Source organism: Globicephala melas, chromosome X (genome assembly GCF_963455315.2).
Source record: "Globicephala melas chromosome X, mGloMel1.2, whole genome shotgun sequence".
NCBI lineage: Eukaryota > Metazoa > Chordata > Mammalia > Artiodactyla > Delphinidae > Globicephala > Globicephala melas.
In genome coordinates this window covers 12537838-12609926 of record NC_083335.1, presented here as the reverse complement: position 1 = coordinate 12609926, position 72089 = coordinate 12537838, and the positions used below count along the sequence as shown (strand labels likewise).

At 37.4% G+C, this 72089-nt stretch overlaps 2 protein-coding genes across 2 annotated transcripts; both read right to left on the bottom strand.

The window, feature by feature from the left end:
• Window positions 1-8481: 8481 nt before the first annotated feature.
• Window positions 8482-9400, bottom strand: LOC115847080 (olfactory receptor 13H1-like). The gene is given in 2 exon segments (XM_030846552.1): window positions 8482-9319; window positions 9321-9400. Coding segments are annotated over 2 exon segments (918 nt in total).
• Window positions 9401-19387: 9987 nt separating this feature from the next.
• On the bottom strand, window positions 19388-20313 carry LOC115847081 (olfactory receptor 13H1-like). Its single transcript, XM_030846553.1, is given in 3 exon segments — window positions 19388-19700; window positions 19702-20024; window positions 20026-20313. Coding segments are annotated over 3 exon segments (924 nt in total).
• Between the last annotated feature and the right edge of the window lie 51776 nt (window positions 20314-72089).

Sequence of the window (72089 nt, the reverse complement as noted above, 5' to 3'; positions counted from 1 at the left end):
TTCATTTCAAAGAGTATACTTTTCAGTCCTAGAATTTCCATTTGATTCTTTTTCATCGTTTTAGTTTTTGCCTTGGGATGCCAATTTGCCCAGTTATCTTGACCACCTTTTCTTTTAAGTCTTTGAACAAATTTTGACAGCTTTTAATAATCCTTCTTTGCTTATTCAACATCTGAGTATCTATTCCTATTTACTTATTTCTTACAACTTTGTGTTACATTTTTCTCTTTATTCACACTTTTAGTAATATTTGATTGTATAATGGATAACACTGATGATATTTTAAGAGATTTTTGATTCTCTTATCTTCTTCCTAAAGATATTTTGATTTATTTTCTAGCTGACAGTTAAATTATAGCCAGATCATCTTGAACTTTTAGAGCCTTCACTTAATACTTTGTTAGTGAGTCTGATTCAGTTTTACCCTTAGTCTTAGGTTAAATCCTTGGACATAGTCTTTATTCCTGAGGCATACTCTTTTGGAAGTTTCTATAGAAAGCCTAAGATATTTATGAAGATCCTGTAACTTTATTGAATTCCGCCTCCAAACTCTGTTGCCCTTATGGTGAGCAATGGCTAAAATCTCTGTTCCAATTTTCTGCCATATTTCTGTTGCTTTTTGTTTTCTTATTTTTTTTCTGTACATGTGCAATTCAAAGGTCATCTATGTATTTAATGGGAGTTAGTACGTAAAAATTGGGGCTCACCTTTGTGTGATGCTCCTCTTTTTGGGACTTCTTAATTCAAATTTTAGCCGCTCTGGAAAGCCCCAAATCCATCCTCTGGTACCCCAAGCCAATATGATTTGAGATTTCTGCTTGTGCTTTAGCTACCTCACACCAAATTTCCTGGGTGATGTCTTCAGAGTAAAAGCCATATAAATATGGATTGCACCTAGTGTGATTGTGTTCTTTTGACAGTTTGAATACTCTGCAGATTATGCTTCCAAATAGTTCATGTCTAATAGTCTCTCCAGATTTTTTTTTAATCTGTGAGACAGTTGGTCCAAAACAAGCCACTCTGCCATTACCAGACTCCAAATTTGTTCTCTTTTAAAAAATGTTCAAAAGAGAAAAAAAAATTTGCATGACATATCACAGGCTGAATTGTGCTGATACATTTACAAGTGAAACTGAATATGTCATACAGTTATCTGTTGTTCTTTCTATAATATATATCAATTTCTGGGGAGGGGTTTGTGTAACCATGGGAACAATCACTTCTCCTCTCAGTAACCAGTTTATTAAATGGAAAGTGATATCTATCTTGATTTCACTTCATAGAAAATGCCAGTTTTCTGGTTCATTATCTGTTCTCATCTTGGTCTATCTGCAGCATTTGAAAGAGTTGGTCATTCTCTCCCTCTTGAGAACCTTTGTTTTTTTGTTTTCTGGGACAATACACCCCTGTAATTTGCTTTACAACTCACTGGCCTCTCTACGTCTATATCTTTTGCAGGTTCTTTTTCTCCATGACCTCTGAATGTTGGAGTTCCTCAGGTCAGAGTTCTTGGATTTTTGTCTTCTCCTGCTACTTTCTCTTGACAATCTCATTCATACCATGGCTCTAAATATACTCTGTATTTTGAAAATTTCCATATTTATATTTCTAGTTTACCTCTCTCCTCTGAACTCCAGATTCATATGTTTAACTGTTTAGTGATATTGTCTCTGTTTTGCTTAATATACATCTCAAAATTAACATGTGTAAAACTGAAATCTTGCTCTCTCCTTGCACTTTCCATCTCCAAAATATTTCCTGATAACCTCCATCTCTATTATCCCCCATATCTAGTTGTTTAGAGCATAATCATTTATGTCATCCTTAACTCTTTCCTTCACACCCCTGATCCACCATCTTTGAATTCTGATGACCCTTCCTTCAAATATTTCCAAAATCCTATCACTTCTCACTACTTTGATTACCACCTTGTTCTGAGCCAACATCATCTTTTACCTGGGTTATTGCAATATCCTTCTACATAGTCTCAAAGCTTCTGTCCTTGCCCCCATTAAAGTCATGTTTTTCATTTAACAGTCAGAGTTACTCTTTAAAAATGTAAGTCAGATCAGGACTCTCCACTACCCAAACTCTTTCAAAGATTTAGAAATAATTATAAAATTATGTTTATTGGCTTCTAAGGTATAAAGATATAATTTGTATGACAATATTACAAATAAGGGGGGAAGGAACTGAGTTATATAAGAACAAAGTTTATGTATACTGTTGAAATTCAAGTGTTATTTATCCAAACTAGATTGCTATATATTAAGATGTTAATTATAATTCCAAAAGCAACCATTAAGTACATAACTAAAAATATATATTAAAAGAAACAATTGAATTAAAATGAAATACTAGAAAATGTATATTAACACAAAAGAAAATAATAATGGAGGAATAGAGTAACAAATGAGATATAAGACATATGGAAAAGTAAAAGCAAAATGGCAGGTCTAAATCCTACCATATCAATAATTACATTAAATGTAAATGGACTAAACTCTCCAACCAAAAGGTAGAAACTGGCCAATGGGATTTAGAAAATATCAAAACATGATCCAACTGTATACTATCTACAAGAAACTCACTTTAGATTCAAAGACACAAATGTATTGAAAATAAAAGTTTAGAAAACATGCAAGCAGCACCAAAAATAGAGCTGGTGGAGCTAAACTAATATTAGACATAATAGACCTTAAGACAAACATTGTTACTACAGACAAAGGAGAACATTTTGTAATGATTAAAGTGTCAATCCATCAAGGAGACACAATAGTTATATGCTATATGCATCTAACAACATATGCATCTAACAACTGAGTCACAATGTACATAAAGTAAAATATGACAGAATTTAAGTGAGAAATAGACAATTCAACAATAATAGTTAGAGACTTCCATACCCCATTTTCAATCATTGATAGAATAACTAAACAGAAGACAAGAAAATAAAAGGCTTTAACAACACTGTAAACCAACTGGATCTATCCAATTCTGTTGACTCCACTCGACATCAACAGAATTAACATTCCTCTCAAGTGCACATAAAACATTTCCAGGATAGATCAAAAACTAAGAAATGCAATAATTCTCAATAAATGGAAAATAATTTAAACCATACAAGTATGTTTATGACCACAATGGAATAAAATTAGAAATTAAAAACAAGAATTAGAGTAATTCCCAAATATATGAAAATTAAACAAATACTCTAAGTAATCAATAGGTCATAAAAGAAATGAAAAGGTAAGTTAGGAAGTTCTTTGAAATGAGTGAAAACACATAAAATACCGAAATTCATGAGGTACAGTTAAATCAGTGCTTAGAAAGTTTTAGCTATAGAGAAATATTTCAATAACCTAAGCTTTTATGTAAAGAAACTAGAAAGTGAAGATAAAACTAAACTCAAAACAAGCATTGAGAAACAAATAATAAAGATTAGAATGGAAATAAATAGAGAAGAGAAAAATCATATAGAAATACATCAAAACTAAACATTTATTCTTTGGAGAGATTAAAAAAATGATAAACTTTTAGCTTGATTGACCAAGAAAAAGAGAAAGAAAACTCAAATTTATAAAATCAAAAATGAAATTTGGGACATCACTACCAAACTTAGAGACATGAGAATAATTATAAGGGAATACTGTTAATCATTGTATGCCAATAAGTTTGATAAGCCAAATTCAATGAACAAATTCCAAAAAATACAAAATGCCTCAAGAAGGAATAGACGATCTAAATAGGCCTATTATAAGTAAAGTGATTGAATTAATAATCAAACATCTTTCCGCAAGGAAAAGTTCTAACCAGTATAGATTCACTGGAGAATTCTTCCAAGCATTTGAAGAATAATTGACACCAGTCCTTCACAAACTCTTCCAAAAATAGAAGAGAAGGGAAAACTTCCCAAGTTATTCAATAGGGCTGATATTATCCTTATACCAAAACCAGACACACATCACAAGAAAACTACAAACTAGTATCCCTTTTGAATATAGATCCCAAATCCTTAACTAAACACTAGCAAAGCAAATCCAGCATCATATAAAAAGAATTATTTGCCATAACTAAGTGACATTTATCCCAGAAATGCAAGGTTGACTTAACATATCAATGCAATACACTATATTAATTCATTAAAGGACAAAAGCCACATCATCATCTAAACAGATACAGTTAAATAATTTTACAAAATCTAATACCTTTTCATAATAAAAAAGCTTTGAGGGGACTTCCCTGGTGGCACAGTGGTTGGGAATATGCCTGCCAGTGCAGGTGACACAGGTTCGTGCCCTGGTCCAGGAAGATCCCATATGCCGCAGAGCAGCTAAGCCTGTGTGTCACAACTACTGAGCCTGCACTCTAGAGCCAACGAGCCACAACTACTGAAGCCCACGAGCCTAGAGCCCGTGCTCCACAACAAGAGAAGCCACCACAATGAGAACCCCGTGCACCATAACGAAGAGTAGCCCCCACTCGTTGCAACTAGAGAAAGCAAGCATGCAGCAATGATGACCCAACTCAGCCAAAAAAATAAAAATTAAATTAAAAGCATTGGGCAACTAGGAACAGAAGGAATGTTACTCAACCTGATAAAGGCCATAGATGAAAACCGTACAACTGACATTGTAATTAATGGTGAAAGACTGCAAGTTTTCCCCCTAAGATCCTGGAAGAAGACCAGGATTTCTACTTTTGCCACTTCTATTCCACATTGTTCTGCATTTTTTGCCAGGACAATTAGGCAAAAATAAATAAATATAAATAAAAATAAAAAATCATCCATATTGGAAAAGAAGTACTGTTAGCTCTATTCACAAGTGTCATTATCTTGTATATAGGAAATCCTAAGGAACCCACAGAAAAAATTATTAGAACTAATAAGCTCTTTCAACAAAAATATACTGAATCAATGGTATTTCTATAAACTAGCAATGAATGATCAAAAATGAAATTAAGAAAGTAATTCCAATTACCATAACATAAAAAAGGATAAAATACTTAGGAATAAATTTAACAAAAGAAGTGCAAGACTTGTCCAATGAAAACGACAAAAAACTGTTGAAAGAAAGTAAAGACGACCTAACTAAATGGGAAAATTTCCTATTTTCATGACTAGGAAGACTTAATATTGGAAAATAGGAAGAGGGCAATACTCCCCCAATTGATCTATAGGTTCAACCCAATCTCTATCTAAATCCCAGCTGGAATTTGGTAGAAATTGGCCCATCAACCCTAAAATTCATATGGAAATGCAAGGGGCCCACAGTAGCGAAATCAATTTTGAAAACTAACAAAGTTGGAAGATTCACAAAACAAGCACATGAAAAGATGCACATCATTAGTTATTAAGAAAATGCAAATAAAAATCACAGTGAGATACTAGTTTTAGCCCACTAAGATGGCTATAAAAATCTAATTGTACACTAACAAGACTTAGCTAGCATGTGGAGAAATTGGAAACTATATATTGCTATGGTGTGGATTCCCCTATTTCTCTAGTTTTGCAGACATATGTATTCACATCCTGAAGATTATTATTTCTGAAAACATAGGGACAAGCACCTGATGAATAGATAAACAAAATGTGATATATCCAATACAATGGAATATCATTCAGCCATAAAATGTTACTCAACATAGATGAACCTTGAAAACATTATGCTAAAAAGGTACATATTGTATGCTTTCCTTTATATCATATTATATTATTTACATCATATTCAACAAAACTTCATTTATTGCAGGAATAAATGAACACTTTTCTGTGTGCTCCTTTCCATATGATGAAAATGGTAGACTTCGCAGTTCTGCTTTCATGAGCTATAGAAACTCAAGGGTCATTCTGCAGATAATTTTATTTTCTTATTACTTTGTACTGGTGTTGTTGACATACTCAAAAGCCAATGATATATTCTTAGCCTTCTTCAAATTTTAAATTCTTTCTTTTAAACACAGGAAAAGTTGTTACTATGGCTCTCAAGTGCATTTTCTTCACTTTGCTGCTGCCAGTACACAGCACGAAGCTCTCTTCTCAGTGCTGTTGATTTTTAAGGGGTCAGTTCAACCTTTTAAGATGTCGCCTTGTGATTTTGGCACACCTTATTGAGGAGATGGTGTGCAGGGAGGCAGAGTTGCCCATTATCAGCTGCAAGCCAAAAGTGCTGTTTGGCAGAGATAAGAAATTTAAACAAGTTTCCCAAGGCATAGGTAGTTCCAAAGTATTGCCTGTTTATTATAATTCTAACCTGTTTACTTAGTAATACAAGGAAGGTTTTAAGAAAACAGCTCTCACAATAAACATTTAACATAAAGGCACCGTACACACATATCTCTAGCTGATTAATTGTTCTTATAATCTCTTACACTTTCTATTCATCCAGAGTCTTTTTTTTTCATCCAGAGTCTTGACTTCATGTCAGAAGTCTTCCTGCAGCTTGTTCTCTACTTCTGGATGTAACATATTTCTCTCTTTAGAGAGAACCCTGTCTAACTTCTTCCTGAGGTAATCAAAAGGGAAGACATTAGTTTACCTGTCTAATTTTCTCTTGTAGCTAAAAAAGTCCCTGCCTCTCCCCAATAAATTTCTTTCTGTCAGCAAAAGGCACATCTCATTGCTTGTTCTATTCTACCTCTTCTTAGTCCCTAATGAAAATGATCAAATTCCAATAAGTATTAGGTTTGCAGTTTTACTCCATTTTTCCTTTCTTTTGAGGAATCACGTTTGTTTCCTGCCTCTAGTGTTTGACTTTATCTGCTTACTGTGTCTTGTTAGTTAGTTATTAGTACCTTCCCTTTAGATTTAGGGGTGCTTTAGTTTAAGCGAGAAGTTTTAGAAACACCAGGAATAAAACTTACACAAGAATTTGTTCAAGGTTAAAATGGTAATGTTACAATGAAATTTGCATAACACCATAGATTCTCTTTCTAAAGAGTTCTCTATTGGGATTCACACAGTTTTATTATTTTCATTTTCATTTACAACAGCTTCTGTTGTTGACTGATTAGGCATTAATTGCAGGAGTGCTTACCAGAGTGAAATAAAATGGCTCAAACTGGGGATCTGCCTGTCAGGATGTATCTGAAAACTGATGGAGTCAATCAATGTTGAAACAAATTTTGTGGCTTTTTATAAGTCATATGTTACTGAGTGTAGCATTTTGTTTCCAAAATTGGACTGGTTCGTTGCCAGTTTGAACCAACAACAAAGACCCTAACTATTGAAACACAAATGACCAATGAACATGATAAACATATTCAATCTCCTTTCTAATAAGATAAATTCAAATTAAGAACACAGTGGGAACATATTTTTTAGTCTATCCTATTTGCACGGATTATTTTAAAAATGATATAGTCATTATTTATATAGGCATAAGCAAACACTCAAAAATGGCTTTGTGTTAGAGAGTTATTGACAGTTTTCTTCTTTTTTGACTGATGGGTATTCTGTGTCCACCATGTGCCAGTCATTGTGGTAGAAGCTAACGTGTATTATCCTATTTAATTCTCAAAACGAGTTTGTGAGGTAGGCACTCTTATAATCCACATTTTACAGATGAGAAAATTGAAGCTGAAAGATGGAAACTAACTAACTAAACACCACACAACCGTGAGTACCAGACTTAAATACATGTCTTCCAGATTCTAACACCTATGCAAGCCTCATTGAGTGCTGGGATTATAGGTGGTATTTCATTTCTTCTCCCCCAATGTGTTTTTAAAAAAATGAACATTATAATTCTTATGATCAAAAGATACAGTACATGCTTGTTTTCTTTTAAGGAGTTCCTCCTGAGTTAAATTTGCTCTATGTGAGGTCAACAACTTTGGAAGTGGCATGCAATTATCCAGAAGTAGGGTACATTGGCAGAGAAAATGTGGCCCTATCTACTGATCAAGACATGCAATTGTATGTTCCGTAGAGTCATCAATTCTGGCCCTCAGTATGTACACAGTCTTGAAGGACTCGTTGCTTCAGCAGAGGACTTTCTATGTGGAAGTCTTATATAGCAGTTGAGTAATTTTTCTCTCTCTACCCACTCACATCTATCATTTCTAAGCCTGGATCATAATATACCTCATACAAAAAGTATTGAGTTAAGAATTGTCCATTTTACAAGTTTGCTCTTTATCATCTATAAAAGAGAATCTAGAATATTGAAATGTTTCTCATTTATTAAAACAAAATCAAGCTACTCAGGATTCAAATGTGCTAATTATTATTTTGTTTTATAAGCTCTCCCACAAGATTGTCCTGTATAATTTATTACCTAAATGGATGACATTGTAAATGTTTAATGTTTTTCTCAGTGAGAGTAAGTTCTTTATCACACACCTGTTGGAAATAGAAAAAAACACATTTGAAAATAATTACGTTACTAAAATATTGTTTAGTATTTGGACCTTGTTATTTTTACAAGTCAGTGTCAAGCTGTTGGTTAGATGAGCCTCTGTGGGCTATTCATGCCCTTTTTAGGACTGTTTCTTCTCAATTATTTTTCTTAGGGCATCTTTCACATCCTTGTTCCTCAAGGTATAAATGAGAGGGTTCAACACAGGGCTTACAGCACTGTAAAATGTAGAGGTGACTTTGCCCTGGTCCCGGTACTCCCTTGACTGAGGTTTCAGGTACATGCAGGTGGCTGTCCCATAAAATATGGTGACCACAGTCAGATGGGATCCACAGGTGGAGAAAGTTTTGAGCCTGGCCTCTGCAGAGCGGATCCTCAGCACAACAACCACAATGCGAGTATAGGAGATGAGGATGAAGGTGAAGTGCAGCGGCAGTGTCAATATACCGATGACCAGACCCAGAATAAGTCTGACTAGGGTGTCTGACCAGATGAGCTTCAACAGGGCCTGTGCCTCACAGGTAAAATGGTTGATGATATTGTGTCCACAAAAACTGGCAAGAATTGCAGTGATTGGTATTACTGCTAAAAGGAAGGCACTAGCCCAGGTCACCACAGCCAACTGTATGCAGACCTGGTCATTCATAATGATGGTGTGACACAGGGGATTGGATATTACAATAAATCTATCATAAGCCATGACATCAAGGATGAGGCACTCTGTCATCCCCAGAAAAAGAGCAATGGTCATCTGAGCATAACAGCTAGTATAGGAAATGGTGAGATAGTCTCTTAAACCATTGAACAATAAAAAAGGCACTGAATTGCTAGAGTAGCAGATATCAAGGAAGGGCAAGTTGCTTAAGAAAAAATACATAGGGGTGTGAAGCTGCTTATCTACTCTAACCACAACAATGATGAGACTGTTACCCACCAATGTAATCAGGTAGACTGCTACCCTGGACTTTTGGATGATTGGACAAACCCACCAGGATGAACTCTGTCACTTCGCTGGCATTATCTGTAATCAGAATATCCATTGTGTTCTATCTGCTGAGGAAGAAGAAATTGAAATCATTTTAATTTGGGAAACATTTATTGAGTGTTTGCTGTATCCTCAGTAGTATATCAGGTGCTATCAGGAGGAGATGTCTATGAAACAAGTGATGCTGTTTGTAAGTTTATGTTCTATTTTGGAAGATGAAGCATTCATACACAGCACAAGATTAATTTGCAAAGTAGCACAATCCATTGTGAGTCTTAATCCCTTCATCTATAAAATGAGGGAGGTTGGACTCCACCTGAAGCATGCTTTGAACACTCCCCCTAAAAGAAAATGTGCTAATTTACTGCTTAAATGTAATCAGATCCCTGAATCACAGAATTACTAATTGTTCTTTCCTGCTATGGATATTAGCCAGAGGTTTATCTTTAGCTTCTTCATATCCTTGGCATAAAATGTGTGCCCAGTTCACTCTCATTTCTTCCTTAACCTGCACATCCAATCAATCACTAAGTACTATTGGCTTGTCCTCCTAAATATATTTCAAATCTACCTACAAATCTCTATGCCCACAGCCAACACTTATCTAGTAAGAGCCACCATCGTCTCACATCTGGACTAACACAAGAGCTACTTAATAGGTCTCCCTACTTCCACTCTTGCCTCTCTATAGTCTATTCTACACATAGCAGCCTTTTACAAACATTCCCATGCTTAATACCACTCTAGGACTTCTAATTACAATCGGAATGCAATCTAACCTGTTTACTATGACCCACAAGAGTCTAAATGACCTGACCCTAACCTTATCTTGCATAGTCTCTTCTCATGCTGACCTTGTTTCAGCAATATTATCTTTATGAAGCACTCTAAGATTGTTCCTACCTCAGGATTTTGCACATTGTGTTCTTGCTGGGGGAAATGTTCTTCCTACCGTTTTTGCTTGGTGAACTCCTAGTCATTCTTAATACCTCAGCCTAAAAGGAACTTCATTACAAAAGCCTTCCCTAACTCCACTAATTTAAATCAGATCTCTTTGTTAAAATTGTTCATAGTACTCAGAACTTTTCTTGTATGGCTCTTATCACAGTTTGTATTTATATATTTGTGTGATTATTTTAATTTCTGCTCTCTTACTATAGCCCTAGGAGGAATGAGGCCCTGACTGTTCTATGTACTACCTTATTTTCACTACCTCACACAGTACCTGGTGTGAACCCACAAAATGTGGGTTCAATATATGTTTGTTGAATGAATCAAGGCCAGTTATTTGGTTCTTCTCTCTTACCCAATGTCATGAAATTGATTTGACTGAAACTACTCTGAACTGGCTGAAGAAAGTAAATGTTTGATGGTAAAAAGCCTACAATGAGAAACAGTTAGTATCTCATAGTATTCAGTCTTTTTTTTTTTTTTTACTTTTTGGCCGTGCCACATAGCATGTGCGATCTTAGTTCCCCAACCAGGGATCGAACCCCTATCCCCTGCATTGGAAGCACAAAGTCTTAACCATTGGACTGCCAGGGAAGTTCCTCATAGTAGTCAGTCTTATTAATGCCCTGTAGCTCAGAAATGATACTTTTTTAGCCTTACAATTTGCCCTTTGCATGGAAGGAAGGTGTGATAGTGAAGAGAGAAAATGGGTTTATTCTAGAATCTGAAAGAAAAGTGTTTTCACCCTTTTTCATCCATTAAAAATTTTATTTTCTTTGTTCTAGTTCTATCAGATATGCATACTATCACAGACCAGCTCATTATTAAGGTCAAGATCTTTTCCTGGATTGTCTGTAAAATTTCCAGGAAGTTGTAATCACAAATCAGGATTTGGGGCATCTACAGTGTATAGTTTCAGACTCATGAGGCAGTTGTCAGGCCTTGGTGAGAACAGGCTGTGGATGGGAAGGTTTGTCTTAGGAGCTAGGCAGCAGAGAGAACTATTCAGGCTAATGATGTAGGTGATCTCTTTGGATTCTCTACTCAGGACAAACTCCAAATCTCAGAAGGTAGAAGACCTTTATGGACAAGTAATTCAGGAAGTAGAGTAAGAATTTATAACAAGATCCTCATTAAAACCTAATACAGGATAAGGGGGTTCTGAAAAGAAATCAGAACCAAGGGCCAAAAAACTGAAAAAATACTTAGGTGCTGCTAAACTTCTAATTACAGTTGTTTTTTTACTTATTAAAGACAGTGATCTTACAAGGAGGCCCTTGACTACCTGTAATGAGAATTTAAAGGCTCCTTTTTGTTCTGTATACTCCCAGAATTGGAATCAGAAAACAGAATCAATCTGAAGTGAAAAAGTCTTCTTGGAGTAGAGTTATAGGATTGAGACTGAAGCAGAAGTCAGGTAATCTAGTCTTTATTCAATGGTGACACCACAAGCATAGTTTCTTAACAGCATTACAAGAATGGGATTTTCGGGGCACAAACTTTTTCAAGGGGTACTAAAGTTTCACACTAGAATGGCAACATTTAAAATCATAAAGCTTTATTTTTTTTTGACTTACAATATTCACCATGTTATAGTTCTAAAAATCTCAAAACAAATGCCAGTATAGATAGCTGAAAAACAAAGAACACATTTATGTGTTTACATGATTTTAGAGAATTTCACTAGACTAACAATATATATTTTTTATTGAATAATTCAATGTTTTAGCGCTGTGTAGGCCAGAATCTTCCTAAATTAACTAGACATATGTGGAGATTCTCACATATAGTCACAGGCTTTTGATCTTTTGGAAACATGTTGGGTGTACTTTTCTTCACACAGATTTCCCAAAGAGGGCTTTCCTGGTCCCACTTACCATGTAGGAGCATGCTTCCCAGGAGGACTCATTTAACTTTTAATACTTAAATTAAGGGATGGTTGGAATATCTTCCCTGTTCTCTGAGCTCTTCAGAAAGCTCCCAGGAGTTCAACATATACTAGAATAGATAGTGCGCACAGACAGGAATTTCTATTATTCATATCAGGCAGTGTAGACTGTTGGTTAAGAGCATGGATCCTGGATCAAAGTTTGAATCCTGGATCCATTACTGATTCACAGTGCGACATTGGTCATTTGCTTAGCTTGTTTACACCTTAGTTTCCTCAACTATAAAATTGGGAAAATTATAGTAACTATCTCATAGGGCTTTTGTGCTATATATATAAGCTATTATTATTTTAAATAATATTTTTAAATGAATCCTCATTTGGGAAGTAGCACCCATGACAATATGGCCACATTTGTTATCTTTCTTTTCTGGAAGGGGGAAAATAAATAAATGAGGACAAAAATAAGGCAATATGGTCAGATTATACTGTGAGCCTTCTGAAAGAAGAATTTGCATTTCATTTCTATAACTTCAGTACTTGTCTCAATTCCTGACACATGGCAGGAACTTAATGAATAAATGATTATTTGGGGAATCAAATTGATTTTTCTCACCTGAATAGCATAAAAGCCCCCCAAACAAAAATGGCAAGGTCTCTAAGAGTTGTGCGGGATCATTAGCTCACTGAAGTGTTGGAGTCTTCCAAGGGGAGTGAGTTACAGATGCATCCTGGGAGATCCATGTCAAGACTGACCATTCCACACATATATGTTGATTTGTTCCAACAAACAACTATGGTTTCTTTCCTCCTTGCCAGGATGTATGTTCTTCACTTGCTCTTACAACGGGTTTTATCTTGATTCTGTTCAGCATTTTAGAAACCGGGGCTCCAAATGGTCCAAAACATGAAAAAGAGAAGAAGGAGAGAAGAATCTTAAACATTCTCTGCTGTTACCTTCTGAGTTTATTCATTCTGGTTTCAAAGAAATGATTTCACTGAAGAGACTTCAGGGATCAGGTCCCTAAAAGGCAATTAAATCCTACTACTGAACTAAAGCTGTACATTCTTCTGGGAGTGTTATTTCTAAGTCATTAAAATACAAGTAGATTTTGTCTACTAATGCCAATACTTCATTAGTGACAATATGATAAAACTTTTGACTAACACCCTCAACTCCACTTTTGCTCTTAAGTTACCAGGGAGCAGAACCAACTCTAGGGTGATTACTCAGAGTCCTATGTTTCTTGGGAGGGTTTCCGATACAGTGACTCAGAATGTAATGAATGAATAGGAAAGGGGGAATGGCCACAATTTATTGGGATGCTATGAAAGCTTCAATTAAGCATTCAGGTAAATAATGTTAACAGTGTTTACTGGAGGTTTCCTCTTCCTCTTCACTTTATCCTAACTTCCCCCAGCCTATCCCAGCCATCTTTGACTTGAATAGTTTCTGGAAATCCCACTTTTTCCTAAAACTTTGCTGGATTAAATTTGAGGTGCCATACAAACTGTCACTGTCTAAATATAATCATCTTCTCATTCACTGTCCCATTGATTTACTTCATCTGTGCATGTACCTAATTATAATAGTATTATTTTATTGATTTCTTGCCGAGTTGTGGCCTGAATATATGATGTAATTGTTTATTATTTTTACATGTATCCTTCTTAAAATTTCCAACTTAGAGTTCAAGATATTGGGGCTAGGAATGAGGCATCTCAGCAAATGGTCTAGCTGAGTGCTACTCAAAATGTTTGCAATGACATAAGAACAGAATTGAGAGTAAACAGTAACTTTTAAAGTGATTTGACGTTGCCATAATATTTTCATTGTATTTTATAAAATATCAGGCTGTGACAGCTTGGAACTTTAAAAAAACAGCTGTGTTTTACCACAGATAGTTTAAGAAGTATTGGTTTAACACCTATTCATTTAAGCAGTTCTTATTGTGCATGTACTCTGTGCCAGGAATTATGCTAGGGAGACAGAGATGAATGAAACAAACTTCTTGTTCTCAGTAAACTTATGATCTAATTGGGGATAAACACTCCAAAACAACTGATTATAAAATAATATGGAAGAGGCTAAATTTAGGGTTGAACAAAATGTTATTAAGCAAAAGAAAATAGAATTAAGTCACCTATCCAGGGTTAAACAATGCAATGAGCTCTGGGGAAGGCTTCATTGAAGACATGACATTAGATCTGACCTTGAAGGATGACTGAGGTTTTGCCAGGCATGGAAGACAAGAAGAGCACTGCAGGCAGAGAGAACAGTGTATACAGTGGCATATACACATAAAAGGTAGAGAAAAAAGTATTGATTTCCTGGAGCATGGGGTCTGTGGAGATGAGGTAGAGAAGGAGGAAAAAGAGGTTAGCAGGGTCCTCAATTAATGTTGGCATATCCTATAGGCAATAGGGAGCCACTGCAAGTTTCTAATCTTGGAGGGGAATTGTAGAAGAAGGTTTAATATGATGAGATGTTTGCTTTAGAAAATCATTCTGGAGAAGTTTCTAGATTTGATGATGGCCATTCTGACTGGTGTGAGATGATATCTCATTGTAGTTTTGATTTGCACTTCTCTAATGATTAATGATGTTGAGCATTCTTTCATGTGTTTGTTGGCAGTCTGTATATCTTCTTTGGAGAAATGTCTATTTAGGTCTTCTGCCCATTTTTGGATTGGGTTGTTTGTTTTTTTGTTATTGAGCTGCATGAGCTGCTTGTAAATTTTGGAGATTAATCCTTTGTCAGTTGCTTCATTTGCAAATATTTTCTCCCATTCTGAGGGTTGTCTTTTGGTCTTGTTTATGGTTTCCTTTGCTGTGCAAAAGCTTTGAAGTTTCATTAGGTCCCATTTGTTTATGTTTGTTTTTATTTCCATTTCTCTAGGAGGTGGGTCAAAAAGTTGATTGGATGGCTAGTTTAGAGAGAGACTGGACTAGGGAAAAATAGGAGCTTATTACAGTCATCCTGGTATGGGTTGAGTAAGCTGTGGACTGGGACAGATGCATTGAGGACAGAGAAGGGATGGATTTCGAAGACATTTCAGAGCAAGAAACAATAAGATTCAGTGAGTGAGTGGTCATTAAGGGTAAGTGAGGAGAAGATGTAGAGGCTAATTCTGAGGCTAATGAAAATACCATCATGTAGCATTTGTAACGTGCTTTTAACTTTTTAACATCTAACATCTATGATCTCATTTGATCTTCCAACCCTTCTGAGGTAGGTTAAAGAATATATTTTTCCCTGTTTGACAGATCCAGTCCAGAGAATTAAGTGATTCGCCCAGAGTTTCATAGCTCATTAATGGCAGAACCCAGACTAGAATCCAGACATCCTGACGCCTAATCATGTGCTTTTCTCACTCCATCGCGATGTTGCACTGAAAAAGTGTTTGACCTGCTGCTCACAGTTAATCGGAAACATTTGCTCTGCATATTACTAGCAGGGGGAAAAAAGAGGAGAGAAGGCACCCAGTGAGATGAGCACCAACTACTTTTGAGTCAATTGAAACTTCAGTATTAGTAATAATAACTGTATAATAACAGTAATAAAATAAATTAATGCTTATTGAGGGCTTACTATGTCCCAGCCATAGTTCTCATCATTTTATATAAAATCAACTGATTTAATCCTCTTAACAACCTTATGAGATCAGTCCTATGATTGTCTTCCTGTTATAGATGAGGAAACTGAGGCAGAAAGTTGCCCAAGGTCATATAGCCAATAAGTGTCAAGGTCAGATGTTTTAGCTAGACAATCTGAAAACAGCATTTTTTCCTTTCTCTGTTCAGCAGCAATCTTACCTTCTTCCTACTTTTCTTTTTCAAAGACTCCCTGAACCCATCAGGCTCCCATCAGAAAGAGCATCTAGGCATCAGGAGAATTGTATTTTTTAAATTAAATTAAATTAAATTAATTTTTTATTGAGGTATAATTGACACATAACATTATATTAGTTTCAGATGTACACCATAATGATTTTATATGTGTATACAATGAGAAATTACCACCACCATAATTCTAGGAGAACTGTATTCTCTTCCCAGTCATATCGCTAACTGTTGACCTTGATATCACAGCCTTTCTACATCTTTTTATCACCTCTTAATGTCAGTTTCATAATATTAATAACAATATATGTTTGTTAATCTCATTAAATTATTTAGAAGATGATATGAGGTAATATATGTTCAAGAATAAGATAAACTGTAAAGTGTATAAAGTGCTTTATAATTTTAAGAACTAGGAAGATATAAATTCACATAGTAATATTGCTTGCGTACACGTCTTTCTTCCCACCTAGACAATGAATTCTTTGAGGGGAAGGATCAAATATGCTTTTATTTGACCACCGCATCTCTGGCAATACCACAGTACCGGCTGTATAGTAGGTAGTTAATAAATGCATATTAATTGAATGATATATGTACAGATGCTTGAATGCATGGGTGAGAGAGCAACCTTGGAAGGCACTATTTAAGAAGCAAGTAGGCATTTCAATTCGTGGCGTCTTAGGCTCACGTGATCCAGACTTCACAATGACAGCTAACTATAGACTAACTATATATATATATATACTGTCACTATATGCTTTGTCTCTTTATTGACTTGTTGGTACAGGCACAGCCTATAGACAGGGACTATAACTATAGGCCAGGGACTTTTCTAAGTGCTTTACATGAATTGAGTCATACAGTTCTTATAACCAAGCTATGAAGTCACATTCAACACATCCTTTTTAGCTCTCACCTGTATTGTAAAAGTGTGTAGACTTTGTAAACAGAGATTTAAATGGCTTCTGAGCATTCTTCTCTGAAACATCTACTTCAGTAACATCATTGGTAACAGTTTCCTACATAATATCCCTAAAACTTCCCAAGATTCCTGCGATTCCTGCAACTGTCTGAGGTTGTTGGCAATATTCCTTTACCTTCTCTCTCACAGCCCTTCCAAAGGCTTCATAGGCCTCTAATTCTGTTTATTAAATCCCTTCCTGCCTGATATAACTAGAGTGGTTGTGTCTACATGATCAAACTCTGAACACTACAGTTAGTGTTACAAGTACTATTAGCTCACTTAGGTGAAGAGATCAAAGCAGAGAGAGTAACTTGAAATAAAAGTGGTAGAATGAAAGTTTGAATCCAAAAAGTTTGGCTCCAGGGCCTGTGCTCTAAATAGTTATACTTCACTGCCTTTCCTCAAGTGAAATCCCAAATCCTGTGAATGGGGTGTGGCGTCTTTTTCCTAAATCCCTATTGGAAAATATCACTTGGAAACTATTTTTCAGTTTGCAGACTTTCTCCTCAATTTCTAACAGAACTATCTTAGTTTCAAACCAGTCTTTATTTGCTTTCCAGGGTGAAGCAAGGTAAGCTTCACTACCCAGCTGCCTAGGATGAGGTGCACAGTGGAATGCTTCTCACAATGCCTGTGAGTGATCAGGTGGAAGCGATAGTCAACCTTAGGGGTTTTCAACAATCAAGAATTGATTTCATTCCACAGCACCCTCATAGAGTTCATTTTTATATTTAAAATGAATTAATATCAATGTTGAATTAGATTGTCTTTGGGGTTTAGATGCCTAGAAACAGAATGTTAGTGCTGGAAGGGCCATAGCTATGTTAACTAGCTGTTATGTGTGTCTACTTTTCCAGTCAAAGCTAACATTTAAAGTCACGCAGATAGATGTATATATATTGATCTTGAGGAATGTCCATGATATATTGTCAAGTGGAAAAAGCAAGTTGCAGAGTAAATTGATGATATTATTCTATTTTTTAAGAAAATATATATAACACCTAGATGCAGAATGTTAAGACTAGAGAGATCCTTGGGTAACAAAACACAACCTTCCTATTATATTGATGAGCAAATCTGAGGGCCAAAGAGTGCTATAACTAACGTCACACAGCTAGTTAGTAGCAGAATCAATTCTGCAGCCCTATCTCCAAACTCCACTATGTCACTCTGTCTATAGGCTGTGCCTGTACCAACAAGTCAATAAAGAGACAAAGCATATAGTGACAGAGCTACCATTTTGTAGTAGGGGCACCATTAACAAAAATATAATTCTCATTTTAAGCTGCAAATAGAGAGCTGTAATAAAGAGTAGAATATTTCTCCCCCCAAAAGCAGGGTCATTAAAATGAGTACTCTGCATATTTCTCCTAATTTCTGAATTTCTCTCTACTTGAAGGCTCTATTGTTTTCTCCTGTAAAATTTTATTGATTTCACCAATTTAACTTTATTTCACAATGTTAATTTGAAATGTTTTGCGTAATGTATGAAACTTGCCCTGGCACCTAGTACCTAGTTCCTGGTTGAAAGTAGGAAGTTAATATTTGTTGAATGAATAAATCAAAGATTTAAATCACTTGGATTTTTTTCTAAATATTTTTTATTTCTTGATATTAAAACATGGTTTCAGTGGCTGAGAATACCATAATTTAAAAAAATGTATAATAGATGGAATTTGAATGAATGTTGCATTTATTTGAAAATTATGCTATTTTGATAAGTGATTTACTCATTCTATTTTTTTTTCTCATTGTTAACATGAGGGGTGGATTATGGTGACTTTTCTTACCAATTTTACAGAGATATTAGGAATACAGAATGAAATAATATATTTGAAAGAAGTTTAGAAAAAGAAAAAGAAAAAAATGAAACACTCTACACTAATGTAGGAAATGTCTATGATAAAATTTTCTCATGACTCTGAGGTTAAGTAGAGTAAGGGATTGTGCTTTTACAACAGGGTTTGCCTTCAGTAAAGTTGTAAAATTTCTGACATTTGTCTTCTGACCTTTTATTATACCATTCTTTGTCCTATTTTCCAATTTCAGTTATGCCTCGCCTCCTGCTAACAGTCATAGGAGATTCTCTTGCTGCTTAGGTCTCTTCTGTCAGTGAGGAAATGATTCTGATAAATTTATTTACCTTAAGTTGAGTAACTTAATGGGTGGCCGACCACTAATGTGTTATATGTAAAGAAAGAGTAAAAAAAATGCCTGTAATGGAAATTCAAGTCTCAGTAAGAATAATACTTTGGGGTGGGAGCACTTCCTGAAGCTTCTCATATAATGATCACCTACTCTACCAAGGGTAAAGTCAGACGTTTTAAACAGTTTTTTTCTGTCAGTGAAGATGTAGCTGAATGTTATTTTAGAAGTTTAGAAGCAAAGAAGTCTTATGCCCTTTTTGCCATAACTTTCCTCATTGCCCCTTTAACATCCTTATTCCTCAGGCTATATATTAGGGGGTTCAGCATGGGTGTCAAAGCCCCATAAAACACTGAGATAAACTTGTCCTTGTCAGGGGATGACTTGGACTGCGGTTTCATATACATGGAAATGGCTGCCCCATAGAAGATTGCCACCACAGTCAAATGAGAACCACAGGTAGAAAAGGCCTTGAGCCTACCCTGGGCTGAGCGAATCCTTAGAACAGCAGTGGCAATTCGGACATAGGAGAGGAGAAAAAGCCCAAAGGGTAGGAGCAGGGAAAATACTTGTGATGAAGATCATAAGCTCATTGAGGCTGGTATCAGAACAAGCCAGCTTAAGAAGGGAGAGAATTTCACAGACAAAATGGTTGATGACGTTAGCCCCACAGAAATGAAGTTGCAGGGATAAGATGAGCATGGCAGTGAGCACAAGTGATGCCCCCCATGAGGTAGCAGCCAGCCAAACACAAACTGAGCCATTCATGACCACAGAATAGCGCAGGGGATTGCTGATAGCAACCACACAATCATAGGCCATGACAGCCAACAGGAGGCACTCTGCTGTGGCCAAGACCAAGGAGACATTTATTTGGGTCAAACAATCGTGGGTAAGAGAGGTAGGGATGGGTAGAGAAACAATGCACCAAGGCCTGGGGCATGGAGACTGTTCCATTGCAAAGGTCTAAGAAAGACAGATTACTAAGGAAGAAGTACATTGGAGTGTGGAGGTGGGGGTCAACGTGGATAAGAAAGATGATCAGTCCATTCCCCAATAATGTTCTGAGGTAAGTTATCAGTACCAATGTGAAAAATGTGACTCTCCATTCAGGATAGTTAGAGATTCCAATAAGAAGAAACTCAAATACTGCTGTAGCGTTGTCCATGGCCATTCTTCCCACTTGCCACTATTCATTGGATGGGTGCCAATGTAGTTGCCTAATTTTACCTGAAAGAATGAGAATAAAGATGGAGGGATGGTATGAGAAAGTTGGAAATAACTAGGGTGTACAGGATCATTCTCGTTGTCCTCTTCAAAAGATAGAAGAATACAAATGAGATATCTATGATGGATACAGAGGCAAAGCTAAAAATCTACTCCCTCCCGTGGAAAACAGCAAATTCCCCATTCTTTTAAAATGGTTATATGAAAAGTTCTGCAACCCACTTTTGCCAGATACTTTTTAATATCATTTTTTTTCCAAGTAAGAAGAGAGGAAAAGGAGGGCATCTTCCTGCTTCTCTCACTCGTTCTCCATTTTCAAAGACAAATCTATTCATAGAGATGGTTGAACCTCTGTCAGCTTGAGTTACTAATCTCCACCAAGAGGGTACCTTCTGATAGTCTTAGCTAAAATATTGCCTATTCTTGTGTCTGTCTGTCACTCCTAGATTGTTCATACCTCCATTTTCCCATTGTGCTAGTATCTACCACGGTGCTTGTCCTAGAGTCCTGCCAAGTATTTCTTTTTTTAAAATAAATTTATTTTTGGCTGCGTTGGGTCTTCGTTGCTGCACGCAGGCTTTCTCTAGTTGCGGCGAGCGGGGGCTACTCCTCATTGTGGTGTGCGAGCTTCTCATTGCAGTGGCTTCTCTTGTTGCGGAGCACAGGCTCTCGGCACGTGGGCTTCAGTAGTTGTGGCACGCGGGCTCTAGAGTGCAGGCTCAGTAGTTGTGGTGCACAGGCTTAGTTGCTCTGCGGCATGGAGGATCTTCCTGGAGCAGGGATCGAACCCATGTCACCTGCATTGGCAGGCAGATTCTTAACTACTGCACCACCAGGGAAGTCCCCAAATATTTCTTTGATCTAACCTGATATTATGTAAATATAATATGTCATGGAACCCTTGAGGTCTATGAAAACCCTCTGCTAATGTCTGTGGTTGGAGTTACATTTCCAGGTCCTCTGGTGTTTTCCGTGTTGTGATTGCTGAGCCCCAGTTAGCAATGTGAAAATCTAATGTGATGTTTCTAAAAGTATGAGTGGTAAGGAGTGACCAGCCTACCTGAAAAGTCACTCTCTTCTCACCCTCATCACTCTCTTTTCCCTCACGCTGCTTAATTTTCCTTACAGCACATTCCAATATTTGAAACTACATTAATGATTTGATTGTTTATTACTTCAGCGGTCCCCAACCTTTTTGGCACCAGGGACCGGTTTCCTGGAAGACAGTTTTTCCTCGGATGGGGCGGGGTGTGCGGGGGGATGGTTCAGGCAGTAATGCGAGCGAAGGTTCAGGTGGTAATGCGAACGATGGGGAGCGATGGGGAGCAGCAGATGAAGCTTCACTTGCTCGCCCGCCGCTCACCTCCTGCTGTGTGGCCCGGTTCCTAGCAGGCCAGCAGACCGGTACCGGTCTGCAGCCCAGGGGTTGGGGACTCCTGTATTACTCGATTACTTGTCTCCCACTCGAATGTAAATTTATTGAGAACAGAACCTTGTCTGCTTTGTTTACTGGCTTATCCCTAGTATTTAGAACAGTGCCTGGGGCATCATAAGGAACTGATATCGAATGAATAAATGAACGTATAAAGTCCTGGGCTGTTACAGATATTATTCAGAATTTAACTACTCCTCTTGCCACCTGCACTGCCATCCCTTATTCCAAGTCATTATCATTATTCACCTGGATTTTGTCAATAACTTCCTTATTGGTCCCCCTGTTTCTGGCTTTGCCTCCATTCAGTTCAAATGATTCAGTTATATCGTAAGTCAGATCAGGTTACTCTTACATTAAAAAATTTCAATAGCTTCTCATTTCAACCTAATTAAACACCAACCTCCTTACTATGACCTATCAGGCACTACATGGTTTGCCTCCTCTTTACCTCTCTGACCTCTGTTCCTACTACTCTTTTCCTTGCTCACTTTGTTCTAGTCACACTGGCCTCTTCACTGTTCCTTAAACACTCATGGCACGTCCCTTTCTCAGAGCCTTTGATCTCTTTGATCTCGCTGCTCCATATTTCTGAAACCAAGATCCTTGTATGGCTTACCTTCTCACTTCTCTCAGGTCTTTACTCACAATGCATCTTTTTAGTCAGTTCTTCTTTGGCCACCCTGTCTAAAAGCTCATCTCTAGCCCTTGGCATTTTATGCTCCCCTTTCCAATTCTCTTTAGAATTATTATTTCTAGCATCTTGTATATTTTATCTATTAATTATGTTTATTGATTGTTTCTCTTAACTAGAATGCATACTCAGTGAAGTCACTGCTGTATGCCCAAAACCTAGAATGGTGCCTGCTGCATGGAAGGTGCTTAAGAATTATTTGCTGAATGAATGTGTGAATGGAACTCTTTAGCTTTTCCACATTGAAAGACAGCCTCTCTTTTTCCATCTGCCTCTTCCCTAGATATTGCTGTTTATATGGCAAGCACCCCCTAATGTGTATGTGCTCCTTCATGAGATTAACTCTCCCTTTTCTTCTAATCCCTTCCTTGAAGCTTCTGCTACTCACTGGCTATTTCTCTGGATAAGTTTCTTCCCCTCATTGGCTTAGATTTTTATTTGCAATCTAGTTAAACTAAGTGATCTCTAAGAGCCCTTCTAGCTCTAACATGCTAGGATTCTCTGATTTCCTTCAATTAAAAGGAAGACAAAACAAAACTTAACACTCCTCAGAATATGAGGAATCTACTACATTTTCCTCCATTGTTGGCAATTCTTGTGGGCTACAGAAGGGGTTTACTAAGGGATGAAGTTTCTCTAACCATCTTTGAAATGGGAGACTCGCTTGTCCTTAAAAGTCTTTAGCAAAGAAGATTCTACAATTCCCCCACTTCCCTGTCCTGGAGTCCAAGTAACCTGTCCCTGTGTCTAGTTCTCTACTTTGTTCAGCCTCTCAGACAGGCTAAGTACATGAGAATGGTAAATTTATGGAAGTGAAAGTATATGCCACTTGTGAAGTGTCAAACACATGTAAGGGAGGGAGAAGATAGTAATCTGCCTTCACAGGAGTGTCCTCAGATCTTGAGAGACCTAGTGAGATAATCATTTCCACAGAGGGAAAATGCAGAAAGATGAGAGTCACATGGCTATATGAAACAATGCACTGAAGCCTGTTATATTTTAAGTTAGTACAGTCATACCTTAAATTTCTTTGTGGTCTATGTTTAACTCCCAATTACCTATATATGGGCCATTCTAAAAAGATGATGGACAAGCTGCAGATGGGAGGATGAGATAGAAGTAGATGGCTGATTATTATGCCATTTAAAAGTCTCTGTTGCTCCTAGAACTCTATAAAGCACACTGATTTTGCTGTTAAATATTGATAAATAAATGTTTTCCCTCCTTATATGAACCTATAATTCTTAATGACCAGCAGGATGTATTTTATTTCTCTGGTATTGAGGTATTATTTATAGAGTCTATCCCTCAGTCTTTCATGAGCCTAGCTGAATAAATTGATGAGCGATTTGATTAAAAATTGGTGATCTGTCTATGGTTGCGGGAAGACTTGTTTTTAATGGTGTTAAGCTTACTGATAGAGATTGGGATCGAACACGTGACCTTGCCTCCATTAGTACTGTGTCTGAACCTATGGAATTAAAATTGATGACAACTTCCCTTTCACACTTAAAGGCTACTCAGCATCTAAACTGAGGGACCTATTTATCATTTAGTCTGGGCCCTGCTCTCCAAGGCAGTGCTGATTGTCTCATCCTAAAATTATCGTTAAAAGATTCCTGGAAAACTGGGCTTAGAATGTTTCCCATCTTAGTCTTGTTGCCTGCAATTATTTATATAGCCTAACTTTTCTTTCAGCTAACAGCTGCCCTCTTGCCTTCCTGGAGGTTGCCCATGTCTGATAAATGGTTAGAGGTTAAAAAAAAAGTGGGAGGGGGAATGAAAGAAACTGGAACATTTTCCTGTTACTGACTTACCATTGGAGGTTCCTCTCAAGTACCAGTAGGTGGAGCAGAATGAGACTGCTGAAAATACCAAGTTTCCAACAGTTGTCAGGTTTGGAACATGACGATCTCCCTGCAGACTCTCCTGGTGAGATTTCAAAAGCCTTCCCAGCTTCTCAAACTCTCAAATGCCTGGAAACCTTTGAAGAAAAAAAATATTTTTTTGGTTAGATCAAATTACAATTGCCAAAAACTTTAATGTGCAGCCCTTGGTGATGGTATCTGATTAAATCATTTAATTTCTTAGGCAAACATTTCTTTCACTGACCTTTGACTCATGTACATCTTTGTTCTATCTTCCCTAGAAAAGTTATAACAAGGACGATTGAGGTCATTTGAATACTTTGCATCAAGACCCTTAGGTTATTTCAATTTTCGACCTGCTAGATTAGACACCTTTTGCCTCTTGGCAATATTTATCTATCTGTTATCTTATCTTGATGAACTGGGACACAATTAAACCAAATTGTCACTTTCTTTAAAAAGAGGGAAATGATAATAAAACATGCTGCATCCAGGGCTTTAAACTAAATTGGATGATTTCAAGGAAGTGTCCTGGGCTCTGTGTATACCCTACCCAGTTTCCTACTCTTTCTCCACTACCTATTTTCAGTGCCAGAGTGTGAAAGTATACAACCTGAAGACTCCAAGGTCCTGAGCATCCCTCGGTCAGCAAAAAGATCTAATGACAGTTACTCTACCCACTAAGGCTGGACAATAGACTCAGACATTTCAAAAGCATTAAACTGGGGTTGAAGCGCAAAGCTGTTTGGTTACCCCTCACTTGTCCAGAAAATATAACTACCAGAACCTGCCTTTCATTGAGCAGTTTGGTTTTTAGAAATTGTGCCGTTCCTCCCCTTCTCTTGATCTAGGTTAAGAATCCATCGATGTATGTTTACCCGGAAGCTGTCACCAGAGCTCTATCTCTGGGAGCATACTTTGCTCTGAACTAAATCTATAAATCCTACATCATCAGCATACTTATGATGTCTGGGGTTTGATTCTCTTCCAGACTCAATTCCAAATGCAGGGAGAAAGTTGATGAGCTGCTCAGTAACTTAAATAACTTGAAGTTCCAAAGTGCTACCAGACCATTTATCTCACGAGTACAGTTCAAAGTTTCTGGTCTTCAGCAGAAAGAAATAATTAGCTTGTGAGAGCTTCAGGGACCTCATCCCAAACAGGCAATTAAATTTTGCCAAACCAGAGCTGTTTGAAAAAAAGTAGTATTTTGTGTAGGGAAAAGAAATAAAGAAAGAGAAAGGAGACTTTTGAGACCATGAGACTTCTGTATACCACTGTTGGGCTTTCCAGAGAACTAAGAAATAATTCTCTTTTATTTTGGTCCATAGTCTCTTCACATTCTTTCAGTATTAAATTGGTGTCGTGACAGAGCCTGCAGCTGGTAGAGAAATGTCTATCAGGGGACAGCTGGGATAGAGAGTGCACAACAGAGTGCATGTGTTATTGATTCCCACGTTGAAATAGCCCTTATGTTTGCCTTTCCATTCCCACTTCCACCACCCCAGCCTGCTCAAAGAGCTTCCATGGGAGCTTTTTTTCAACTGTATCAAGTCTGTATTCCTTCATCTGACATGCGAGGCCAACTGTGGCAGTTCCTCATCTATCATTTAACATTCATTTGTTCGCGCATTTACACATTAATATATTTATTCTACAAATACTTAATGAGTACCCACTATGTGTTAGGCAATGTGCTTTGCATTGAGGATACAACGGAGCAAAAAAAAATTCTGACACAGTTCCCACTTTCATGGAGCTTACTGTCTGGTAGGGAAAACTGACATTAACCAAACTATCAAGAATATAAATACGCATCTGTGGTAAGTGCTATGCAGAAAAGCTACTTGGTGGTATTTGTTATTGATTCCCACATCCACCTCTGTCTCCTACGACTGCTCAACAAGTTCTCTCCACTTAAGTCTGGTTACTTTCTCCATTGCTCCATGAGTGCTCACCCCTACTCCTTCTACACCAATAATCCTGATGTTATACCAACTTGGAAAGCAAAATAGTACCTAATCCATCTTTCAACACTAAACCTAGTTTTTGGCTCTTTTGTTACATGGTTCTCTATGTTATCTGATTCTTCAGCTATATCATAGGTAACCAGAAGCCAGATACTTGTTTTTCTACTTCTTTAGGACTTTTTATGGTAGTGCCAGTAGATAATAGGGTAGTGGGAAGCAGTCTGAGGTAGTCTTTATGGCTGTGTACCCAGGGGCTTGCTAATTATGTGACCTTGTTCAAGTAATCCAAATACTCTGAGCCTAATTTTCCTTTTTATAGGAAATGAGTAAATACATGGATATGCTTTTTTTTTGTCCAAATTATTTTATTTAGTTATTTATGTTTTAACATTTTATTGGAGTATAATTGCTTTACAATGGTGTGTTAGTTTCTGCTTTATAACAAAGTGAATCAGTTATACACACATATATGTTCCCATATTTCTTCCCTCTTGCGTCTCCCTACCTACCACCCTCCCTATCCCACCCCTCCAGGTGGTCACAAAGCACCGAGCTGATCTCCCTGTGCTATGCGGCTGCTTCCCACTAGCTATCTATTTTATGTTTGGTAGTGTATATATGTCCATGCCACACTCTGACTTTGTCACAGCTTACCCTTCCCCCTCCCCATATCCTCAAGTCCATTCTCTAGTAGGTCTGTGTCTTTAGTCACGTCTTACATATAGGTTCTTCATGACATTTTTTTTTCTCAGATTCCATATATATGTGTTAGCATATGGTATTTGTCTTTCTCTTTCTGACTTACTTCACTCTATTTGATAGACTCTAAGACCATCCACCTCACTACAAATAACTCAATTTCGTTTCTTTTTATGGCTGAGTAATATTCCATTGTATATATGTGCCACATCTTCTTTATCCATTCATCCGATGATGGACACTTAGGTTTCTTCCATCTCCTGGGTATTGTAAATAGAGCTGCAATGAACATTTTGGTACATGACTCTTTTTGAATTATGGTTTTCTCAGGGTATATGCCCAGTAGTGGGATTGCTGGGTCATATGGTAGTTCTATTTTTAGTTTTGTAAGGAACCTCCATACTGTTCTCCATAGTGGCTGTATCAATTTACATTCTCACCAGCAGTGCAACAGTGTTCCCTTTTCTCCACACCCTCTCCAGCATTTATTGTTTCTAGATTTTTTGATGATGGCCATTCTGACCGGTGTGAGATGATATCTCATCGAAGTTTTGATTTGCATTTCTCTAATGATTAATGATGTTGAGCATTCTTTCATGTGTTTTTTGGCAATCTGTATATCTTCTTTGGAGGAATGTCTATTTAGGTCTTCTGCCCATTTTTGGATTGGGTTGTTTGTTTTTTTGTTATTGAGCTGCATGTGCTGCTTGTAAATGTTGGAGATTAATCCTTTGTCAGTTGCTTCATTTGCAAATACTTTCTCCCATTCTGAGGGTTGTCTTTTGGTCTTGTTTATGGTTTCCTTTGCTGTGCAAAAGCTTTGAAGTTTCATTAGGTCTCATTCATTTATTTTTGTTTCTATTTCCATTTCTCTAGGAGGTGGGTCATAAAGGATCTTGCTGTGATTTATGTCATAGAGTGTTCTGCCTATGTTTTCCTTTAAGAGTTTGTTTCTGGCCTTACATTTAGGTCTTTAATCTATTTTGAGCTTATTTTTGTGTATGGTGTTAGGGAGTGTTCTAATCTCATACTTTTAAATGTACCTGTCCAGTTTTCCCAGCACCACTTATTGAAGAGGCTATCCTTTCTCCACTGTACATTCCTGCCTCCTTTATCAAAGATAAGGTGACCATATGTGCGTGGGTTTCTCTCTGGGCTTTCTATCCTGTTCCATTGATCTATATTTCTGTTTTTGTGCCAGTACCATACTGTCTTGATTACTGTAGCTTTGTAGTATAGTCTGAAGTCTGGGAGCCTGATTCCTCCAGCTCCATTTTTCATTCTCAAGATTGCTTTGGCTATTCGGGGTCTTTTGTGTTTCCATACAAATTGTGAAATTTTTTGTTCTAGTTCTGTGAAAAATGCCAGTGGTAGTTTCATAGGGATTGCATTGAATCTGTAGATTGCTTTGGGGAGTAGAGTCATTTTCACAATGTTGATTCTTCCAATCCAAGAACATGGTATATCTCTCCATCTATTTGTATCATCTTTAATTTCTTTCATCAGTGTCTTATAATTTTCTGCATACAGGTCTTTTGTCTCCTTAGGTAGGTTTATTCCTAGATATTTTATTCTTTTTGTTGCAATGGTAAATGGGAGTGTTTTCTTGATTTCACTTTCAGATTTTTCATCATTAGTATATAGGAATGCCAGAGATTTCTGTGCATTAATTTTGTATCCTGCCACTTTACCAAATTCATTGATTAGCTCTAGTAGTTTTCTAGTAGCATCTTTAGGATACTCTATGCATAGTATCATGTCATCTGCAAACAGTGACAGCTTTACTTCTTCTTTTCCGATTTGGATTCCTTTTATTTCCTTTTTTTCTCTGATTGCTGTGGCTAAAATTTCCAAAACTATGTTGAATAGGAGTGATGAGAGTGGGCAACCTTGTCTTGTTCCTGATCTTAGTGGAAATGGTTTCAGTTTTTCACCATTGAGGATGATGTTGGCTGTGGGTTTGTCATATATGGCCTATATTATGTTGAGGAAAATTCCCTCTATGCCTACTTTCTGGAGGGTTTTTATCATACATGGGTGTTGAATTTTTTCGAAAGCTTTCTCTACATCTATTGAGATGATCATATGGTTTTCTCCTTCAGTTTTTTAATATGGTGTATCATGTTGATTGATTAGCGTATATTGTAGAACCCTTGCATTCCTGGAATAAACCCCACTTGATCATGGTGTATGATTCTTTTAATGTGCTGTTGGATTCTGTTTGCTAGTATTTTGTTGAGGATTTTTGCATCTATGTTCATCATTGATATTGGCCTGTAGTTTTCTTTCTTTGTGACATCTTTGTCTGGTTTTGGTATCAGGGTGATGGTGGCCTCGTCAATTAGTTTGGGAGTGTGTTTCCCTCTGGTATATTTTGGAAGACTTTGATAAGGATAGGTGTTAGCTCTTCTCTAATTGTTTGATAGGATTCGCCTGTGAAACCTTCTGGTCCTGGGCTTTTGTTTGTTGGAAGATTTTAAATCACAGTTTCAATTTCAGTGCTTGTGATTGGTCTGTTCATAGTTTCCATTTCTTCCTGATTCAGTCTCGGCAGGTTGTGCATTTCTAAGAAGTTGTCCATTTCTTCCAGGTTGTCCATTTTATTGTCATAGAGTTGCTTGTTGTAATCTCTTATGATCTTTTGTATTTCTGCAGTGTCAGTTGTTACTTCTCCTTTTTCATTTCTCATTCTATTGATTTGAGTCTTCTCTCTTTTTTTCTTGATGAGTCTGGCTAATGGTTTATCACTTTGTTTATCTTCTCAAAGAACCAGCTTTTAGTTATATTGATCTTTGCTATTGTTTACTTCATTTCTTTTTCATTTATTTCTGATCTGATCTTTATGATTTCTTTCCTTCTGCTAACTTTGGGGGTTTTTTTCTTCTTTGTCTAATTGCTTTAGGTGCAAGGTTAGGTGGTTTATTCGAGATGTTTCGTGTTTCTTAAGGTAGGATTGTATTGCTCTAAACTTCCCTCTTAGAACTGCTTTTGCTGCATTGCATAGGTTTTGGGTCGTCATGTCTCCAGTGTCATTTGTTTCTAGGTACTTTTTGATTTCCTCTTTGATTTCTTCAGTGATCACTTTGTTATTAAGTAGTATATTGTTTAGCATCCATGTGTTTGTATTTTTTACAGATCTTTTCCTGTAATTGATATCTAGTCTCATAGCGTTGTGGTCGGAAAAGATACTTGATACAATTTCAATTTTCTTAAATTTACCAAGGCTTGATTTGTGACGCAAGATATGATCTATCCTGGAGAATGTTCAATGAGCACTTGAGAAAAATGTGTATTCTGCTGTTTTTGGATGGAATGTCCTATAAATATCAATTAAGTCCATCTTGTTTAATGTATCATTTAAAGCTTGTGTTTCCTTATTTATTTTCATTTTGGATGATCTGTCCATGGGTGAAAGTGGGGTGTTAATGTCCATTACTATGAATGTGTTACTGTCTGTTTCTCCTTTTATGGCTGTTAGTATTTACCGTATGTATTGAGGTGCTCCTATGTTGGGTTCATAAATATTTACAATTGTTATATCTTCTTCTTGGGTTGATCCCTTGATCATTATGTAGTGCGCTTCTTTGTCTCTTGTAATAGTCTTTATTTTAAAGTCTGTTTTGTCTGATATGAGAATTGCTCCTCCAGCTTTCTTTTGATTTCCATTTGCACAGAATATCTTTTTCCATCCCCTCAGTTTCAGTCTATATATGTCCCTAGGTCTGAAGTGGGTCTCTTGTAGACAGCATATATGTGGGTCTTGTTTTTGTATCCATTCAGCCAGTCTGTGTCTTTTGGTGGGAGCATTTATTCCATTTACATTTAAGGTAATTATCGATATATATGTTCCTATTCCCATTTTCTTAATTGTTTTGGGTTTGTTATTGTAGGTCTTTTTCTTCTCTTGTGTTTCTTGCCTAGAGAAGTTCCTTTAGCATTTGTTGTAAAGCTGGTTTGGTGGTGCTGAACTCTCTTAGCTTTTGCTTGTCTGTAAAGGTTTTAATTTCTCCATAAAATCTGAATGAGATCCTTGCTTTGTAGAGTAATCTTGGTTGTAGGTTTTTCTCCTTCATCACTTTAAATCTGTCCTGCCACTCCCTCCTGGTTTGCAGAGTTTTTGCTGGTAGATCAGCTGTTAGCCTTATTGCGATTCCCTTGTGTGTTATTTGTTGTTTTTTCCTTGCTGTTTTTAATATGTTTTCTTTGTGTTTAATTTTTGATAGTTTGATTAATATGTGTCTTGGCATATTTCTCCTTGGATTTATCCTGTATGGGACTCTCTGTGCTTCCTGGACTTGATTAAGTATTTCCTTTCCCATATTAGGGAAGTTTTCAACTATAATCTCTTCAAATGTTTTCTCAGTCCCTTTCTTTTTCTCTTCTTCTTCTGAGACCCCTATAATTCGAATGTTGGTGCGTTTAATGTTGTCCCCGAGGTCTCTGAGACTGTCCCCAGTTCTTTTCATTCTTTTTTCTTTATTCTGCTCTGAAGTAGTTATTTCCACTATTTTATCTTCCAGGTCACTTATCTGTTCTTCTGCCTCAGTTATTCTGCTGTTGATCCCATCTAGAGTATTTTTAATTTCATTTATTGTGTTGTTCATCGTTGCTTGTTTCCTCGTTAGTTCTTCTAGGTCCTTGTTAAATGTTTCTTGCATTTTCTCTGTTCTATTTCCAAGATTTTGTATCATCTTTACTATCATTATTCTGAATTATTTTTCTGGTAGACTGCCTATTTCCTCTTCATTTGTCAGGTCTGGTGGGTTTTTACCTTGCTCCTTCATCTGCTGTTTTTCTGTCTTCTCATTTTGCTTATCTTACTGTTTTGGGGGTATCCTTTTTGCAGGCTGCAGGTTCGTAGTTTCCGTTGTTTTTGGTGTCTGTCCCCAGTGGCTAAGGTTGGTTCAGTGGTTTGTGTAGGCTTCCTGGTGGAGGGGACTAGTGCCTGTGTTCTGGTGGATGAGGGTGGATCTTGTCTTTCTGGTGGGCAGGTCCATGTCTCATGGTGTGATTTGGGGTGTCTGTGGCCTTATTATGATTTTAGGCAGCCTCTCTGGTAATGGGTGGGGTTGTGTTCCTGTCTTGCTAGTTGTTTGGCATAGGGTGTCCAGCACTGTAGCTTGCTGGTCGTTGAGTGAAGCTTGGTCTTGGCATTGAGATGGAGGTCTCTGGGAGATTTTCGCCATTTGATATTACGTGGAGCCTGGAAGTCTCTTGTGGACCAGTGTCCTGACGTTGGCTCTGCCACCTCAGAGGCACAGCACTGACTCCTGGCTGGAGCACCAAGCGCCTTTCATCCACACGGCTCAGAATGAAAGGGAGAAAAAGTAGAAAGAAAGAAAGATATAGGATAAAATAAAATAAGGTAAGATAAAAAACTTAAGTTATTAAAATAAGAAATAAAAAATAATTATTAAGAAAAAAATTTTTTTAAAGAAAAAAAAAACGGTCGGACAGAACCCTAGGAGAAATGGAGAAAGCAAAGCTGTACAGAGAAAATCTCACACAGAAGCATACACATACACACTCACAAAAAGTGGAAAAAGGGAAAAATAATATATCTTTTTCTCAAAGTCCACTTCCTCAACTTGGGATGATTCGTTGTCTATTCAGGTATTCCACAGATGCAGGGTACATCAAGTTGATTGTGGAGATTTAAACCGCTGCTCCTGAGGCTGCTGGGAGAGACTTCCCTTTCTCTTCCCTTTCTCTTCTCTTCCCCTTCTCTTCTCACAGCTCCCGGGGTTCAGCTTTGGATTTGGCCCCACCTCTGCGTGTAGGTCGCCAGAGGGCGTCTGTTCTTCGCTCTGACAGGACGGGGTTAAAGGAGCCGCTGATTCGGGGGCTGTGGCTCACTCAGGCCAGGGGTTAGGGAGGGGCACGGATCCGGGACGAGCCTGCGGCGGCAGAAACCGGCGTGACGTTGCACCAGCCTGAGGCACGCCGTGCATTCTCCCGGGGAAGTTGTCCCTGGATCACGGGACCCTGGCAGTGGCGGGCTGCACAGGCTCCCCGGAAGAGGGGTGTGCAGAGTGACCTGTGCTCACACACAGGCTTCTTGGTGGCGGCAGCAGCAGCCTTAGCGTCTCATGCCCGTCTCTGGGGTCCGCGCTTTTAGCCGCGGCTCGCGCCCGTCTCTGCAGCTCCTTTAAGCAGCGCTCTTAATCCCCTCTCCTCGCGCACCAGGAAACAAAGAGGGAAGAAAAAGTCTTTTGCCTCTTCGGCAGGTCCAGACTTTTTCCCGGACTCCCTCCCGTCTAGCCATGGTGCACTAACCCCATCAGGCAGTGTTCACGCCGCCAACCCCAGTCCTCTCCCTGGGAGCTTACCTCCAAAGCCCGAGCCTAAGCTCCCAGCCACCCCCCCACCCCACGCCGGTGGGTGAGCAGACGAGCCTCTCGGGCTGGTGAGTGCCGGTCGGCCCTGATTCTCTGTGTGGGAATCTCTCCGCTTTGCCCTCCGCATCCCTGTTGCTGCGCTCTCCTCTGCGGCTCTGAAGCTTTCCCCCTCCGCCACCCGCAGTCTCTGCCCGCGAAGGGGCTTCCTAGTGTGTGGAAACCTTTCCTCCTTCACAGCTCCCTCCTGCTGGTGCAGGTACCGTCCCTATCCTTTTGTCTCTGTTTATTCTTTTTTCTTTTGCCCTTCCCAGGTACGTGGGGAGTTTCTTGCCTTTGGGAGGTCTGAGGTCTTCTGCCAGCGTTCAGTGGGTGTTCTGTAGGAGTTGTTCCACGTGTAGATGTGTTTCTGGTTTATCTGTGGGGAGAAAGGTGATCTCCGCGTCTTACTCTTCTGCCATCTTCCTCCTCCCCCCTAGGTACAATGATTCTGGCCCGCCGTCCCCACGACTGTCGTGGCTTCGGCCGCCGGGGCCCCTCCAGAGCTGGCAGCCTCCGTGAGGCTGCCCTCTCCTCGGGCTCCGGGGCAGTCCTGTGACGGCGGAGGGAAGAGACCCCCCCGAGCCGGGAGTTCCAGCTCTGCGGAAACGCCCATGGATATGCTTATAATAGTGCCTGGCACATGGTAAGTTTCAATAAATATTATCATTGTTAGCTATTTTTGCTTCTCCAAACACATTCACATAAATTGCTTCCTATATTTTATAAATGAGAAAATTGTAGCCTAAAGCAATGAAGTGAATTGACTAAAGGTCACACAATTAATTAGAGACAGAGATGGATAGGAAACTCAGGGTTTATTGCTTCCAGGTCACTGACTTTTAGAAATTATCCATATGGTCTGTTGCTTGATGCTTGCTTTGAGGGCAAATGTATCAAAGCTGGTACTGAGCAGGATTTTGTCCAGGTCTTTGGGTAACTCAGAGTGACATGATATTGTTACCACTTTATTGAGACATCTATCTTTAGCTGGAGCTTGTTTCCCTGCCAATTAGAAAACAGTAATATTTAGGATAAAGAATGAGTTCTTATGAGCGTACTTAACTTCAGTCAGCCTTATAACCACTGAATGCATCCCTAATGTGTCATTTCTCAAATTGGATAAAAGGGAGGACCTAACGAAAGAGTGGACACCTTACAAGCTGCCTGACTTTGGGCAAGTCACTTCAACTTTCTGGGGCTCAGTTTTTTTTTCTTTTTTACTGTACAGACCATTTCTAAGGCCCATTCCAGTTATGACACCCTTGGTTCTAGAGAAACTGTTCCTATTCAAAGCATTCTTTTTTGATAGTGTGTGATAAATATCTTTCCTGTATATGGAAGACAGCTAAGGAAGTTATGTTAAGTCCTAGTAAAAGGGTGTCAGGAAAGACCTGGGTTAAGGTAAAAAAAAGGAAACATTTGTGGATTCTGTAGCTTAGTGTAGGGAGGTATCCTAACAGTCAAATGAAGCCCTTCAAAGACTGAACAGCAGGAGTTACTGTGGGCAAAGGGAAAGAGGCAGGGGTTGCGGACTAAGCTGGTGGGAATACATTTCTCTGTTTCGGAAAGATTGTGACTAGCAGAAGACCTCTTCAGTAACTGCTTCTGATGCACTCTTGAAAGATTCTCAATCAGAGGATGAGCAAAAGAAAGGGTGTGTAGTGTTTTCCAAATGGCTGACTGTAGTATAAGCAATTCCTCATCATAGTCTTTGGGTGCCTGTATGAAATTATGCACAAAATTATAATCTTCATTTAGCAAGTAACAATTCTGCCTTCACCTTTTCCTTTATGTTACGAGGTAGACCTGAACCATGTGTTAGCAGAAAAAAAGGGAGATGAGGTTCCAGAGAGGACTGACTAGCCAAACAACTCATAATAGTCTTTAAACAGATTTATAAGGAAATTTGTCTTAACATTGCAATATGATGTGCTCATCTTCAATTGAAAAAATGTTCTTCCCATCTGTGATTCTTTGAGGTTGATCCCAGACAAAAAGAGCACATCTTTTTCTTTTTTAAAAATTCACGCGAAATATTTATTTGTTGTAATTGCACAGTACCCAAGTGCGTCTCTGTATTTGGCCCTTGCTGTCAAATACAAAGGCAAGAATTTGCCTTTGAAAACTAGGGATCAGTAAAAGAAGAAATATAAGAAAAACACCTTAATGAATGATCACTAAAGGGAATCCACAACACTGCCTTATTAACTTTGAAAATATCTGTGAATACCAGATTGAAAAAACAAATTAAGGTTTGAGACAAATGTTCCATCTTGCCTATGACAATACATTGGTAACAATATAAGCTATAAGTTTAGAATAAAGGAAGGGAACCCTAATTAATGTAACATGCAGTAAGATTATTAAATGCTTTATCCCAGGTCCAGCAGTGCTAGGGTACAGCAGGTACCCCATAAATATTTGTTGAAATAAAGAATGAATCAATGAATGCCTCCTTCTAGAGGTGGTTCAGACTAAATACTGTAAAGTCATTCTTTCCCTCCAAATTCAAATATTTTCCATTTGAAACATATTAAAGAAAAGGGCTATGGTGTGACTACTAAGGGTCTAGGGTTTTAACTTTTGAATGGTTTATAAAGGAACTTACAGAACACTTCTAACAGCTTTGTGTCTGGAGGTTTGTCCAGGCTCAGGAGGCATGATTATCCTCAGTGCATTGTTCAAAGTTGAGCAATTAAAAATTATTTCTTACAAACCCCAAAAGATGCCACACTGGGCATTGTTAAGAAGTTGGCAGACTTGGTTGGCAGTTAACGTCACCTGAAACTTCCAGCTGTATGATGACATACTAATTGTAAACAATGGGGAAAATGTAGAACTCTTCCTCAAGATGAGGGTGAAGAAACTTTGAAGGCTTAAAAACAAGAAAAAAATGTTCTGTATGAACAGAAGCCAAGCAGTGGGATTTAATTTCAAAAACTTTTTATGAGTTTCACACAAGAGAGTTGTACCAAATGTGCTCATTTAAATGACACAAATTTTAGAATATGAGACTTTATCATAAATGGCCCCAATATAAAAAACGCAAATGCCCTGTGGGGAGATCTGGGTTCTAGGCTTGGCTATGTCACAAACTTGCCTTATTATTGTAGTATGTCTATTAACCTCTTCCTGTTTGTGAAATGGTGAACAATAATCCCCACTCTAAGTACTGCATATGGGCATTGTAAGAACCAAATTATATACTGAGTATGAAAGACACTTGAAGATAAAGAAATATGCAAATTCATGGAATTATTTTAAGGGTTTTAAATAGAATCAGAACAAGCCTATAGATCTCAGGATTAGGTCTAAATTTCAGGTAGAATACACTGTGCCTTATCTGGTTTTTTGGGGGGGAATATATATACATAGATATATAGATTAGCTCATTTACCTTTATAATAGACCTATGAAACACATAATAATTTTGTAGATTAAGAAATGGGCTTAAGGAGATAAAACAGTTTATATGGAAAGTGATAAGCAATGTGCCTAGAACATAAGAAACACTTAACAAAAGGCAATTAGTATTATGGAAATTCTTTTGTTTGTTTGTTTATACTGCAGGTTCTTAATAGTCATCAATTTTATACACATCAGTGTATACATGTCAATCCCAATCACCCAATTCAGCACACCACCATCCCCAGCCCACCGGGGTTTCCCCCCCTTGGTGTCCATATGTTTGTCCTCTACATCTGTGTCTCAACTTCTACCCTGCTAACCAGTTCATCTGTACCAGTTTTCAAGGTTCCACATACATGCGTTAATATGCGATATTTGTTTTTCTCTTTCTGACTTACTCTGTATGACAGTCTCTAGATCCATCCACGTCTCAACTAATGACTCAATTTCGTTCCTTTTTATGGCTGAGTAATATTCCATTGTATATATGTATCACAACTTTTTTATCCATTCGTCTGTCGATGGGCATTTAGGTTGCTTCCATGACCTGGCTATTGTAAATAGTGCTGCAGTGAACATTGGGGTACATGTCTCTTTTTGAATTATGGTTTTCTCGGGGTATATGCCCAGTAGTGGTATTGCTGGATCATATGGTAATTCTATTTTTAGTTTTTTAAGGAACCTCCATACTTTTCTCCATAGTGGCTGTATCAATTTACATTCCCACCAACAGTGCAAGAGAGTTCCCTTTTCTCCGCACCCTCTCCAGCTTTTGTTGTTTGTAGATTTTCTGATGATGCCCATTCTACCTGGTGTGAGGTAATACCTCATTGTAGTGTTGATTTGCATTTCTCTAATAATTAGTGATGTTGAGCAGCTTTTCATGTGCTTCTTGGCCATCTGTATGTCTTCTTTGGAGAAATGTCTATTTAGTTCTTCTGCACATTTTTGGATTGGGGTGTTTCTTTCCTTAATACTGAGCTGCATGAGCTGTTTATATATTTTGGATTAATCCTTTGTCCGTTGATTCATTTGCAAATATTTTCTCCCATTTTGAGGGTTGTCTTTTCATCTTGTTTATGGTTTCCTTTGCTGTGCAAAATTTGAAGTTTCATTAGGTCCCATTTGTTTATTTATGTTTTTATTTCCGTTACTCTAGGAGGTGGATCAAAAAAGATCCTGCTGTGATTTATGTCAAAGAGTTGTTCTTCCTATGTTTTCCACTAAGAGTTTTATAGTGACCCGTCTTACATTTAGGTCTCGAATCCATTTTGAGTTTATTTTTGTGTATGGTGTTAGGGAGTGTTCTAATTTCATTCTTTTACATGTAGCTGTCCAGTTTTCCCAGCACCACTTTTTGAAGAGACTGTCTTTTCTCCCTTGTATATCTTTGCCTCCTTTGTCATAGATTAGTTGACCATAGGTGCATGGGTTTATCTCGGGGCTTTCTATCTTGTTTCATTAATCTGTTTCTGTTTTTGTGCCAATACCTTATTGTCTTGATTACTGTAGCTTTGTAGTATTGTCTGAAGTCACGGAGTCTGATTCCTCCTGCTCCGTTTTTTTCCCTCAAGACTGCTTTGGCTATTTGGGGTCTTTTGTCTCCATACAAATTTTAAGATGATTTGTTCTAGTTCTGTAAAAAATGCCATTGGTAATTTGATAGGGATTGCATTGAATCTATAGATTGCTTTGGGTAGTATAGTCATTTTCATAATACTGATTCTTCCAATCCAAGAAAATGGTATATCTCTCCATCTGTTGGTATCATCTTTAATTTCTTTCATCAGTGTCTTATAGTTTTCTGCATACAGGTCTTTTGTCTCCCTAGGTAGGTTTATTCCAAGGTATTTTATTCTTTGTGTTGCAGTGGTAAATGGGAGTGTTTTCATAATTTCTCTTTCAGATTTATCATCATTAGTGTATAGCAATGCAAGAAATTTCTGTGCATTAATTTTGTATCCTGCAACTTTACCAAATTCATTGATTAGCTCTAGTATTTTTCGGGTGGCATTTTTAGGATTATCTATGTATAGTATCATGTCATCTGCAAACAGTGACAGTTTTACTTCTTCTGTTCCAATTTGTATTCCTTTTATTTTTCTTCTCTGATTGCCGTGGTTAGGACTTCCAAAACTATGTTGAATAATAGTGGTGAGAGTGGACATCCTTGTCTCATTTCTGATCTTAGAGAAAATGGTTTCAGTTTTTCGCCATTGAGAATGAGGTTTGCTGTGGGTTTGTCGTATGTGGCCTTTATTATGTTGAGGTAGGTTCCCTCTATGCCCACTTTCTGGAGAGTTTTTATCATAAATGGGTGTTGAATTTTGTCAAAAGCTTTTTCTGCCTCTATTGAGATGATCATGTGGTTCTTATTCTTCAATTAGTTAATATGGTGTATCACATTGATTGATTTTCATATATTGAAGAATCCTTTCATACCTGGGATAAATCCCACTTGATCATTGTGTATGATCATTTTAATGTGTTGTTGAATTCTGGTTGCTAGTATGTTGTTGAGGATTTTTGCATCTATATTCATCAGTGATATTGGTCTGTAATTTTCTTTCTTTATAGTATGTTTGTCTGGTTTTGGTATCAGGGTGATGGTGGACTCATAAAATGAGTTTGGGAGTGTTCCTTCTGCAATTTTTTGGAAGAGTTTGAGAAGGATGGGTGTTAGCTCTTCTCTAAATGTTTGATAGAATTCACCTGTGAAGCCATCTGGTCCTGGACTTTTGTTTGTTGGAAGATTTTTAATCACAATTTCAATTTCATTACTTGTGATTTGTCTGTTCATATTTTCTGTTTCTTCCTGGTTCAGTCTTGGAAGGTTATACCTTTCTAAGAATTTGTCCATTTTCTTGGCTTAGAGTTGCTTGTAGTAGTCTTTTAGGACGCTTTGTATTTCTGCAGTGTCTGTTGTAACTTTTCCTTTTTCATTTCTAATTTTATTGTTTTGAGTCCTCTCCCTCTTTTTCTTGATGAGTCTGGCTAATGGTTTATCAGTTTTGTTTATCTTCTCAAAGAACCAGCTTTTAGTTTATTGATCTTGGCTATTGTTTTCTTTGTTTCAATTTCATTTATTTCTGCTCTGATCTTCATGATTTCTTTCCTTCTGCTAACTTTGGACTTTGTTTGTTCTTCTTTCTCTAGTTCCTTTAGGTGTAACGTAGATTGTTTACTTGAGATTTTTCTTGTTTCTTGAAGTAGGTTTGTATAGCTATAAACTTCCCTCGTAGAACTGCTTTTGCTGCATCCCATAGGTTTTTGATCATCGCGTTTTCATTGTCTTTTGTCTAAGTATTTTTTTGATTTCCTCTTTGATTTCTTCAGTGATCTCTTGGTTATTTATTAACGTATTGTTTAGCCTCCATGTGTTTTTGTTTTTTACATTTTTTTCCCTGTTCTAATCTCATAGTGTTGTGGTCAGAAAAGATGCTTGATATGATTTTAATTTTCTTAAATTTACTGAGGCTTGATTTGTGACCCAAGATGTGATCTATCCTGGAGAATGTTCCATGCTCACTTGAGAAGAAAGTGTAATCTGCTGTTTTTGGATGGAATGTCCTATACATATCAATTAAATCTATCTGGTCTATTGTGTCATTTAAAGCTTCTGTTTCCTTATTTATTTTCATTTTGGATGATCTGTCCATTGGTTTAAGTGAGGTGTTAAAGCCCCCCACTATTATTGTGTTACTGTCGATTTCCTCTTTTAGAGCTGTTAGCAGTTGCCTTATGTATTGAGATGCTCCTATGTTGGGTGCATATATAGTTATAATTGTTATATCTTCTTCTTGGATTGATCCCTTGATCATTACACAGTGTCCTTCCTTGTCTCTTGTAACATTCTTTAATTTAATGTCTATTTTATCTGATATGAGTATAGCTACTCCAGCTTTCTTTTGATTTCCATTTGCATGGAATATCTTTTTCCATCCACTCACTTTCAGTCTGTACGTGTCCCTAGGTCTGAAGTGGGTCTCTTGTAGACAGCATATATATGGGTCTTGTTTTTGTATCCATTCAGCAGCCTGTGTCTTTTGGTTGGAGCATTTAATCTATTCACGTTTAAGGTAATTATCGATATGTGTGTCCCTATTACCCTTTTTTAAATTGTTTTAGGTTTATTTTTGTAAGTCCTTTTCTTCTCTTGTGTTTCCCACTTAGAGAAGTTCCTTTAGCATTTGTTGTAGAGCTGGTTTGGTGATGCTGAATTCTCTTAGCTTTTGCTTGTTTGTAAAGCTTTTGATTTCTCCATCGAATCTGAATGAGATCCTTGCCGGGGAGAGTAATCTTGGTTGTAGGTTCTTCCCTTTCATCACTTTAAGTATATCATGCCCCTCTCTTCTGGCTGGTAGTGTTTCTGCTGCGTAATCAGCTGTTAACCTTATGGGAGTTCCCTTGTATGTTATTTGTCATTTTTCCCTTGTTGCTTTCAATAATTTTTCTTTGTCTTTAATTTTTGCCAATTTGATTACTATTTGTCTCGGCGTGTTTCTCCTTGGGTTTATCCTGTATGGGACTCGCTGCGCTTCCTGGACTTGGGTGGCTATTTCCTTTCCCATGTTAGGGAAGTTTTCGACTATAATCTCTTCAAGTATTTTCTCTGGTCCTTTCTCTCTCTCTTCTCCTTCTGGGACCCCTATAATGCCAATGTTGTTGCGCTTAATGTCGTCCCAGAGGTCTCTTATGCTGTCTTCATTTCTTTTCATTCTTTTTTCTTTAGTCTGTTCCGCAGCAGTGAATTCCACCATTCTGTCTTCCAAGTCACTTATCCGTTCTTCTGCCTCAGTTATTCTGCTATTGATTCCTTCTAGTGTAGTTTTCACTTCAGTTATTGTATTGTTCATCTCTGTTTGTTGGTTCTTTAATTCTTCTAGATCTTTTTTAAACATTTCTTGCATCTTCTCAATCTTTGCCTCCATTCTTTTTCCGAGGTCCTGGATCATCTTCACTATCATTATTCTGAATTCTTTTTCTGGAAGTTGCCTATCTCCACTTCATTTAGTTGTTTTTCTGGGGTTTTATCTTGTTCCTTCATCTGGTATATAGCTCTCTGCCTTTTCATCTTGTCTGTCTTTCTGTGAATGTGGTTTTTGTTCCACAGGCTGCAGGATTGTAGCTCTTCTTGCTTCTGCTGTCTGCCTTCTGGTGGATGAGTCTATCTAAGAGGCTTGATGGGAGGGACTGGTGGTGGGTAGAACTAACTGTTGCTCTGGTGGGCAGAGCTCAGTAAAACTTTCATTCACTAGACTGTTGATGGGTGGGGCTGGGTTCCCTCCCCGTTGGTTGTTTGGCCTGAGGCAACCCAACACTGGAGCCTACCTTGGCTTTTTGGTGGGGTTAATGACAGACTCTGGGAGGGCTCATGCCAAGGAGTACTTCCCAGAACTTCTGCTGCCAGTGTCCTTGTCCCCATGGTGAAACAGAGCCACCCCCCACCTCTGCAGGAGACCCTCCAGCACTAGCATGTAGGTCTGTTTCAGTCTCCGCTGGGATCACTGCTCCTTCCCATGGGTCACGATGCACACACTACTTTGTGTGTGCCCTCCAAGAGTGGAGTCTCTGTTTCCCCCAGTCCTGTGGAAGTCCTACAGTCAATTCCCACTAGGCTTCAAAGTCTGATTCTCTAGGAATTCCTCGTCCCATTGCCAGACCCCCAGGTTGGGAAGCCCGACGTGGGGCTCAGAACCTTCACTCCAGTGGGTGGACTTCCGTGGTATAATTGTTCGCCAGTCTGTGAGTCACCCACCCACCAGTTATGGGATTTGATTTTACTGTGATTGCACCCCTCCTACCGTCTCATTGTGGCTTCTCCTTTGTCTTTGGATGTGGGGTATCTTTTTTGGTGAGTTCCAGTGTCTTCCTGTCGATGATTGTCCAGAAGCTAGTTGTGATTCTGGTGTTCTCGCACGAGGGAGTGAGAGCCTGTCCTTCTACTCCTCCATCTTGGTTCCTCCTCCTCCTGGAAGTTCTTTATCATGTAGTCATTTGATGTATTCAGGTCAGAAGCATTTTAGGCTCCTGAGAAAGAACATGATGATGAAAGTCTATTGACTCAGCATAGCTTGTAGAGGGACTATAAACTCCATGCAGAAGTCAAGTTTCCATAAAATTCACATTAATTGATCTATTGATTGATTCACTGATTGATTGATTCACAGAAATTTAAATTACTTCATCTATTGATTGATTCATTTATTCACATATTCACTTGTTAAATAAATATCTATTGATTATACTATGGTTTCAGACAATATGTCAGAAGCTCAATGAACAGAAATAAATATGTCTGGTTCCTAACTTCAATAATCTTATCATTTAGTAAGGAGATACAGATATCTAAAAGAGTTCATGCAAAAGAAGTGTTGCAGATGCTTTGATAGGAATACCCGGTATAATGGGAAAAAAAAAAGAGTCTGGTCAATTCTACTGAGAGATTGTCAGGAAGGGGTAACTGAGAAGGAAAGCTTGAAGTTGAGTCTTTTAAGACATGTGCATCCTAGTCAGGAAACCTGTTGGAAGGTAGAAAGGAAAATCAGAGAGAAGTATGTACTAAGGCCTAGAGACATGAAAACTCCTTCCTAGTTTGGATAACCAAAAGCAGCTCAGCATAGCTAGAGAAGACCATGTAAAGAGAAAGTGAGGCAAACAATAGGTTGCAGAGTTAGGTGGGGGTCATAAATGAATGGTGTTTTTCACCATGATAAAGACTGGGACTTTGTTCTAAGTGGAAAGTCACTGAAGAGTTTAAAGAGTATATGGTTGGTTTTAGTTTTAGAAAGATCAACTTGGTAGCATTGTGGAAGATGGAATGGATAGGGGCAAGTTTGGAGACAGCAAGACTCATTGGAAAGTTGCTGCAATAGTCCAGATGAGGCTTGAATCAAGGCTTCAGTTGTATCTTCATATGTAAAATGGGAATAATAATACTTCATAATGTTTTGTGAGGACTAAAGGAGTTAATATTTGTTCTGAGGACAATGCCTGGCACTTAGGGAGCAGTTATATAAGTTCCCATTAAACAACAACAAAATAATGTAAGCTCGTTGAAAGCAGGATATGACTGTCTTGTTTACTAATTTTCTATCTGGTACACATCCCTCTCTATTTTTTGAGGTGAATGAAAAAAATGTTAATTTGTTCCTTCTGGATCTCTCTCTTTTATTATTTTTTAATAGATCTTTATTGGAGTATAATTGCTTCACAATACTACTTTAGTTTCTGTTGTACAACAAAGTGAATCAGCCATATGCATACATATGTCCCCATATACCCATCCTCTTGAGCTTCCCTCCCACCATCCCTATCTCACCCTTCTAGGTCATTGCAAAGCAACCAGCTGATCTCCCTCTGCTATGCTGCTGCTTCCCACTAGATAACTATTTTACATTCAGTAGTGTATATATGTCGATGTTACTCTCACTTCACTCCAGCTTCCCCCTCCCACCCCATGTCCTCTCTATGTCTACATCTGTATGTAGACATTTCTAAGTCTATTCCCTATGTCTACATCTTTATTCCTGCCCTGCAACTAGGTTCATCAGTACAATTTTTTTTTTACATTTCATATATACCTGTTAGAATATGGTATTTGTTTTTCTCTTTCTGACTTCCTTACTTTACTTCCTTACTTTACTTCCTATGACAGACTCTAGGTCCATCCACCTCACTACAAATAACTCAATTTCGTTTCTTTTTATGGCTGAGTAATATACCATTGTATATATGTGCCACATCTTCTTTATCTATTCTGCTGTCAGATGGACACTTAGGCTGGTTCCATGTCCTGGCTATTGTAAATGGTGCTGCAATGAACATTGTGGTGCATGTGTCTTTTTGAATTATGGTCTCCTCAGGGTATATGCCCCGTTGTGGCATTGCTGGGTTATATGATAGTTCTATTTGTAGTTTTTTAAGAAACCTCCATACTGTTTTCCATAGTGGTTGTATCAATTTACATTCCCACCAACAATGCAGGAGGTTTCCCTTTTCACCGCACCCTTTCCAGCATTTATTGTTTCTAGATTTTTTGATAATAGCCATTCTGACCAGTGTGAGGTGATACCTCATTGTAGTTTTGATTTGCATTTCTCTAACAATTAGTTATGTGGAACATCTTTTCATGTGCCTCTTGGCCATCTGTATGTCTTCCTTGGTGAAATGTCTATTTAAGTCTTCCACCCATTTTTTAATTGGATTGTTTGCTTTTTTGATATTGAGCTCCATGAGCCGCTTGTATATTTTGGAGATTAATCCATTGTCTGTTGTTTCATTTGCAAATATTTTCTCCCATTCTGAGGGCTGTCATTTTGTCTTGTTTATGGTTTCCTTTGCTGTGCAAAAGCTTTTAAGTTTAACTAAATCCCATTTGTTTATTTTTGTTTTTATTCCCATTACTCTAGGAGGTGGGTCAAAAAAGATCTTGCTGTGGTTTATGTCAAAGAGTGTTTTTCCTATGTTTTCCTCTAAGAGTTTTATAGTGTCTGGTTTTACATTTAGGTATTTAATCCATTTTGAGTTTATTTTTGTGTGTAGTATTAGGTGGTGTTCTAATTTCATTCTTTTACATGTAGCTGTCCAGTTTTCCCAGCACCACTTATTGAAGAGGCTGTCCTTTCTCCATTGTATGTTCTTGCCTCCCTTGTCGTAAATTAGGTGACCATATGTGCATGGGTTTGTCTCTGGGCATTCTATCCTGTACCATTGGTCTATATTTCTGTTTTTGTGCCTGTACCATACTGTGTTGATTACTGTAGCTTTGCAGTATAGTTTGAAGTTGTGAGTCTGATTCCTCCAGCTCCGTTTTTCTTTCTCAAGATTGCTTTGGCTATTCAGGGTCTTTATGTTTCCATACGAATTGTAAAACTTTTTGTTCTAATTCTTTGAAGAATGCCATTGGTAGTTTGATAGGAATGGCATTGAATCTGTAGATTGCTTTGGGTAGTAGACTCATTTTCACAATGTTGATTCTTCCAATCCAAGAACATGGTATATTTCTCCATCTGTTTATGTCATCTTTGATTTCTTTCAGCAGTGTTTTATATTTTTCTGAGTACAAGTCTTTTGCCTCCTTACACAGGTTTATTCCTAGGTATTTTATTCTTTTTGTTTCAATGGTAAATGGGATTGTTTCCTTAATTTCTCTTTCTGATTTTTCATTATTGTTTTATAGGAATGCCAGAGATTTCTGTGCATTAACTTTGTATCCTGCAACCTTACGAAATTCATTGGTTAGTTCTAGTAGTTTTCTGGTGGCATATTTAGGATTTTCTATGAATAGTATCATGTCATTTGCAAACAGTGAATTTTAGTTTTCCAATTTGTATTCATTTTATTTCTTTTTCTTCTATGATTGCCATGGTTAGGACTTCCAAAACTATGTTGAATAATAGTGGCGAGAGTAGACATCCTTGTGTTTTTCCTGGTCTTAGTGGAAATGCTTTCAGTTTTTCACCATTGAGTATGATGCTTGCTGTGGGCTTGTCATATTTGGCCTTTATTATGTTGAGGTAGGTTCTCTTTTTGCCTATTTTCTGGAGAGTTTTTTTTTTATCATAAATGGGTGTTGAATTTTGTCAGAAGGTTTTTCTGCATCTATTGAGATGATCATATGATTTTTATTTTTCAGTTTGTTAATATGGTGTATCACACTGTTTGATTTGTGTATACTGAAGAATCCGTGCATCCCTGGGATAAATCCCGCGTGATCATGGTGTATGATCCTTCTAATGTGTTGTTGGATTCTGTTTTCTAGTATTTTGTTAAGGATATTTACATCTATGTTCATCAGTTATATTGGTCTATAATTTTCTTTTTTGTGATATCTTTTTCTGGTTTTGGTATCAGGGTAATGGTGATTTTGTAGAGTGAATTAGGGAGTGTTTCTCCCTCTGCAATCTTTTGGAAGTGTTTGAGAAGGGTAGCTGTTATCTCTTCTCTAAATGTTTGATTGAATTTGCCTGTGAAGCCATCTGGTCCTGGACTTTTGTTTGTTGGAAGATTTTTAATTACGGTTTCAATTTCATTACTTGTGAAAGGTCTGTTTATATTTTATAATTCTACCTGGTTCAGTCCTTTAAAAGGGTATATGTTTATGTACAGCTGATTCACTCTTTATACAGCATAAACTAACACACCATTGTAAAGCAATTATACCCCAATAAAGATGTTAAAAAAGTAATCTGCAAACAATAGGACCTATATGGGAAAAGAATCTAAGAAAGAGTGGATATGTGTATATGTATAACTGCTTCACTTTTCTGTACAGCAGAAACTAACACAACATTGTAAATCAACTATACTCCAATAAAAATTAATTAAAAAAATAAAAGTACTGTTAGATCCAGTGCAAATTAAAAAAAATCTACAAACAATAAATGTAGAGGGTGTGGAGAATAGGGAACCCTCATACACTGTTAGTGGGAATTTACATTGGTATAGCCACTCTGGAGAACAGTATGGAGGTTCCTTAAAAATCTAAAAGTAGAGCTACCATATGATCCAGCAATCCCACTCCTGTGCATATATCCACAGAAAATCATAATTCAGAAGGATAGGTGCACCCCAATATTTATTGCAGTACTACTTATAATAGCCAGGACATGGAAGCAACCTAAGTGTCCATCGACAGAAGAATGGATAAAGAAGATGTGGTACATATATACAATGGAATATTACTGAACCATCGAAAAGACTGATATAATGTCATTTGGAGCAACATGAATGGACCTAGACATTGTCATACTGAGTGAAGTAAATCAGACAGAGGAAGACAACTGTCGTATGATATTGCTTATATGTGGAATCTAAAAAAAATGGTACAAATGAACTTATTTACAAAACAGAAATAGAGTCATGGATGTAGAAAACAAACTTATTGCTACCAGGGGGAAAAGGCAGGAGCAGGATAAATTGGGAGATTTGGACTGACAGATACACACTACTATATATAAAATAGATAACTAATATGGACCAACTGTATAGCACAGGGGACTCTACTCAATACTCTGTAATGACCTATATGGGAAAAGAATCTAAAAAAGAGTCGATATATGTATATGTACTACTAATTCACTTTGCTGTACACCTGAAACTAACACAACATTGTAAATCAACTATTCTCCAATAAAAATTAAAATAAAGAATACATAGGACTTACAAAACCTCAAATTTTAAAAAATACATTAAAAAATTAAACATTGAATTATATACCTTCTAAACAGAGAATATAGGTTCCTGTCAGTTGGTTAGATAAATTTGCAACAACTGAACTTCAAATAAAAATATAAATTCAAAATAGTAGAAATAATACAGATAATATTCTCTGATCAAAGAATAATAAAACTAAAAATTAACAAAACAGACATGTCTATTTTTCTTTGTCCATTTTCAAATTGGATTATTATTATTATTTTGCTATTGAGTTGTAGGAGTACCTCATACATTGTAACCCCTTAACAGATACAAGATTTACAAATATTTGCTCCCAGCCTGTTGTTTGCCTTGTCATTTTGTTGATTGTTTCCTTTACTCTACAGAAGTTTTTTAGTTTGATGTGGTCCCATTTGTCCATTTTTGTTTTTGTTGCCTATGCTTTTGATGTCATATCCAAGAAATCATTGCCAAGATCGAAGTCAGGAAGATTTCCCTCTGTGTTTCCTTCTTGGAATTTTAAAGTTACAGGTATTACGCTTAAGTCTTTAATCCCCTTTGAGCTGATTTTTTTGTATGGTATAAGATAAGCGTCCATTTTTATTCTCTGCATGTCGATATCCAGTTTTCCCAACACTAGTTTCTTGAATAGACATGTCTCAAAAGAAGACATACAAAAAAGCAAGAGCTATATGAAAAGGTGCTCAACATCACTCATCATTAGGGAAATGCAAAGCAAAACCACAATGAGATATTGCCTCACACTTTTTAGAATGGGTATTATAAAAAAAAAACCAACAAGATAATAAGTATCGGCAAGGATATAAAGAAAAGCGAAACCTTACACATTGTTGATGGGCCTGTAAATTGGTACAGCCATTCTGGAAAACACTATGGAGTTTCCTCAAAATATTAAAATAGAATGACCACACATGAAAAGATGCTCAACACAGTTAATCATCAGAGAAATGGAAATTAAAGCCACAGTGAGATATTACCTGACACTTGTCAGAATGGCTATCATCAAAAAGAACACAAATAACAAATATTGGGGAGATTGTGGAGAAAAGAGAACCCACAGACGCTGTTAGTAGAAATGTAAATTGGTGCAGCCACTGTGGAAAACTTTGTGGTGGTTTCTCAAAAAACTAAAAACAGAGCTACCATATGACCCAGCAATTTCATTCCTGGGTATATATCAGAAACCCCCCCCCACGAATTTGAAAAGATACATGCACCTCAATGTTCACAGCAGCATTATTTACAGTTGCAAAGATATGGAAGCAACCTAAGTGCCCATCAGCAGAATAATAGATAAAGAAGATATGGTGTATATATACAATGGAATACTACCCAGCCATAAAAATGAATGAAATGTTGCCATTTGAAGGAACATGGATGGACTTGGAGGGAATTATGCTAAGTGAAATAAGTCACACAGAGAAAGACAAATACTGTATGGTGTAACTTATATATGGAATCTAAAAAATAAAACAAACTAGTGAATGTAACAAAAAAACCCACAGACACATGGATATAGAGAACAAACTAGGGAAAGGGAAGGGGGGGGGAAGGGCACGATAGGAGTAGGGGATTAAGAGGTACAAACTATTATGTATAAAATAAATAAGGTACAAGGATGTATTATACAACACAGGGAAAGTAGCCAGTATTTTGTAGTAGCTATAAATGGAATAAAACCTTTAAAAATTGTGTATCACAATGTTGTACATCTGTGATTTATGTAATATTATACATCAACTATACTTAAATTAAAAAAATGAAAAAATTGTACTACCATATGATACAGCAGTCTCACTTCTGGGTGTATATATCCAAAAGAACTGAAATCAGGATCTGGAAGAGATATCTGCACTCCCATGTTCTTTGTAACATTATTAATGATAGCCAAGATATGGAAACAGTCTAAATGTCCATCGACAGATGAATGAATAAAGAAAACATGGTATAAAAATAGAAAGGATAGCCTTGTGAAAAAGCTCTGTCTTCACTTCAAACCTTGGATGTCTCTGTTTTTGGCTTGCTATGTTTCTGAAAAAGGGAAATTGGCTCAGATAAATAGCCCAGCAAAGATAAATCGCCCAGCAAAGAAAAATCCAAGTTACCAGTCAGATTTTTACCACAGTTATCTACGCTGTGGGGCTGACAGGGTCTTGGTGCTCCGGCTGGGTGTCAGGCCTGAGCCTCTGATGTGGGAGAGCCAAGTTCAGGACACTGGACCACTGGAGACCTCCTGGCACCATGTAATGTCAATCAGTGAGAGCACTCCCAGCGATCTCCATCTCAAAGCTGAGACCCAGCTCTACTCAATGACCAGCAAGTTCCAGTGCTGGACAACCCATGCCAAACAACTAGCAAGACAGGAACACAACACCACACATTAGTAGAGAGGCTGCCTAAAATCATACTAAGTTCACAGATACCCCAAAACACACCATCGGACACGGTCCTGCCCACCAGAAAGACAAAATCCAGTCTCATCCAGCAGAACACAGGCACCAGTCCCCTCCACCAGGAAGCCTACACAAGCCACTGAACAAACCTTACCCAATGGGCACAAACACCAAAAACAATGGGAACTATGAACCTGCAGCCAGCAAAAAGGAGCCCCCCCATATACAGTAAGTTAAGCAAAATGGGAAGACAGATAAATATGCAGCAGATGAAGGAGCAATGTAAAAACTCACCAGACCAAACAAATGAAGAGGAAACAGGCAGGCTACCTGATAAAGAATTCAGAGTAATGACAGTAAAGATGATCCAAAATCTTGGAAAGAGAATGGAGAAAATACAAGAAACGTTTAACAAGGACCTAGAACTAAAGAGCAAACAAACACTGATGAACAACACAATAAATGAAATTAAAAATTCTCTAGAATGAATCAATAGCAGAATAATTGAGGCAGAAGAATGGATAAGTGACCTGGAAGATAATAAAAGAAAAAGAATGAAAAGAATTGAGGACAGTCTCTGAGACTTCTGGGATAGCATTAAACACACCAACATTTGAATTATAGGGGTTGCAAAAGAAGAGGAAAAGAAAGGGACTGAGAAAATATATGAAGAGATTATAGTTGAAAACTTCCTAATATGGGAAAAGAAATAGTTAATCAAGTCCAGGAAGCACAGAGTCCCATACAGGATAAATCCAAGGAAAAATATGCCAAGACACATATTAATCAAACTATCAAAAATTAAATACAAAGAAAAAATACTAACAGCAGCAAGCAAGGGACTTCCTTGGTGGCACAGTGGTTAAGAATCCACCTGCCAGTGCAGGGGACATGGGTTCGGCCCTGGTCTGGAAATATTCCACATGACGCGGAGCAACTAAGCCCATGTGCCACAACTACTGAACCTGCGCTCTACAGCTTGTGAGCCACAACTACTGGAGCCCGTGCTCCACAACATGAGAAGCCGCGGCAATGAGAAGCCCGCACACTGCAATGAAGAGTAGCCCCCACTCGCCACAAATGGAGAAAGCCTGTGTGCAGCAACGAAGACCCAACGCAGTGAAAAATATTCATTCATTCATTCATTAATGAATACATTAATTAATTTTTAAAAAATCAGCAAGGGAAAGCAACAAATAACATACAAGGGAACCCCATAAGGTTAACAGTTGATCTTTCAGCAGAAACTCCGCAAGCCACAAGTGAGTGGCAGGACATATTTAAAGTGATGAAAGGGAAAAACCTACAACCAAGATAAACCTTTACAGACAAGCAAAAGCTAAGTGAATTCAGCACCACCAAACCAGGTTTACAACAAATGCTAAAGGAACTTCTCTAGGCACGAAACACAAGAGAAGGAAAAGACCTACAATAACAAACCCAAAACAATTTAAAAAATGGTAATAGCAATATACATATCGATAATTACCTTAAATGTAAATGAATTAAATGCTCCAACCAAAAGACATAGACTGGCTGATTGTATACAAAAAGAAGACCCATATATATATGCTGTCGACAAGAGACCCACTTCAGACTTGGGGACACATACAGACTGAAAGTGAGGGAATGGAAAAAGATATTCCATGCAAATGGAATCAAAAGAAAATTGGAGTAGCAATCCTCGTATCAGACAAAAGAGACTTTAAAATAAAGACTTCTATCAAAGATTAGGAAGGACACTATAGAATGATCAAAGGATCAATCCAAGAAAATGTTATAACAATTATAAATATTTATGTACCCAACATAGGACCACCTCAATACATAAGGCAACTGCTAAGAGCTATAAAAGTGGAAATTGACAGTAACACAATAAGAGTGGGGGACTTGAACACCTACCTCAGTTACACAAATGGACAGATCATAAAAACAGAAAATTAATAAGGAAACACAAGCTTTAAATGACAGAATAGACGAGATAGATTTAATTGATATTTATAAGACATTCTATCCAAAGACAGCAGATTACAGTTTCTTCTCAAGTGCACATGGAACATTCTCCAGGATAGATCACATCGTGGGTCACAAATCAAGCCTCAGTAAATTTAAGAAAATTGAAATCATATCAAGCATCTTTTCTGACCACAATGCTATGAGATTAGAAATCAGTTACAGGGGAAAAAAAGTAAAAAACAAAAACACATGGAGGCTAAACAATATGTTACTAAATAACCAAGAGATCACTGAAGAAATCAAAGAGGAAATCAAAAAATACCTACACACAAATGACAATGAAAACAAGATGGCCCAACACCTATGGGATGCAGCAAAAGTAGTTCAAAGAGGGAAATTTATCACAATACAAACCTACCTCAAGAAACAAGAAACATCTCAAATAAACAATCTAAACTTACACCTAAAGCAATTAGAGAAAGAAGAAGAAAAAACGCCAAAGTTAGCAGAAGAAAAGAAATGATAAACATCAGATCAGAAATAAATGAAAAAGAAATGAAGGAAATGATAGCAAAGCTCAATAAAATTAAAAGCTAATTCTTTGAGAAGATAAGCACAGTTGATAAACCATTAGCCAGACTCATCAAGAAAAAACAGAAGACTCAAATCAACAGAATTAGAAATGAAAAAGGAAAAGTAACAACCGACACTGCAGATACACAAAGATTACTAAAAACAACTATATGCCAATAACATGGATCACCTGGAAGAAATGTACAAATTCTTACAAAAGCACAACCTTCTGAGACTGAACCAGGAAGAAATAGAAAATAGAAACAGACAAGTCACAAGCACTGAAATTGAAACTGTGATTAAAAGTCTTCCAACCAACAAAAGCCCAGGACCAGATGGCTTCACAGGCGAAATCTATCAAACATTTAGAGAAGAGCTAACACCTATTCTTCTCAAACTCTTCCAAAATATAGCAGAGGGAGGAACACTCCCAAACTCATTCTATGAGACCACCATCACCCTGATACCAAAACCAGACAAAGATTTCACAAAGAAAGAAAACTACAGGCCAATATCAATGATGAACATAGATGCAAAACTCCTCAGCAGCATACTAGCAAACAGAAACTAGCAGCACTTTAAAAGGATCATACACCATGATCAAGTGGGGTTTATCCCAGGAATGCAAGGAATTTTAAAATACTCAAATCAATACACTCAAATATACTTAAATCAATCAATGTGATACACCATATTAACAAACTGAAGAAGAAAAACCATATGATTATCTCAATAGATACAGGAAAAGCTTTTGACAAAATACAACACCCATTTATGATAAAAACTGTCCAGGTAGGCATAGAGGGAACTTAGCTCACCATAATAAAGGCCATATCTGTTAAACCCAGAGCCAACATCATTCTCAATGGTGAAAAACTGAAACCATTTCCAGTAAGATCAGGAACATGACAAATTTGCCCACTCACACCACTATTATTCAACATAGTTTTGGAAGTTTTAGCCTGAGAAATCAGAGATGAAAAAGAAATAAAATGAATCCAAACCTGAAAAGAAGTAAAACTGTCTCTGTTTGTAGATGAGAGGATACTATACATAGAGAATCCTAAAGATGCTACCAGAAAACTACTAGAGCTAATCAATGAATTTGGTAAAGTAGCAGGATACAAAATTAATGCACAGAACTCTCTGGCATTCCTATACACTAATGATGAAAAATCTGAAAGAGAAATTAAGGAAACACTCCCATTTACCATTGCAACAAGAAGAATAAAATACCTAGGAATAAACCTACCTAAGGAGACAAAAGACCTGTATGCAGAAAACCATAAGACACCGATGAAAGAAATTAGATGATACAAACAGATGGAGAGACATACCATGTGCTTGGATTGGAAGAATCAACATTGTGAAAATAACTATACTACACAAAGCAATCTACAGATTCAATGCAATCCCTATCAAACTACCAATGGCATTTTTCACAGAAGTAGAACAAAAAATTTCACAATTTGTATGGAACACAAAAGACCTCAAATAGCCAAAGGAATCTTGAGAAAGAACAACAGAGCTGGAGGAATAAGGCTTCCTGACTTCAATCTATACTACAAAGCTACAGTAATCAAAAGAGTATGGTACTGACAGAAAAGCAGAAATATAGATCAGTTGAACAGGATAGAAAGCCCAGCGATAAACCCACACACATATGTCACCTTATCTTTGAGAAAGGAGGCAAGAATATACAATGGAGAAAAGACAGCTTCTTCAATAAGTAGTGCTTTGTAAACTAGACAGCTACATGTAAAAGAATGAAATTAGAACACTCTCTAGCACCATACAAAAAAATAAACTGAAAATGTATTAAGGACCTAAATGTAAGACCAGACACTATCAAACTCTTAGAGGAAAACATAGGCCGAATGCTCTATGACATTAGTGACAGCAAGATCCTTTTTGACCCACCTCCTAGAGAAATGGAAATAAAAACAAAAATAAACGAATGGGACCGAATGAAACTTAAATTCTTTTGCACAGCAAAGGGAACCATAAACAAGACGAAAAGACAACCCTTAGAATGGGAGAAAATATTTGCAAATGAAACAACTGACAAAGGATTAATCTCCAAAATATACAAGCAGCTCATGTAGCTCAATATCAGAGAAACAAACAACCTAATCCAGAAATGGGCAGAAGACCTAAATAGGCATTTCTCCAAGAAGATATACCAATTGCCAACAAACACATGAAAGAATGCTCAACATCACTAATCATTAAACAAATGAAAATTAAAACTACAATGAGTTATCACCTTACAGTGGTCAGAATGGCCATCATCAAAAAATCCAGAAATAATAAATGCTGGAGAGGGTGTGGAGAAAACGGAACCCTCCTACACTGTTAGTGGGAATGTAAATTGATACAGCCACTAAGGAGAACAGTATGGAGGTTCCTTACAAAACTAAAAATAGAACTACCATATGACCCAGCAATTCCATACTGGGCATGTACTGCGAGAAACCCATAATTCAAAAAGAGTCATATACCACAATGTTCATTGCAGCACTGTTTACAATAGCCAGGATATGGAAGCAACCTAAGTGTCCATAGACAGATAAATGGATAAAGAAGATCTGTTACATATATACAATGGAATATTACTTAGCCATAAAAAGAAACGAAATTGAGTTATTTGTAGTGAGGTGGGTGGACCTAGAGTCTGTCATACAGAGTGAAGCAAGTCAGAAAGAGAAAAACAAATACCATATGCTAACACATATATATGGAATCTAAGAAAAAAAATGAGGGCTTCCCTGGTGGTGCAGTGGTTGAGGATCTGCCTGCTAATGCAGGGAACACGGGTTCGAGTCTTGGTCTGGGAGGATCCCACATGCCGCAGAGCAGCTAGGCTCGTGAGCCACAAGTACTGACCCTGCGTGTCTGGAGCCTGTGCTTCGCAACAATAGAGGCCGCGATAGTGAGAGGCCCATGCACTGCGATGAAGAGTGGCCCCCGCTTGCCACAACTAGAGAAAGCCCTCACACAGAAACGAAGACCCAACACAGCAAAAATAAATAAAACTCCTACCTCCAACATCTTCTAAAAGAAAAAATGTTCTGAAGAACCTAGGGGCAGGACAGTAATAAAGACACAGACGTAGAAAATGGACTTGAGGACATGGGGAGGGGGAAGGGTAAGCTGGGACGCAGTGAGAGAGTGACATGGACATATATGTACTACCAAATGTCAAATAGATAGCTAGTGGGAAGCAGCCGCATGGTACAGGGAGATCAACTCAGTACTTTGTGACCACCTAGAGGTGTGGGAAAGGGAAGGTGGGAGGGAGACGCAAGAGGGAAGGATTATGGGGATATATGTATATGTATAGCTGATTCACTTTGTTATACAGCAGCAACTAACACAACAATGTAAAGCAATCATACCTCATTAGAGGTGTTTTTTAAAAAATGGAAAGGATATTTACATTGCATGACAGAGTTGTTAGCTAATGCTGGTAGCAGTGGTAATCATAGTGCAATTTATAAATGTTTTAAATGAGCACGTTGTCTACCTTAAACTTAAACAATGTTATATACTAATTATATCTCAGTAAAATGAAAATATGTCATATACATACAATGGAATATTACTTGTTTTTAAAAGAAAGAAATCATGCCATATACAAGAATGTGGATATTACTGAGGATATTACGCTAAGTGAAATAACGCAGATACAAGGCAAATACTGCATGTTGCCACTTATATGAGGTATCTAAAACAGTGGAACTTATTTATAGAAGCAGAGAACAGAATGGTGGTTTCAAAGGGTTGTGCCGAGGGGAAATGGGGAATTGTTTAATGGGTATAAAGTTTTCAGTTATGCAAGATGAATTAGTTCTAGAGATTTACTGTACAACATAGTACCTACAGTTAACCATACTATATTGTATACTTAAATTTAAGAGGGTAGATCTCATGGTCTTATGAAATAAAAAACTTAAAATTAATATGACATAATGTAAGAAGTATTCAGTTGGATGTTAGAAATAAAACATATTTCATACAACTTAATATACAGCAGTGGAAATTGAAATACTGCTATATATAAGGATGTGTATGAACTCAAAAGCATAATTTTGAATAAAAGAAACCAGACACAGAAGGGTAGACACATATTTAGTGTTAGAGCTCAGTATAGTAGTTACCTTTGTGGAGGAGATATAGTAATTAGGAATGAACACTTCTAGGAACGTGCAGAATATGGATAATGTTGTATTTCTTGATCTGATATTGGTTAATGAACCAATTTGTAAACATTTAATAAAATGAATATTTATGTCTTTAATTTTTGTAATTTATCAAAATGTAAATTTATCAAAATGTATATTTATGAGTCTTTAATTTTTCTGAATATATGTTACACTTCGTTACAAAAGTTTATTGAAATTAAAAACAAAATTTCTTAAACAGCTTGGATGAAAAAAGATGAAACCAGCATAACATCTGGAAATTAATAGTAGTAACATCACTCCTAAAATTAGGAACTGAAATGATAAAATAGCCATAGCTATTGATTAAATCAGAAGAAGAATAATAATATTTAGACCTAATCTTAGGAAACATTTGAAAACCTGAATGCATTGAGTGGATTTCTTGGAAAATATACATTAATAAAATTAAGGCCAGAAGACATAGCAGCCACATAGCACAGGGAGATCAGCTCGGTGCTTTTTGACCACCTAGACAGGTGGGATAGGGAGGGTGGGAGGGAGACGCAAAAGGGAAGAGATATGGGGATATAAGTATATGTATAGCTGATTCATTTTTTTTATAAAGCAGAAACTAGCACACCATTGTAAAGCAATTATACTCCAATAAAGATGTTAAAAAAAACCCCAAAATCCAAAAACCAAAAAAATCACCACAGAAAAAAGTTAAGTTAGAAGTCAGCTAAAAACCCTGTTTTCACATTTCTAATTTTATTGATTGGAGTCTTCTCCCTCTTTTTCTTGATGAGTCTGGGTAAAGGTTTATCAATTTTGTTTATCTTCTCAAAGAATTAGCTTTTAGCTTCATTGATTTTTGCTATTGTTTTCTTAGTCTCTATTTCATTTATTTCTGCTCTGAAATTTATGATTTCTTTCCTTCTACTAACTTTGGGTTTTGTTTATTCTTCTTTCTCTGGTTGCTTCAGGTGTAATGTCAGGTTGGTTATTTGAGATTTTTCTTGTTTCTTTAAAAAAAATTTTTAAACATCTTTATTGGAGTATAATTACTTTACAATGGTGTGTTAGTTTCTGCTTTATAACAAAGTGAATCAGTTATACATATACATATGTTCCCACTATCTCTTCCCTCTTGTGTCTCCCTCCCTCCCACCCTCCTATCCCACCCCTCTGGGTGATCACAAATCACCTAGCTGATCTCCCTGTGCTATGCGGCTGCTTCCCGCTAGCTATCTGTTTTACGTTTCGTAGTGTATATATGTCCATGCCACTCTCTCACTTTGTCACAGCTTTCCCTTCCCCCTCCCCATATCCTCAAGTCCATGCTCTAGTAGGTCTGTGTCTTTATTCCTGTCTTAGCCCTAGGTTCTTCATGACATTGTTTTTTCTTAGATTCCATATATATGTGTTAGCATACGGTATTTGTTTTTCTCCTTCTGACTTACTTCACTCTGTATGACAGACTCTAGGTCTATCCACCTCACTACAAGTAACTCAATTTCGTTTCTTTTTATGGCTGAGTAATATTCCATTGTATATATGTGCCACTTCTTCTTTAACCATTCATCCGTTGATGGACACTTAGGTTGCTTCCATGTCCTGGCTATTGTAAATAGAGCTGCAATGAACATTTTGGTACATGATTCTTTTTGAATTATGGTTTTCTCAGGGTATATGCCCAGTAGTGGGATTGCTGGGTCGTGTGGTAGTTCTATTTGTAGTTTGTTAAGGAACCTCCATACTGTTCTCCATAGTGGCTGTATAAATTTACATTGCCACAATGGAGTATTACTCAGCCATAAAAAGAGACGAAATTGAGCTATTTGTAATGAGGTGGATAGACCTAGAGTCTGTCATACAGAGTGAAGTCAGTCAGAAAGAGAGAGACAAATACCGTATGCTAACACATATATATGGAATTTAAGAAAAAAAAATGTCATGAAAAACCTAGGGGTGAAACAGGAATAAAGACACAGCCTTACTAGAGAATGGACTTGAGGCTATGGGGAGGGGGTAGGGTAAACGGTGACAAAGCAATAAAGAGGCATGGACATGTATACACTACCAAACGTAAGGTAGATAGCTAGTGGGAAGCAGCCGCATAGCACAGGGAGATCAGCTCGGTGCTGTGTGACCGCCTGGAGGGGTGGGATAGGGAGGGTGGGAGGGAGGGTGACGCAAGCGGGAAGAGATATGGGAACATATGTATATATATAACTGATTCATTTTGTTGTGAAGCTGAAACTAACATACCATTGTAAAGCAATTATGCTCCAATAAAGATGTTTAAAAAAAAAAAATTTACATTCCCACCAACAGTGCAAAAGTGTTCCCTTTTCTCCACACCCTCTCCAGCATTTATTGTTTCTAGATTTTTTGATGATGGCCATTCTGACTGGTGTGAGATGATATCTCATTGTATTTTTGATTTGCATTTCTCTAATGATTAATGATGTTGAGCATTCTTTCATGTTTTTGTTGGCAATCTGTATATCTTCTTTGGAGAAATGTTTCTTTAGGTCTTCTGCCCATTTTTGGATTGGGTTGTTTGTTTTCTTGTTATTGAGCTGCATGAGCTGCTTGTAAATTTTGGAGATTAATCCTTTGTCAGTTGCCTCATTTGCAAATATTTTCTCTCCTTCTGAGGGTTTTCTTTTGGTCTTATTTATGATTTCCTTTGCTGTGCTAAAGCTTTTAAGTTTCATTAGGTCCCATTTGTTTATGTTTGTTTTTATTTCCATTTCTCTAGGAGGGGGGTCAAAAAGGATCTTGCTGTGATTTATGTTATAGAGCATTCTGCCTATGTTTTCCTCTAAGAGTTTGATAGTGTCTGGCTTTATGTTTAGGTCTTTAATCCATTTTGGGTTTATTTTTGTGTGGGGTGTTAAGGAGTGTTCTAATTTCGTTCTTTTACATGTACCTGTCCAGTTTTCCCAGCACAACTTATTGAAGAGGCTGTCTTTTCTCCACTGTATATTCTTACCTCCTTTACCAAAGATAAGTTGAGCATATGTGCGTGGGTTTATTTCTGGCCTTTCTATCCTGTTCCATTGATCTATATTTCTGTTTTTGTGCCAGTACCATACTGTCTTGATTATTGTAGCTTTGTTGTATAATCTGAAGTCAGGGAGCCTGCTTCCTCCAGCTCCGTTTTTCTTTCTGAAGATTGCTTTGGCTATTCGGGGTCTTTTGTGTTTCCATACAAATTGTGAAATTTTTTGTTCAAGTTTTGTGAAAAAATGCCAGTGGTAGTTTGATAGGGATTGCATTGAATCTGTAGATTGCTTTGGATAGTATAGTTATTTTCACAGTGTTGATTCTTCCAATCCAAGAACATGGTATATTTCTCCATCTATTTGTATCATCTTTAATTTCTTTCATCAGTGTCTTATAATTTTTTGCATACAGGTCTTTTATCTCCTTAGGTAGGCTTATTCCTAGATATTTTATTCTGTTTGTTGCAATGGTAAATGGGAGTGTTTTCTTAATTTCAGTTTCAGGTTTTTCATCATTAGTGTATAAGAATGCCAGAGATTTCTGTGCATTAATTTTTTATCCTCCTACTTTACCAAATTCATTGATTAGCTCTAGTAGTTTTCTGGTAGCATCTTTAGGATTCTCTATGTGTAATATCATGTCATCTGCAAAGAATGACAGCTTTACTTCTTCTTTTCCGATTTGGATTCCTTTTATTTCTTTTTCTTCTCTGTTTGCTGTGTCTAGAACTTCCAAAACTATGTTGAATAAGAGTGGTTTCTTGAGGTAAGGTTGTATTGCTATAAACTTCCCTCTTAGAAGTGCTTTTGCTGAATCCCATAGGTTTTGGGTCTTTGTGTTTTCATTGTTATTGGTTTGTAGGTATTTTTTTATTTCCTCTGGTTTCTTCAGTGATCCATTGGTTGTTTAGTAACATATTGTTTAGCCTCCCTGTGTTTGTTCTTTTTATTTCCTGTAATTGATATCTAATCTCATAGTGTTGTTGTTGGAAAAGATGCTTGATATGATTTCAATTTTCTTAAGTTTACCAAGGCTTGATTTGTGACCTGAGATGTGATCTATCCTGGACAATGTTCCATGTGCATTTGAGAAGAAAATGTGTTCTGCTGCTTTTGGATGGAATGTCTTACAAATATCAATTAATTCTATCTGGTCTAATGTGTATTTGAAGCTTGTGTTTCCTTATTAATTTTCTGTCTGGATGATCTGTCCATTGGTGTCAGTGGGGTGTTAATTTCCCCCACTCTTATTGTGTTACTGTCAATTTCCCCTTTTATGGCTGTTAGCATTTGCCTTATATATTAAGGTGCTGCTATGTTGTGTGCATAAATATTTACAATTGGTTTTTCTTGGATTGATTCCTTGATCATTCTGTAGTGTCCTTCCCTGTCTCTTGTAACAGTCTTTATTTTAAAGTCTATTTTGTCTGATATGAGTATTACTACTCCAAATGAAATTCCATAAAACCTTTAAGAATGAAGTAACTTCAAAGTTATTTAACCTGGTCCAGAACATACAGCATTGTTTCTTAAAAAGCTTGACCATTAAAGTATCTGACTCAAGAACACCTGAGAAGTTCAAAATTGCTTTTCTTTTCTTTTCTTTTTTTTTAAATGTTCATTTATTTATTTATTTTGGCTCTGCTGGGTCTTAGTTGTGGCATGTGGGATTTTGTTGTGGCATGTTTAGTTGCGGCATGCTGGATCTTTAGTTTCTGTATGTGGGTTTGTTAGCTGTGGCATATGGGCTCCTTAGTTGTGGCATATGGACTCTTAGTTGGAGCATGCAAACTCTTAGTTTCAGCATGCATGTGGGATCTAGTTCCCTTACCAGAGATTGAACCTGGTTCCCCTGCATTGGGAGCACGGAGTCTTACCCACTGGACCACCAGGGAAGTCCCCCAATTGCTTTTCTAACCCAGACATTTTGAATTATAGACCTGAAAGTGAAGTCTGGGAATCTGCATTCTTATCAAGTTTCTAAAGTGATTCTTATGCACACAAAAGTTTGAGAATCACTGGCAGAGACTGGAGAGGAAAGTTTTCAATGTCTTCCTAAGCTGGAATATCACCAATATCAAAACCTGACAAAAATAGTATATAAAAAAAAAGCCCTCATATCAATCTTAATATTGATGCAGATATCCTAAATAAAATTTTAGCAAATAGAATAAAGCAGCACAAGTGGAGCTCACATTCCCAGAAAGCAATGATGGCTCAGTATTAGAGAATATATTCATATGATTAATAATATTAGCATAATGAAGTCCAAATTCTTCAATATTACAAACAAGGCCTTCCATGATATGCTTCTGACTGCTTCTGCAGACACAGCTTTTAACACTCAGTGTGTCACACTTTGAACTCCAACAATAATGAATGGTTTTATCACTCCTCTCTCACACACACCATATGGTTTCTCACTACAATGTATTCTCATCTCCCAAATTTTCCTCTTACTCCAATTATTATTATTGTTATCATTATTATTTGTGTATGTGTTACAAACACTTAATATAAGACCTACTGGGGCTTCCCTGGTGGCGCAGTGGTTAAGAATCTGCCTGCCAATGCAGGGGACGCGGGTTCGTGCCCCAGTCCGGGAAGATCCCACATGCCGTGGAGCGGCTGGGCCCGTGAGCCATGGCCGCTGGGCCTGCACGTCTCGAGCCTGTCCTTCGCAACAGGAGAGGCCACAACAGTGAGAGGCCTGCGTACTGCAAAAAAAAAAAAAAAAAAAAAAGATCTTCTCTCTTAGGAAATTTTAAGTACACAATACAGCATTGTTATCTATAGGCACTATGTTGTATAGGAGATCACCAATACTGGTTTATTTTGCATAACTGAAACTTTTGACCCTTTGATCATTACCTCCTTGTTTTCCCCTCCACTCAGCCCCTGGAAACCACCATTCTACTCTCTGTTTCTATGAATTTGACTATTTTAGAGTTCTTATATGAGTGAAATAATACAATATTTGTCTTTCTGTGTCTGGTTTATTTCACTTAGCATAATGTCCTCCAGATCCATCCATGTTGTTACAAATGGCAGGATTTAATTCTTTTTAAAGGCAGAATAACATTTCCCTGAATGGTAATACAACATTTTATTTATCCATTCATCTGTTGATGAATATTTAGGTTGTTTCCATATTTTGACTATTGCTACATGCGTTGTTTAAGGTAAGTTTCAGTTTGGGCACTGCCAAGTCAAACATGGCTTTTCTGACTCTATACGAGGTATCTTTTGCCCTGTTTCTTAGAATATTCCAAGCATATATCACACATATACACACATATGTTATATATACAGACTATTCCAGTGATTGTGCTATAGACACAGTGGTGAATAATGACTGCCTTTAAGGAGCACTCAGTTTCTTTGAAGAAGCCATCGCATAAATATATCATTACAGTGCCATGTGATATACACGTGGAATAGAGTCTGTATTCATTACATATATTTGAATAATAAATGAATGAGTGTCAGTGGGAAGCACATTTGTTCCACATGGGCCCAGATGCATGTTCAGGATGAATTTTTCATTTCTCACCTTGTGGTTAATATGTTAACATAATAACATTTATTGATTTTTTTAGGCCAATCACTCTTGACTGCTTGGGATAAATTCAGCTTGATCATTGTATATTAGTATTTTTACATATTTTTTGACTCAATTAACTCTTTTCAATTTTAAGATTTTCTTTTAATCTAGGTCATGAGAGAGAATGGCCTATGAATTTCCCTTCTCATAGTGTCTTTTTCTGGTTTGGATAGCAAGATTATAATAACTTCACAGAATGAGTTAGAGAGTATTACCTAGTTTATTTTTTAGAAAGTATTATTTAAGATGGAAATAATTTGCTCCTTGAAATTTTGGTAGAAAACACCAGCAAGAACATTTGGGTGTGGTGTTTTCTTTGTGGGAAAGTTCTTAATACTGCTTCTATATTTTAAATAGTTATTGGACTATTAAGACTGTATATTTCTAATAAATTTTGGTAATTTATATGTAACTAGAACTTTGTTTTTTTCACTTTTTGGCATAAAGATTTTAAAAGTATTATCTTATTATACTTTTAATCTGTGTGGTCTCTGTAGTGATGACCCACTTTTCATTTCTAGAATTATAGTTTTTACCTTCTATTTTTGTTAGGATAAATTTTACCAAAGGTTTGCCAATTTTGTTAATCTTTCCAAAGAAGCGATCTTTGGTTTTGTATATTCTTTTTAATCTCCTTGTTTTTTATTTCATTGTCTGTTTTTCTTATCATTGTTGTATCCTTCCTTTTATTACATTTTCTTGTTCTTTATTCAAATTTCTTAAGTTACATGCATAGCATATTAATTTTGAGATAATTTAAGTAAATTAAATTAATTAATTGATATCACTTTCTAATAAAAACATATAAGACAATAACTTTCCTTCTAAGTACCTGCTATTTATATCTAACAGGTTTTATATGAAGCATTTTATTATTGTTGAGTTCTAAGTATTTAAAAACTTCCAGTGTTATTCTTCTTTAATCTGTGACTTAGAAATGTGCTTTTAAATTTCCAAATGTAAGGAATTAAAAAATTTTTTGTTATTGACATCTAGCTTGTGTTTTAGTCAGATACCAATTCTCTGAAACTTGACTTTCTTAACCCTTTAGTATAATTAATATTTGTAAATGTTCTGTGTGTGTATGAGAATAATTGGTATATTCTAATTCTGTACAGAATTCAACCTTTGTCCATTAGATTAAGCTTGTTAATAGTATTTTACAAATCATTAATATTTAATTTTTATCTGTATTACCTGTCCATAATCAAGAAAAGTTATATAGAAATCTCCCCAGTATGATGTCAGGATTGTTCATTTCTCCTGTATATCTATTAATTTTTTTGCTTTATACATTTGAGGTTAATTTATTAGATTTATAAAAGCTCAGTATTATTTTTTTAATTAATTATTTTTTGAATTTACAATGTTGTATTACTTTCAAGTGTACAGCAAAGTGATTCAGTTATACAGATTCTTTTCCATTATAGGTTATTCCAAGGTGTTGAGTATAGTTCCTTGTGCTATATAGTAGGTCCTTGTTGTTTACCTATTTTATATGTAGTAGTGTGTATATGTTAATCCTAAACTCCTAATTTATCTCTCCCGCACTATCCCCTTTGGTAACCACAAGTTTGTTTTCTATGTCTGTGCGTCTATTTCTGTTTTGTAAACAAGTTCATTTGTATCCATTTTTTAGATTACACCTATAAATGGTTTTGTGATATTTGTCTTTATCTGTGAGACTTACTTCACTAATATGATAATTGCTAAGTCCATCCATGTTGCTGCAAATGGCATTATTTTATTCATTTTAATGGATGATTAATATTCTATTGTATATATATATACCACATCTTCTTTATCCATTCATCTGTCAATGGACATTTAGGTTGCTTCCATGTGTTGGCTATTGTAAATAGTGCTGCTGTTTGGGGTACATGTACCTTTTCAAACTATGGTTTTCTCTGGGTACATGCCCAGAAGTGGTATTACTGTATCACTCCCATGATGGTTGCTCTACTTTTAGTTTTTTAAGGAACCTCCTTACTGTTCTCGATAGTGGCCGCACCAATTTACATTCTCACCAACAGTGTAAGAGGGTTTCTTTTTCTCCACACCCTCTCCAGCATTTATTATTTGTAGACATTTTAATGATGGCCATTCTCCCTGGTGTGAGGTGATACCTCATTGTAGTTTTGATTTGCATTTCTCTAATAATTGAGCATCTTTTCATGTGCCTGTTGTGTATCATTTTGACTTCTTTGGAGAAATGTCTATTTAAGCCTTCTGCCCATTTTTTGATTGGGTTGTTTGGTTTGTTTTGATATTAAGCTGTATGAGCTGTTTGTATATTTTGGAAATTAATCTCTTGTCTGTAGCATCGTTGGCAAATATTTTCTCCCATTTTGTGCGTTGTCTTTTTGTTTTCTTTATGGTTTCCTTTGTTGTGCAAAAGCTTTTAAGTTTAATTAGGTCTCATTTGTTTATTTTTGCTTATTTTTGTTTTTATTTCCATTAATCTAGGAGACGGATACAAAAAATTATTGCTACAATTTACGTCAAAGTGTGTTCTCACTAAACTATGGAAAGCATACTGTAGTAAAAACATGGTAAGAAGGTATGTGTGTAGAGAGAGAAGGACTCGTGATTTATCTATTCTGGATATCTGTCTTGGGTGGTGATACGATTGTTCATGAGGCCAGATGGTGCGAACAAGTCATCTTTAAAATGTTGATCCTGAATTTATGTGGACGAGATTGCACTGAGATAGCCACACTATCTCACTGGGTTCTTCTTTGGAACCAAGAGGAAGAGGGCCTGAAGCAGGGGCTGAGATTATGGCCAGCCCAGTGGCCAGATCAAAGCCGAGTGAATCAGTTGCGCAGGGAGGCAAATTGCCACCTAGGCCAGTTTCACTCAACAACCAAGCTGGCGGAGAGATGTGACCACCACCAATGAGCTCTGATTCGTGTAGGTGGAGCTACAGGTGTCCCTCTTTCTCTGTGTTGGCTAAGAGGGGAAAGAGCTGTGGCTAAGCAGACCCAAAGTGTAACGTTTCCTAGGGGGGCCCACTGGACTTCTCCAGGAGTAGAGCACTGACACAGCCTGTGGCAGTGTGGCCCGAGTGGGTTCTGGTCATTGGAAAAATGAGTGGACTCTGCCTGAAGAGTTCATTTTCCTCTGTGAAAAGCTTCTTCCTGCGGCTAGGGGATGTGAGTGGCAATGACTCAGTGCTGTCTAATTACTTCTGCCTTTGGTGACCCCACATCCCAAGGGGTGAGGGCTCAGGGACCAGCCCCCCCGACCCACGTCAGGGAAGATCTTTCACTGTCATCATTCAAAGGAAGATGAGGCCATTTATTAAAATGAGCATAAAATGGGTATGCTCATCTCTAGGTGAGTGTGGAGACTCTGTGACAGGAAGGAAAATAATTGCATTTTCTCCCAAAGCTGCCGGAAATAATTTTTACTTTAATGGTGAAACAGAACTCTTTACATCTCTGGACGTTTTACATTGTAGGCTGTAATGAGCAAGAAAGTGTCTTTCTTTTAATAGCTAATCCTCTGATGCTTCATGCCTGGCAAGGTAAGTTGACGTGGCAAATTATCATTGTCGAAGGGAGATTGAGCCAGGGACAGCATCCTTGCTTTGTCCACTGCGTCACTTAGCTCGTTAGTGTAGCAAGAACACTGGCACTTGCTTGCAGCAGGACATTTTTGAAAGTGTGGCGGTCACCAGCACAGCCCCACACAGATGCAGGAAGAGAGAGAGGGAAGACCTCCTGCCCCAACTTTTCCCACTTGCACCAGACTCCTTTAGCTGAATGCACTGGTGTCACCTTTGTTAACAGTTACACCCTTCACTGCCCTCTCTTCCATCTGTCTCTCCACCTCTCTCCTGCTCACCCCCAGCAATTCCCAGGAGTCCCAGGGAGCTTGGATTAGTCTTTCTATTGTAGTGAGCATGATCTAGGGTTTTCTCTCAAGAGCAGGGGTTTCTCTAGAGAGGGACTGAGCATGAGTGGGTAGGGAGAGATGGCAGAGATAAATGGGTACTCACACCACATGCCGAGAGTCATAATGTCCGCTGGGACCAGTACTGAGCACTTGCATCCTCTTACTTTGGTCCCTTCTTCTAACTCCATCTCCCTTAGCATCTTTATTTTCTCTTCGTGGGTATGCCTTGTTTTCCAGTGTGTCAGCGTAAAGTTGGGGTGCCCTTTTAGCTGAAATGTCTGCCTCATTCTCCTTTCTTTTATGAGTGGAAACTTCCCTTAACCTTCTCTGCACTTCACATTCTATACATGTGAGGAGGTGTCCATGATTATAATGAAATGTCTATGATTTTTTGAATGTCCCTTTACTTGGGAAGTCTTATTCACAGTAAGTGTTTCTGAAAGTCCTGCATTTCAGAGAGTTAACACTTTAATATATTTAGATTTACCTTATGTTCATCAGTTTTTAATAGAATCATTACTTTCCCTCCAATAATGGCTTCTTATCAAGTTAGCTGCAATTCAGTGTCCTCGGTAGTTAACATAACCATTTTTCAAGAAAGACATATTTGAGCACACAGTTTCAATTTTCTTCCAAAATTAGCAATGAAAATTAATATTAGGTACTATTTTTTTTCAATATTAAAATAATCTATCCAAGTCATTTGAAATCATTCTTAGTAAGGACTTCCGTAGTCATCTCATGAACGTTTTATTTAGTCCTGTAGAAATTAAAGCTCATAATTTACTGATTTCTCACCTCATAATAATTTATTGGAGGAGCATGGCCATTGCTCAGTGAAGAAAAGCAGTTGACTTTATATAAAATCATATTGACCATGGGAAATGCGTTTGTATAGCAGCAGAAGAGAACTCATTCTTTTTCCCATTTGGGGTCCCTCTCAAATCTACCTGGGATTTATAACTTTAGATGGGGACAGACCAGCGCAATGCAGTTAAAACTTCATCAAATGGCTGCAACACTGGACAAAAGTCAGTAGGACCAGGTTTCTCATTCGATTCAATCAGATTCAAGGGCTCAGGCAGAGGACATGAATATTTGTTTTCTTTTTCCTATAATGAACTTTGTCTGGAAAGGCTAGTTTATAAACATATATCAAACGGATGAGAAAATACATTATATGCACTCTTGAGGTCAGAAATTAGTGTTTTCAAATTGAGATGAGCTAGTTTCCTCAGGAAATGTACTTTTCTTATCATTTACAGATTTAGGCTCTTTAGATTGTAGGCTTTTCATTCACTCTCTCACACATTCATTCCTTTCACTCATTCATAGAAGCATTTATTGAGTGCCTGCTGTTTTTTCAGCTTGCCTCCAATTATTTCCTTTAAAGGTGACCCATTTGGAACACTCCTAAAAATACTGGTGAGTTGATTGATATTTTTAATTGCAGTCTGAATGTATCAAATCTGAAGGTTGTTGGAAAGAGCTTTGGAAACAGGCTCATCACACCTGCCATTTCCTCTGCTGAGAATTTTCAGGGAGCATCCTAAAAATTAAGGGCCAGAGGAAATTCCACCTGTGATGCTCCACATTCCCTCTAACAAATTCACAATATGTGCCTGGGTTGGGGTTCACAGTGCCCATGCTTGTTTATCCACATGGAGCCTCTTCTTGCCCTTTGGTTTCAGCTTTTGTGTCACGCAGGTCGTTGGCAGTTAACATCACAGCTCCCCAGGTGATCGAGTGTGGAAGATTTTATACTTATGAAAGTCAGCATAGAATAGAGATTTCAAAGACCAGTGAAGAAACATTTCCACAGCAGGTATTTTGGCTGTTCTGATGCCCTTTCTTTTGGATAGCAGAGAAGCCAAGAGGGAGGGGATATGGGAATATACGTATACATATAGCTGAGTTACTTTGTTATACAGCAGAAGCTAACACAACATTGTAAAGCAATTATACTCCAATAAAGATGTTTAAAAAAAAACCTTCTCAGTTAAAAGAGAATCCATGATTTCCTTGAGAAGTTGTGCACAGTCAGGTGTTCATGTTATATCAATGCACCTTCCCTACCCATTAAGTGGAATCATCTGAGTTTCCTCATATAAGTCAGGCTAACCAAATTCTTTAGAGAAGATATAAAGTTAGCAAAGTATTTAATTTGTATTACTCATGCTAAATGGTGTATCTGACAGAAGTGTTCACTTACTGACTAGTGAAAAGATGGCATGTAGAGGTAATTCATATTTACATCTGAGAATTAAAAGGATAAAGTTATTTATCCATATAATCAAAGTTATCATGAAGTAGGGGGTGGGAGTTCAAGGAGAAAGAGCAACTTACAGTTAATTATGTGTGAATATGGTATTTTTGAAGGAGCATTAATTTCTTTTCTCCATCTTAATTTTTTTTTTTTTTAGGGAGATTGGGATTGACACATATACACTGTTTTTTAAAAAAAATATTTATTTAATTTATTTATTTTTGGCTGCATTGGGTCTTTGTTGCTGTGCGCGGGCTTTCTCTAGTTGTGGTGAGTGGGGGCTACTCTTCGTTGCCGTGCGCGGGCTTCTCATTGTGGTGGCTTCTCTAGTTGCGGAGCGCGGGTTCTAGGCACGCGGGCTTCAGTAGTTGTGATATGCGGGCTCTAGAGCGCAGGCTCAGTAGTTGTGGCGCATGTGGTCTTCGTTGGCCATGTGGCCATGTGGCGCATGGCCTTCGTTGCTACGCGGCATGTGAGATCTTCCCGGACCAGGGCTCAAAACCGTGTCCCCTGCACTGGGAGGCGAATTCTTAACCACTGCACCACCAGGGAACCCCTCCATCTTAATTTTTAATATAGATACTTGTCTATACCAGTACACTTAGGTGTTTATGAGGGATTTCTGTTTGGGAAAAAACCCATGTAATAAGTAAAGAAGTTGCATGTGTTTGTGTTTGTATGTGTTTTTGGGTTTGTGAATGTGAGTAGCAAGTATGCATATGTGTTTATGGGTACTATGAATAAGAAGCAAGAAAAATTGAAAGCACTTTAAAAATAATTGTGCTTAATTTTCGTAAAATATATTTGACCTAAATTATGTTGTTTTTCCTTTTATATGGATTTTTATTAATGCTGTTGTCAAATTGATTTCTTGGCACAGCTCATAGGCAGGCCTGCTTTATTCTACCAAAATTCTCCTTGACGTCTCCGCTTGGCATTCTCTGCAGCCTTGCTGCATTAAACTGTGGTGTAGGGCAGTGACATTAACATTTCTTATGCACTCATTAGAAATGTAGAATATCATGCCCCACTCCTCTCCTAATGAATCAGTGTTCACTTTAGCAAAATCCTTGGGTGATTCGAAAGTACCTTAAAGTCTGAGAAGTTCTCCTCTCCAAGGCTGTCTTAAAAAATAAAAAACATCATTACACCTCCCATACCTTTTCTTCTTTTTCTGTTCCTTTCCTATGTTAATTACATTGAATCTTTCCAGTCAGCCAGGCTGAAAGCGTCAGTCATATTTGTTACCTCCATCCCTCATGTTCTCACATCTCATCCATTGCCAAAGCCTGGCAATTTTACATCTTCAACATCTCTTGACTTTGTCATCTCCTTTCTCTTCCCCCTTCTAATCTCTTTGTTCACAGTCTAGTAAGCTTTCACCAGGCTATTGAACTAGCCAGGCAGCAGTGTGTGTGTGTGTGTGTGTGTGTGTGTGTGTGTGTGTGTGTGTGTGTGTGTGTGTGTGTGTGTGTGTGTGTGTGTGTGTTTTCTTTGCCTCCAGACTTTCTGGCCATTCTACTTGTTCCTATGTTAGCTTTCCTAAACCATACCTCTGAGTCTGTTATTTTCTGCTCAGAAATCTTCACTGGCGACTTGTTACCTACAAAAACTTGTTTAAACCATTAACTTGGCATTCAGTGTTTCTAAATACAACCACTGGCCTATAGTCAGTCAGAGACTGAGTTTCAGCCTAATCAAATGATTTTCTTTTTTTCCCCAAACATGTCTTATAATTTGCTGCTGCCGTGTTTTTGTTTACATTTGAAATGTCCCTCTCAAACAATCACACGTGCAAACATTAACATCCTTCCAGGCCTTCTAAATATATTCTTTGTCCTTTCTCAGAGTTTACCATGTGCTTCCTTAGGATTATTAGAACATGTCTGTCTCTACTCTGCCCTAGTGAGCTTTGCATTCATGTCTTACCTCCTCTGATGAATTCTCAGGTCCTTGAAGGCAGGAACGGTGTCTTGTTCTTATAACCTGTCACAATGCCTAGCCAAGTGCTTTACAAAAATAGATATTCAATAAATACATTATGAATGAAGATGAATAGAAGCAGAGGAGATGGGAAGCTATAATCCCACAAGGAGACACCCCAGATATCAGCAAATATTTATCAAAGTCTTTTTAAAATCAGCTAGTGATATTAATAGCCAGTGGCATGAGATAAATGCAGAGGAGGAGTTAACTGCTAGGATTAGTCCCATTTCTTATTAGTC